This window comes from Hemitrygon akajei, chromosome 9 (assembly GCF_048418815.1).
Source record: "Hemitrygon akajei chromosome 9, sHemAka1.3, whole genome shotgun sequence".
Lineage (NCBI taxonomy): Eukaryota > Metazoa > Chordata > Chondrichthyes > Myliobatiformes > Dasyatidae > Hemitrygon > Hemitrygon akajei.
In genome coordinates this window covers 140,026,566-140,098,654 of record NC_133132.1, presented here as the reverse complement: position 1 = coordinate 140,098,654, position 72,089 = coordinate 140,026,566, and the positions used below count along the sequence as shown (strand labels likewise).

At 40.3% G+C, this 72,089-nt stretch overlaps 1 long non-coding RNA gene across 1 annotated transcript; it reads right to left on the bottom strand.

Annotated features, from left to right (window-relative positions):
* Positions 1–18,279: 18,279 nt before the first annotated feature.
* LOC140733584 (uncharacterized) lies at positions 18,280–21,676 on the bottom strand. The gene is made up of 3 exons (XR_012100319.1): positions 21,409–21,676; positions 20,728–20,891; positions 18,280–20,467 (listed from the first exon to the last, which is right to left on the bottom strand). It is a non-coding gene; the product is annotated as an uncharacterized lncRNA (long non-coding RNA).
* Positions 21,677–72,089: the final 50,413 nt, after the last annotated feature.

The window sequence follows — 72,089 nt, the reverse complement described above, 5'->3', positions numbered from 1 at the left end:
CCTCACTGTCAGTCTGTGGTTTTGTATTGCCATGTGCTCCTGTCCCCGCTCCACTCCGGCCCCTGTATCACTGAGTACTCAGTCTCTCATCTGTTTCTTGTTATTACCTGTATTGCTGCCACCTGCGTCTCATTGTGCTCCACCTATCATCTGCCTCTCTGTTTATTGCTCAGTGTAGTTCAGTCCTGTGTTTTCATCTGCTTGTTGCCAGATTGTGCCAGTGAATTTTCCTGAGCCTTTTCAGCATTTGTATCTGTCCATCTGAATATTGACTCTGCCTGTTTCCCAACTCTGGTTTTTGGATTTCTCTGGATGTTTTGTTCTCTGCATGAACTTTGATGCTGACTTTGTTTGCACCTTGGGATTTGTTACTCAATTAAAATCACTGTATTCACAGTACTAGGTCTGCATTTGGATCCCTGCTCCAGCGTCCTGACACAATATCAGACTTCCAAAGCAGATACACTATTCCAATAAAAACACAAAATGCTGGCAGAACTCAGCAGGCCAGACAGCATCTATGGGAGGAAGTAGTGAAGACGTTTCGGGCTGAAACCCTTCATGTTATGACAATTGATTACTAAGTGGACAGTGAAAACTCAAGTTATTCTCAAAGCTCTCTTGAAAAATCAACAACATCCCACTGTATCCTGAGAAACTTTGGGCCATGGAGATGGTCTTCAGTGGAGAAGGACCATTTGGATTGGCATTGAGTCATTGCTTCATGATTACCCAGAAGCTCAGTGTAAGGAGCAGAAGGGGCATTCTATCTCCCTATCACAAACAAGAGAAAATCTGCAGATGCTGGAAATCCAAACAACACACAAAATGGTGAAGGAACTCAGCAGGCCAGGCAGCATCTATGGAACAAAATATAGTCGACAATTCAGGGTGAGAACTTTCATCAGGATTGGATGATTTTGTGTGTGACGCTACCTTTCAAGTTGTGTTCACCAGCATTCCCTATCTCACCAGTGTCATAGGAGGCCATTTCCACATGGGCCACATTATAGTCTATAGATATGAAGTGTAAGTAAGTTATGCTTGAAACCAAGAGACTGCTAAGATAAAGAAAAATAATATGGGGTTATCATTATCCACGTCCATACAGAACATAAGCCTTTGGATCTGGCCATGAGTGGACCTGATCATCATTATGGGTTCCCTAGCAATGAAGAAGTGTCTGATGGATGTTAGACTGAGTGGTTCATTTTCTTGATTCAACTAATCCTGGAAAGTACAGCGATCTTTCCACAGACGTTTGCCTCTCTTCCCATGATCTGTGAAAACCAAACCACCACCGTTAAACTTGCAGGCGGGTTACTTCAGGAGTTGCAGACCTCACTCAGGGACTTACGTTGTTAATAGATTTTGAAAGCCATTGGTAAGACACAGCCACCAAGTTGAGCAGGCATTGAACTTCATCCAGTAATTTGCAGTTGCCTGTGCCAACTACCTACATAAGCTTCCTGAATACTGCTGCTCAGTCAACACAAGGAGCCAAGTCCCTGCCTGTTCACCCTGTGTCCTGTCCCTGATTCTCTGTTTTGTGGCTCTGCAACCACTTTCTATGCTGTCCCACTGCAGGTCTCTCAGGAGATGATTTCTGTTCAAGCAGCTTGTGTTCTTGTTAATCTGAAGTTTCAATCAATGCAGACAGAGCAAAGTAGGTCCAGCTATGAAGATGACCCAAAAAATAAACTATAACAACCCTTTTCATTAGTTGGAAAGCAATAGCGTCGATTACTGCATATTTACAGTATATTGTCTTTGCATTCATGGCTTACTTTCATTTGTGAATTTCAAAACACCTAGGATAGATTTTCATGCAGGTGTCCCTGAAAGTTAACTTGCAGGTTGAGTTAGTGGTAAGTAAGGCAAATGCAATTGTGACCTTCTCACTGGACTCATATACAAACTCAGCTCATGAGCTAACTCTGCTAACAGCCTCTTGACTCAGTGGTGAGAAAGCCACCTTTCATAAACAATATACGTCTAGGGTCGGTCTGAGTTGGGGTGCAACCAAACAGGAACGTCATGATGTTCTGATTGAAGGAACCTCAATCTGATTGAATGCTGTGCAAATACTACCCATACATAATTATTGGTCAGCAATAACAGATCATACACCGCATAAAGAAAGTATAATTACCAATTTCATCTTTATCAAACAGTAATAGGAAAAAGCAAAAAGAGCCTATTACAGTTATACCAGTCCACTGGAGCTCATACTGGAGTATTTGGCGATATATCTCGTACTCAGGTGCTGGATCCACGGTCTGCATGAAAGCACCCACCACGTTCCGAACTCCCCTTGAAGTCCATCTTGAACAAACTGGGTCTATCTCTGGAGCATTAGCCCTTTTTCCTTGGAGCCAATCATCTGGGGACTCTCTTTCCAAAGGCATTTTGCGACATCCTCCCTTGTGCCCTGCTCCGCAGCTCTCACCAAAAGACCCCAAAATAGACTATTCTCCTTCAGAAAACTGTTCCCCACAGCTCTCTAGAACCTTCTCTCACATTTCACAATCCTCATTGGGTGACTCACTTTCCTAAGTTGGACAGCATGGGCCCTTATCTTAGCCGAAACCAAAACACACTTTCCAGCACGGCACACTGCTTTTACAGAAAACTGCTAAAATAAATTACCTTACAGCATCGCAGCAGAAATCTTAAGCAGGGCATTACACAATGTTAGCATTCATTTTAAGAGCACTAGAATATAAAAGCAAGAATATAAAGCTAAGGCTTTATAAGACATTGGTCAGACCACATTTGGAGTAATGTCAGCTGTTTTAGACCCCCTGACTAAAAAGGATGTGCTGGTATTAGAGAGAGTCCAGAGGAGGTTCTCAGGAAAGAAAGGATTAACAAATGAGGAGTGTGTGATGGCTCACGGCCTGTACTCATTGAAGCCTGGAAGGATGAGGGGATCTCATTGAAACTTACTGGATATTGAAAGGCCTAGATAGAGTGGATGTGGTGAGGATGTTTTCTATAGTGGGTAAGTCTAGGACCAGAAGGCACAGCCTCAGAATAAAAATATATCCCTTTCAAACAGAGATGTGGAAGAATTTCTTTAGCCAAAAGGTGGTGAATCTGTGGAACTCATTGCCACAGATGACTGTGAGGCTAAGTCATTGGGTACATTTAAAGGGGAGGCTGATATGTTCTTGAGTAGTAAGGATGTCGAAGGGTATGGGGAAAAGGCGGGAGAATAGGGTTGAGAGGGATAATAAATCAGCCATGATTGAATGGTGGAGCAGACTTCAGGCTTGAATGGACTAATTCTGCTCCTATGTATTATGGTGTTCTGGTCTAAATTTGGAATTGAGTTGAAATATTGCTCCATAGTAAATTGTCATTAGTTAGTAAGCAATCCATCTTTCCTGAGTTAATCACAAGCAATCTAATATGCTCAAGTTAAATAAAATTAGAGTCTGTTGACTGAAGCCAGTTTTCCAATGCATTCATGTTTTTCTATATGTTTACATGATTACACCACCTGTCTACATAAAATCCCACAAATTCCTACCAGCTTTAGGTACCCTCTTTCTTTCAGATCAATATGCTATTATGTAAACAAATGATTTGATGGAAATGGAATAAATTTACTCTTCAAGACATTTATGCACTGCAATAAAAATCTTGAATTGTGGTCTTGTCCCAAGGCCATACAAAAAAGATTTAAGCATTATATTATTAGAGTTTTAACCTTTGGAAATGTTAAGAAGATTTATTGTGGAGCAGGCTCTGTGTGGTTTTGCTGAGTTAGTCAGATTCTGCAAAGCTGTTCACTCTTTCTATATATGTATCAATCAGGGCTTGGAAGCTATAAAATGTTCTTTGACCTGTTGACAGGTACAAAAGGCGCCATTCTATCAATCACATTAATTTCAGGATTTTTTTCAATGAAATTCAGCACTTTGAACTGAAATGATAGATATACTCATTCCCACTTTGAAACAACTGCAGCAGATGTCATTGCTAGTTCAATAGTAACTGTAGCCTTGATCTGTTGATAAGAATTATTCTTGCTGTTATACACAATAGATTTGAACTTTTTCTGCCCAATTGTTGCATCAAAATAGCTTTGCTGCCGTTACGTAAAACGATTACACTTTATTGGCTTTCCATTTTATTTATGTTTACAAAATTATATGCTATTTTCTAGGAAATGTCAATCTCTGTCAAGAGTTGAACCTTCCATTTACTGAGTGAATAAAATGGTTGGTTTTGATAATTTCTTTTAAAATTGTATGTTACATTGTAGTAGCAACTGGATATAACAAAATATACACTTTTGGTGAATTGATTTCAATGCATTGTGAGAAACTGATTCTGAACAAAGTAAAGAATTTTATGTTTAAATGTAATGATGTATGAATAAGGTACTCAGTTTAGTGATCCCCTTCCACCTAGACTATAATTAGGATGATTACTGTATTTGCATTAGAATAAATCAGTCCAGTGTGAGATTAAAACCAACATAGAGTATAAAACTATTAAAATTACCCATCACAATCAGTCTTTTATTAAAGAGCCATGCAACTACAGTTTGCTCAAGAATTGCAGCGATATTCTTAATTAATAATAGAGAATAGGTGCTTGTAAAGTAATCTTAAACCTTCCAAATCAGACTTTAATATAGGTTTCCTGGCGTTGCCAGAATAGCCCCTGAGGTTCACAACCGTCATTCATCTGGATGAAATACCAGTTATAATTTTATATTAGAGCTCTTCATGCTCAATGTTATAAAAAGGCTATGGCTTTGATGGACTTATTCCTGTACATCCACAAGAATTGCTGGATGCCTGATTAATTATTAACTCTTCTTTTGAATTCGAACTTTAACACTGTACAAGTGTTGTCAATATCTTCAGAAAATTGGCAAAGCCAGACAAGGTCTTTATTGTGTAATTGTAAGGTAACTCAACTCAAGAAGAGATGAGTAATATTATCCTAAATGAAATGTCTTTAATGTCCCCATTCGAATAGAAATTGGCAGTCCATAAAATAATTTTATTGATGAAATGTCACTGTATTGTATTTAACCCTAATTAGAAATGCTTTTCCCAGTAAACTAGTTTTATCAAATGATTGAAAACTTGAAAGCAGTATGTTTTCAAGCAGATAACTCATAAAACTGCAGATGCGAGAAATTTGAAATCATAACAATATTCTGAAAATTCTCAGTAAGACATCAGCCTTGGTTCGTTCTTTGTAGATGAAACCTGATATGCCTGACTGAATATATCCATCATTTTCCAACGTCTTCCTACCTTTAATGTGAATAAATTATCTACTTAAGGAAACGGTGACAGATTATTTCTTAGAGAAATATTCAAACACCTACCATAGATATTGATAATCTGAAGTTTATAGAAGATGGGTGCATACAGAACTAGCAAAAGGGCATCGAATGGTAGAGCTTAGAATGACAATGTACACAACCATAACATGTGAAGAAATTCTTACCAATTATACAATTGGTCAAACTATACCAGAACTATTTACACTGCTGGTTTGTTTCCCTGTTGCAAATGCTGTGAGTATTCAGATAGAGTGCCTTGGCTTTAGACACATTAAATTTTTCATCTCTTTTGTTGTTTGATTTTGTTTTTGTTGCCAATTTAGTTTGTTTTCTGCTTTTTTTTTTAGTTCTCCTTCCCATCTTGTTCTCTCTCTAACTTCCCTGTGAGTTTTCCAACACCTGCTTAGCTCAGTTAAACATTCCCCAATAGTATAATTGGTAAGTGAATGAAAGTGGGAGCTAAATATTCTAGAATGTTCAATGATAGAGTCTTTTAAGAGACTCCTGGATGGCTATATGGTGCTTAGAAAAATTGAGGGCTATGGGTAAAGCCTAGGTAGTTTTAAGGTAGGGACATGTTCGGCACAGCTTTGTGGCCAAAGGGCCTGTATTGTGCTGTAGATTTTCTATGTTTTTCTAATTAGCAAGAACAGTCAGCAGGTTAAAGTTGTGTTTGTAGCACTGTCAATAAGCGAGGAAATCGGTGCAGTGGTGAAAAATGATCTGTTACAATAGGCACTTGTGATGTTGAATCTGAAACATGGAGGAAAGGCAAACTCCAATTTAGAGATGGCAACCAAAATTTATTCATATGAACACCAACAGAACATTGGAGACCCGGCTGAGTGACACTGTGAGACATAACATTCTCAAAACTAGGAGCCCACAATTATTGCTAATTGGATGGCCACTTAAATAATACAATTAATATGGAATCCCCAAGCCTATCAAAATAAATTTAACTAGTTTAAACAGAAAGCAGCTAGAAACTGTATTACAAAGAGCAAGTAACTCGAGAAAAAAAACACAAGGAACTCAAATCGATTAACAACAATTAACCAATTCATGTGCTCTAAAAACCCTGGGGCCCACCAGTCTCTGGCTGCCCGCAGAGGCCCGAAGAGCTGATTACATGATCTAATGTTGACAGGCCATGATGTACAACAAGAATTAATTTTTTGTTGAGATAATAATTAGCTAAACACAGAAAATGCTTTTAGGATTTTTATGCCACCAAATAGTTTTTAGATATTGCACAAATGTGGAAATTAGTGATGTGTGAAAAAATGTAGTAGTCATGCAAGATTCATAACTACATAAAATTGGCTGTAATAAGAAAAGCAATGTATAAGAGATTCAATTCCAGACCAGTAAGTTGAGGAGCCATTTGAGCAAAAAGACTATTTTGGATTTTGTGTTATTCAGTGAGAAGAGGTAAACTGATAACCTTGTTGTCAAAGGACCTTTGGGAAAGACTGACCATAGCGTGATAAAAGTTTACATTGAGTTTGAAAATGATGAAATTCAATGGAAAACTGGGATCTTAGATCTAAACAAAGGAAACCACTGAGGAATTTGATAATCTGCTATCTGACTATTCAGAAATGGCAAAGATTTCAACACTGGCTCATTGGGGTCTTGTTTCCAGCGTTCACTTTAAACTATCCCAGGCCCTGTTTCCTACACTTCCTTTAAACTTACCACAACCCCATTTCCAGCATTTCCTTTAAACCTATTAGAGACCTGTTTCTCATGCTCTCTTTAAACTCACTGGTATCACTGGGAAATTTACGATATTGCTGTATTACATCTAAAAGTTATGAATTAAATTTTGTTGAGGTATTAATGGGAGTGATATCTAATTGTCTGGAAAATCTGTCAATGCTGGCACCACCAAAGTCAAAAAGGAACCAGTTAGTGGAGTTCTATGTTACAAATTGATAGATCCCAAAGGAAATTAGTGTCACAGTACCATTACAAGTGGACTGATATATAAATATTAGAAGAAAAGTAAGAAAGAATAAAAAATAAGTTACCTCAAACAGTCTATCAGGGGAGGGTCATCACTTCCCTGGCAATAGGTTGACTCATTAAAGAGCCTAATGACTGAGGGTAAGAATGACCTCATTTAGCGCTCTTTGGAACAGCACAGTTGTCTTAGTCTATTGCTAAATGTGTTCCACTGTTCAGCCAAGGTGGCATGCAGAGGGTGAGAAACATTGTCCAGAATTGCCAGGATTTTCTGTAAGGTCCTTTGTTCTAACAGCATATCCAGTTTGACTCCTACAACAGAGCCAACCTTCTAAGCAGTTCATTGAGCCTGTTGGCATCACACAGGTTGGTGCCATTGCCCCAGTACACCACTGCAAAGAAGTTTGTACTGGCGACAATAGACTGTAGGATATGTGAAGAAGAGGCCTGTACACTACAAAGGAGCTCAGTCTCCTCAGGAAGTACAGGCGACTCTGGCCCTTCTCGTACACAGCCTTTATGTTGGTGCTCCACTCAAGTTTGTCATCCAGGTGCACCCCCAGGTACTTGTAGGTCCTCACCACTCCACATTGTCACCATCAATAGTAAAAGAAATAAGAGGAAAATTACTGCTTGTTGATTGGGACAGTACATTGAAATGATGGTAGACAGCCAATGGTTAGTATTTAAAGAAATAGTACAGAGTTGCAAAACAAATATTCTTTAGAGGAACAAACCCTCAATGGGAAAAAAATCATCTGTGATTGGAGAGAGAAATTAATGGTAACACTAAATCCAAGAAAGAGGCTTGCAAGAGAATGCCAGAAAAAGCCGTGGGCCTGAGGATAAGAAGTATTTTAGAATACAGCTTTGAAGAGCCAATAAATTGGTAAAAAAAAAAAAGACAAGTTGAATATGACAGCAGACTGGTATGGAACATAAAAATTGACTCTATGTGATAAATACTACTGTGGGCAAATGAAGCCTGCTTACTGAAGACCCAGGAGAATATTTAATAGAAATTAAGATATTAGCAGAGGAATTAAATATTTATTTTGCAACTGTACTCTAAGAAGATATATTGGGGAATCAAGAGTCCAGCAAGAATATAAAAATCGAATGAACCAAATTTTAATCAAAATATAGTACTGGAGATCTGATAAAGCCTAGGAAGATGATTGTTTGAATGAATGGCTTTAATGGATGCTCTGGTTGTCATCTTCCAAAGTTTCTCAGAATCTGGAAATGATCCAGGGGTTTGGAGAGAAGCAAATGTGACTTTATCACTTAAGAAAGGAGATAGAGAGAAGGCAGAGAACTGCTGACCTACTGTATTAGCCTGAAAGTTATCGATTTCTCACTGTCCCAGGTCTTCCCCATTTTTCTCTCCCCTTTCTCCTCTCCTTTTCTATTCATACCACTTCTTTCTCCACATCTCTCCTGTTCTCTACCCTCTTTCCATTTACCTCTTTCTGCTACTTCTGTTAGCTCTCTTACTCACCTTTTTTACCTTCCCAACTTGTAATGAATAAAAATTGAATAAAAAGACTGAGCAAAGTCAACATAGCTTTATGAAAGTAAAATCAACACATACAAAATGCTAGAGAAACTCAGCAGGTCAGGAGCTTCGTTTATTTCTCTCCATAGATGCTACCAGACCCACCGAGTTCCACTGACGTTCTGTGTGTTGCTCGAGATTTTTAGCATCTGCTGAATCCCTTGTGTCTCATATTTGACTAATCTGCTAGAATTCTTTGAGAATGTGGTTCACAGAATGGATAGTAGTGAATAAGTTGATGCAGGCGATGGGTCAACATAGGAGTAGTGGATTGAGAATCAGTTATTGGTGAGAAAGCAATCGATGAGAATACACAGATTATTGACAATTGACAACTGTGGCGAGTGGATATGGCAGGGAATTGAATGGCATCAGCTTTTCAGAGTTAATATTAAAGAACTTAGCTGTTGAGTTCTCAATTTTGCTGATTGTACCAAAGTAGATGGCTTGAGAAAATGAAGGAGAAGGTAAAGAGCTGCAAGGAAATATGAACAAGAACATGGCAGGCAAAATAAAATCATGTAGGGAAGTGTGAGATTTGTCACTTTGATACACAGAACAGAAAAACAGTTATCTGTTTAATGCTGAGAAATATTTTCAAAGGATGCTTGTACAAAAATTATTGGAGGCCAACATGCAGGTGCACTGAACAATAAATTGACCAATATTATATTAATCTTTATAACAAAGAGCAAGGATTGCAGTTGTGTAGCCCCTTGGTGAGACGGCACCTGGTTATTGTGTAGAGTTTTGGTCTTCTTACCTAAGAAAGGATGTACTTTCCTTCCAATGGAGTGCAGCAAACATTCACTAGACTGTTACCAGAGAAGGCAGAATTGAGTCGACTGGAACTATGTTCTTGAGAATGTTTAGCAGGTACTTGAAAGACATCTGACATCCTCATTGACTGATGGGAATGCCTGCCCTGTGGCCTATCAGGGAAGATACTAATTTACCTCAAGTCATTTTGATAAAGTTCAAAGTAAAGTTATTATCAATGTACATCGATGTCACCATTTACAGCCCTGAGATTAATTTTCTTGTGGACATACTCAATAAATCCACAGCAGAATAATAACCATAGTAGAATCAATAGAAGACTCCATTGACTGTGCAAATACAAACAGAATAAAATAATAATAATAATAATAATAAGTAGATAAGCAACTAATAGCGAGAACAGGAAGTGAAGAGTCCTTGAAAGTGAGTCCATAGGTTGCGGGAACATTTCAGTGATGGGGCAACTGATGGTGAGAGAAGTTATCTCCTTTGGTTCAAGAGCCTGATTGATGAGCGGTAATAACTGTTCCTGAAACTGGTGGTGAGAGTCCTGAGGCTCCTTTACCTTCTTCCTGTTGGCCACTGTGAATAGAGAGCATGTCCTGGATGGTGGTGTTCCCTGATGATGGATGTTGCTTTCCTATGACAGTGTTTCATGCAGATGCATACAATGGTGGAGAAGGCTTTACTCATAATGGACTGGGCTGTATCCATTACTTTTTGTAGGATTTTCTACTCAAGGGCATTGGTGTTTCTATACCAAGCTATGAAGCGGCTAGATAATATACTCTCCACCACACATCTATAGATGTTTGTCAAAGTTTTAGATGTCATGCTGAATCTTTGCAAAATCCTAATGAAGTAGAGGCACTACCATGTTTTCTTCGTAATGGCACTTACATGCTGAGCCCAGGACAGATCCTCTGAAATGATAGCACCATGGAATTTAAAGATGCTGACCCTCTCCACCTCTGATATTCTGATTAGGACTGGTTCATGAACCTCTGGTTTCCTCCTTCTGAAGTCAATAATCAGCTCACTGGTTTTGCTGATATTGAGTAAAAGATTGCTGTTGTGGCACCAATCATCCAGATTTTCAATCTCCCTCCTATATGCTAATTCATCACCACCTTTGATTTGGCCAACAACAGTGGTGTTGTCAGCAAACTTGAATATGGCATTGAGCTGTGCTTAGCCACACAGTCATAAGGGTAAAGTGAGTAGATCAGGGAGCCAAGCACACAGTCTTGTGGTGTACCTGTGCTGATGGAGATTGTGGAGGAGATGTTGTTGCTAATCCAACCTGACTGAAGTCTGCAAGTGAGGAAATCAACTGTCCAATTGCACAAGGTGGTATTGAGATTAAGGTCTTGAAGCTTATTGTTTAGTATTGAGGGGAGGGTAATATTGAATGCCTAGCCAAAGTCGATAAAGAGAATCCTGATTTATGCATCTTTGCTATCCGGATCTTACAGGGTTGAATAAAGAGCCAATGAGACTGTTGCGTCAGTAGGCAAATTGGAGCGGATCCAAGTCACTTCTCAGGAAGGAGATGATCTGTTTCACCAGAGCAAAAACAACGAAAGGATTATAGAACCTCCCAGGTTCTCTACCTTGTCAAGCACCACTGGCCCCTCCTGTGGCTTCCGATTCTTCTCAGCCACTTCAGAGCTCACAGAACTGGACTGGAAACAAATCATTGTTAGCCCTATGGTTCTGTCTGAGAAAGTGAAGAGCCTACCACAGGTTCCTCTAATTTACACCTCACACTTGGCACAGCCTCCATATCTGTAGCGCAAACTTAATTTCACAGCCACCAATATTGACTCAATCTATTTGTATTCTTGGTAAATAATTCACCCCACATATTTCTACTATAAAGTTTGCCTACTTCCATATCAGTAACAGCAATGTACTTGTCAGATGTTCCATGACAATTGCATTAACCCCAATAGTACCAATCTGAATGTTTGTTGAAACAATCAAATGCATTGGAAAATCTATTTGAACTACATTTATTGTATTTCCTTAATCTACAGTATATAATCAATAACTTCTTCAAAAATATTTCATAAACAATGGAAATAACAAATCTGCCAGTTTTCTTAGTTATTCCATTAAATCTAATGGAATAGCACTGCCAGTTATTAGAGCTTTATGTATTCCTTTAACTCCACCTCAAGACTGGAATACATTACCTTACTTAATACTGCAGTGAATTACTGAACCATTGACCATTGCATTATTAATGTCCGTCCCATATGATGAAAATGTTTGTTTTTTCAAGAGGACATGAATATTATGGAGGCAACCTCTCTCTCTCTCTTGGTCTGCCAATGCCAAAGGCATACAAAAATATTGGCCACTGGTCACACTAAACCTTTGGACACTCTAATTAACTGGTCTCTCTCCATTTATCCTGCACCCAATGACTCTATTTGAAGAGGAAGACCTGTATTTCTCATGGCATTGAGTGCATTGAGTCTATTATCCTGCAGAGCAACCTCTTCAATCTTATTCCTGCTTATTTCTTTTAATGCCCATCAACTTCATCCTGATTTTCCTACCAGCCACCTACATGAAGAATAATTTACAGTAAGCAATAAACCTAAGAACTTGTACACATGGGATGAAACCAAAGTAGCAGGAGTAAAGCCATGAGGTCTCAGGTGGAATAAGAAAACTTCACACAGGAGTCAGGACTGAACCTGGGTATCTGGAGCTGTGCTCTCCTGGTATTCTTTACCTCTTAACAGAATAAATTATCTGATCAGTTACTTCATTGGTGCTTGTGGAATGTTAGTGTGTGAAAAATAGTCACATTATTCATTAAAGCAATAGTTCAGTTCTTCTGGAACTGCAATCACCTGCGGATCTGAACAGCACCAAACAAATTCAAATAGTTTCCTTCCTATCTGAACTTCATCTTGAGACATGAATTCCAAGAATTTCCCCAGAACTAACATTAGGCAAACCAGTTACAAACAAGAGAAAACTTGCAGATGCTGGAAATCTGAGCAACACATAAAGAAAAAGTGTTACACCGGCCCGCACACCCCCTCCCTCATGTCCATTCAGGGCCCCAGACAGTTCTTGCAGTTGAGCAACAATTCCCCTGTGAGTCCATTGGGGTCATATGCTGGGTCCAGTGTTCTCAGTCTGGCCTCCTGTATATTTGTGAGATCCAACATAGATTGGGAGATCGCTTCACTGAGCAGCTACGCTCCACCCGCCAGAAAAAGCGGGATCTCCCAGTGGCCGCCCATTTTAATTCCACTTCCCATTCCCATTCAGATATATCAGCCTTGGCATTCCATGGTCTTCTATGCTCTCTTATCAGATTCCCCCTTCTCCAACCCTTTATCTCTTTCACCAATTGACCTCCTAGTTCTTTACTTCACCGCTCCACCCCCTCCCCCTGGTTTCACCTATCACCTACTACCTTGTATTTCTTCCTCCCTTCCCCCCACCTTCTTACTCAGACTTCTCATCTCTTATTTCCAGTTCTGATGAAGGGTTTCCACCCAAAACATCGATTGTTTACTCTTTTCCATAGATGCTGCCTGGCCTGCTGAGCTCCTCCAGCATTTTGTGTGTGTTGAAAAGGCAAAACAGTCTTGTTTTCCTTATTTCCATGTACATCCCAGTATACACTTGTTGTCAACTAGTAGGCAGTCGTTGATCCCAGAGGATCATGGGTATGTGCCTCTGGTGGACTGCGTCCTCTCCAGGGTGGGAAGATTTGAAAAACTGACTGTTGCCCATGCAGCAGAATCCCCCTCTCTGCATCACTGATGTAGTCCAAGGCAAGCACCAATACAGCTTGACACCAGTGTCGTTGCAGAGGTTGCCAGAGTGAAGTTGTAAACAACATCAAACCACCTTAGGGACCCCGTCTCTGGATTTCTTCCTCAGGGTTTTCTCCTGAAGCCTTTACCATGGGTGGATATGGCTGCAAGGCAGCGGAGATTTAAAATCAGATATTTCCTTCTCCTAGGTGGGCTGCCATCCAAGGCTGATGAGCCCACCTGCCTGAAGCAACTAGTTTTGAGGTGCCAGTGGTCTGCCTTTGCCCCTTCTCATGTCAGTAGAAACAGTTCTGCCAGGCCTAGTAGCTAAGCCATACATGAAGGCCAAGAGTTGGACTTGGTTGTCACAGGCTGTTAGAGCCGCATGCCATTTGGAGCACTTCATAGGTAGTGGGAGCTTATCCCCACTACCACCCCGGCTATGCCAACCTTAGGAAGCATTGTCAACTACACCTTAGGTTAAACATACATATCTCCCCTACTATGTAATGTGACAAAATGGAACCTGTGTGATCCCAGAGTGCTTTGCTGGTTTGTTGATTTGTTTTGATGAAAGGTTTACAAAAAGGGCATGTGTTTAATGGTAAGGTGTGTTTTGACAACATAGAAAAACAAGACACAGCTGTTATGGGGGGGGATCTTTAGGGAAGAAAGCTCAAATGACAAATGGACTAATTAAAGACAAATACAAGTCATTTAAGATGGATACAGATAAGAAAGGAATGCAATAATGGGATAGAACTAACTCAAAGGCATGAAGATGATGAATTACTGGACTCAGTAAATCTATAAACATGGTCTGCTTTGAACCGTAAAATTGAAGCTACCTACCAATGACTTAGTGTATAGAGCTAGTCTTTTATAATACACATGCTTATAATTTGATCCATTCTGAGTTTGTTGTAGTTTGTTATTGTATAATAGAATACCTAGCTGAACAGCACACAACAATATCTATTGATATCCATTCCCCACCCACTCATGTTCTCAGTTTCTGAGAGATTCAAGACTTTCTTGTTTTATTACAACCCACCAGACAGGGATCTTCCTATTCCGATAGTGGCTAACACATTAGTAAATGCAGTCTTAAAGTTAATAAGCTTTAACTTTTATTCTCTGATATCTTGAAGCTTCCTCTGGAGTATACCAAAGCAGTGACCTGGGGGAGGTCAGCTCTGACCATCTTGAATAGCAGGGCAGACTTGACAGGCAGGGCATACTCTTGCTCTTACTTTTTTATGTTCTCATGGTCACGTGGTAGAAAAGTGGCAAATGAAATTAAATCAAGAGAAGTCTGAGGGAATGAATTTATGAAGGTGCAAAGAAGCAAATACAGAGTGATGCAACTACTATGTCACAGTTCCAGAGACCCAGGCTCTAGCTTGACCTCTTGTCCTGAGTAGAGTTTGCACATTCTCTCTGCAACTGTATGTGCTTCTCCAGTGCTCCAGGTTCCTCCAAAGATCCAACGATGGGTGGGTAAAATGCTCCTTCTGTGTCTCTGAGTGTGTTAGTGTTCATTAGCGCCTGGAGATCAGCTTGGATTCAGTGGGCAGTTAGGCATATGATTCTCTATGATTTTAAATGTGTGAATATAGATAAGTGTAGCTGGATTAAGTCAAGTATAATTAAAAAGGCATACAGAATGTGTTCCATTTTTAGCGACTGTATGAAATATAAGAGCAGAGAAGTTATGCTGGAATTACATACATACAGCATCTTATAGGACTCAGCTTAAGTATTATGGGAATTACGGTCACCACATTAAAGGGATTATGTGATTGTCCTGGAGGGGGAGAAAAGGTTGTTTACATGATTTCTTGCCAGGTCTGGAAAAATAATATCAGTATGGACTATTTGCTTTGTAAATGAGAAGACTGGAGATAGACTTAATTGATATAATTAAAATAAATTAATTTAAGCTGCTTAGACAGAAGAAATGTAAAGAATATGTTGGGCTTAGCTGGAATAAAATTTAAATAAATGGTAAAAAGATTGAAATGCTGCAGTTATAGAGAGAGTGCAGTACAGGCAGACAAGTAAACTATATGAGCTATGATGAGGTAAATTGAGAAATCAAAAGTCCAGCATTCATCTCGTATCATACAAGAGCTCTGTTCAAGAGTATAACACTGGCATAAAAGCTGTTCCTGAGCTGTTATTGGTTTTGGCATGGATTAGATGGACAACAAGAATGAGTTCAGGGAAATGATGAACCTAGATATTACAGATTGTAGTGCATGATTATTTTGCTGATTATCTCACAAAGGCCCGGTCTTGAGTTTTAGATATACTTGGAAACATAGCCTCCCTGACGACTTAAAGGAGAACAGAAAACCCTGTTTCAATCATAATAATTTGCCATTGGGACATGTCCCAACATATAAATTCTTGATTCAAATGCTCTGCCTGATGTTGCTAAAACCATCTGTGTTTCAGGATTCAAGACATTTATATAGGCCAGATGTTTTCCCAGAACTGAGCTATCCCTGGAAAGTGTGATAAGTGGAGATGGGTGAGGAGAGTATTGCAGGAGTGGTGATGGCTGCTGGCTCTGAGTCCCTTTGGCTGTAGCCCAAGAACAAACACAATCTCTAGATCTCTGTATAACAGAAAGGAAGTGAGGACGTGGTGTAATGGATCTATTCTCCTTTTTTCTTTTTCTTCCACTGGGAACAGAATATTCCCAGGTATACAGCAATACAAAATCAGCTGCATTATTTTCAGACTGCAATAATTTTAATGGACACATTTTTCTTAGAGCTTTCTTTTTCAAATAAAATGTAGAAGATTATTAGATATTTTTTGTTGAACTTGTTCGGTGTCCAAAACCATATGAGTGACCTCTTGTGAACCAGCCCAATTTAACCTCAGCAACCAAATCATGACAAATAATCTCAACACTTAGATGTTTGTTACTGCCTCCAGCACACCAAATGTATGACTGTATTCTCCCAAATGACCCGCATAATTCAAATGCATCACAGTTTCACAGAAGTTTGATTTCTAAAACAAAACTTCAAAGTAACTGAAGTCTCAGGAGTTCTCTCTTACACCATGGTTCTTCTTGTTGCAAAAAAAAAGGACGAGGAAACTTTGCTGTGAGAAAATTGACCCCACTGTAGGCATGGTTCATGTCTCACCGGCTGTGACTGACAGAAATTCACGGGTAAAGAATGGGGTCAGTTCCATAAGAACGTAAGATACTTATTATTCAAAACGATCTTAAAAGTTAAATGTGTTTGAAATGAATGCCAGACATGGGAAAATATAAGCATAAAGCAGCTATCAGCTACTTCAGCTGTAATTCATGTTTCTGGCAGCTGATGAAAGACTGGTGTTTGTCTAATGTTGTATTTGTTCAGTTTATTACTTCTTTCAATAAGAAATATTGTTGAGGTAAACCATATGGAAAGTTGACTCTGCCAGGTTTTTCTCTTCCCACCACTACCCTCCCCCACTTCCTCGAACATGAGTCACTGGTCCCATGTTGAGCACTGAATGCCTAAATCTTTATTTGGCCACATCACTTAAAAGGATATCTGATGTACAAACTGTTATTTGTTTAAATCATTCATGTCAGATTACTTTAAAATTGCAATGAATAACAATTGATGAAAATTAATCCAAAAATGTTAGCAGTTGAAAAATTATTTCCGGTATTTGTTGATAGCAGTAGTTAACATTCCAGCCTGTCAACATGCAATGTGATAAATCAATGGTTGCAAGCAAGTCACTAGGAATACATTTAATCAGGTGAAAAATGTCCAAAATCCCACACATCAATTTTCCTTTCTCCTTGTCTTGGCCAATCACTCAAGGTTGAGAATTATTTGCTTCTGCTCCAGTTCTGTGGGTTCTCAGAGAGCTCAAAGTGGAATCCATGGGTGGTCAGCAGGTGCTTGACAGGAGGGGCAAGTTGCTATGTAGGAGGCAGTTGGCTCCTTTTGCCCATTTCATGGTCTCTACGTGAAGGCTCTCAAAGTTCTCAGCCCCATTCTGAATGTCGTTTTGCATTTTGAGCAGTCATGGATGAGGGATTTTCTGCAGTTGATGAGGATCAAAAAGTCATAGAAACGCAGTGCATGGCAACAGGCCATTCGGCCTAGTGAGCACCCTTTGGTATTAATCCAACTGGCAAACTTTCTATCTTGATCAGTTCAACTGCTCATCCAACCCCCAACCCCCCCCCCCCCCATCCCCAATTGCTGCCAGCAACCCAGCTTCAACTGCACTCTCAGAAAGGGCCATCTAGATTCTTACCATATTTGAGATAAAGAAGACCCAGTCCAGTTCTATGGGCTCTGGGTGGTTTTGGGCATGTGAATGAAAGGACACACAATGCATAGTGTAATTAAGGGCTTAATTCTGGAGATGTAGACCAGGGAAGGAATGCCATTTGCTTATCCTGCCAATAGATGTGGAAGAATTTATACTGCCTGTGCGGATTGGTGATAACGTATCCTCCTTGCTGATGATCAACACTGGCACATCATCTCAGGGGTGTGTGCTTAGCCCACTGCTCTACTCTCTACATACACATGACTGGGTGGCTAGGCATAGCTCAGATACCATCTATAAATTTGTTGATAATGCAACCATTGTTGGTAGAATCTCAGATGGGGACGAGAGGGCATACAGGAGTGAGATATGCCAACTAGTGGAGTGGTGTCACAGCAAAAACCTAGCACTCAATGTCAGTAAGACGAAAGAGCTGATTGTGAACTTCAGGAAGGGTAAGACTAAGGAACACATACCGATCCTCATAAAGGGATCAGAAGTGGAAAGAGTGCTAGGTTGTTGCTGTGACACCACTCCACTAGTTGGCATACTTCAAGTTCCTGGGTGTCAAGATCTCTGAGGATCTAACCTGGTCCCAATATATCGATGTAGTTATAAAGAAGGCAAGACAGCGGCTATATTAGGAGTTTGAAGAGATTTGGCATGTCAACAAATACACTCAAAAGCTTCTATAGTTGTACTGTGGAGAGCATTCTGACAAGCTGCATCACTGTCTGGTATGGAGGGGCTACTGCACAGGACCAAAAGAAGCTGCAGAAGATTATAAATCTAGTCAGCTCCATCTTGGGCACTAGCCTACCAAGTACCCCGGACAGCTTTAGGGAGCGGTGTCTCAGAAAGGCAATGTCCATTATTAAGGACCCCAGCACCCAGGGCATGTCCTTTTCTCACTGTTACAATCAGGTAGGAGATACAGAAGCCTGAAAGCACACACTCAGCAATTCAGGAACAGCTTCTTCCCCTCTGCCATCCGATTCCTAAATGGACTTTGTATCTTTGAACACTACCTCACTTTTTTGAAAATACAGTATTTCTGTTCTTGCACGTTTTTAAAAAATCTATTCAATATACATAATTGGTTTACTTGTATATTTATTTTTATTATTTTTATTTTATCTATTTTTTATCTCTCTCTGCTAGATTATGTATTGCATTGCACTGCTGCTGCCAAGTTAACAAATTTCACGTCACATACCGATGATAATAAACCTGATTCTGAATAGTATCTCTCCAGTGTTTTAAGGTAGGTAGTCCATATCACTGACATGTACTGGAAGGTAGGGATCACTGATGCCTGATAGACCATAAGGTTTTTTGCTGGGTTGGAGACGTAGATCTTCAAACACCTTTCTCTTTAGTTACATAAGGTCATGCTGGCATACTTGAAGTGAATTTGAATTTTATTGTAAATTTATTTATTTATTGAGATACAGCGTGAAATAGGCCTTTTTAGCCCTTCTTGCCACGCCGTCCAGCAATCCCCCAATTTAATCCAGGCCTAACCACAAGGTAATTTACAATGAGCAATTAACCAACCAGTTGGTACGTCTTCGAACTGTGGAAGAATAATACTCTAAGGATCCTTGGACTGTGGGAGGAATCCCAAGCAGTCATGGGAGAACATACAAACTCCTTATAGGCAGTGGCAGGAATTGAACCCCGGTCACTGGTCCTGTAAAGCATATGCTAATCGCTACGCTGCTGTGTCATTAATATTTGCTTTTGCCTGTGATGCGGCTCTCAAAATATGGAAATTGAGCCAAGTAAGAACATGACCATTATGGTTAGTGGGTTATGCTTTCTCGATGATGACTTGAAACTCAGCCTCCAAATTTACTCTCAGGACACTGCAGCAAGAGACTGATGTTAGAGTGCTTTTGATTCAGGAGTGGAAACAACATCGGTCCCTCTCCAGTGACGATCTTTCATCACTACACACAGTGACAAACTGTGATGCTGCAGTGTAAATGAATGAGAAATTAACACAGCCTTGCTTAACAACAGGGTGCCCTGGAACCTGTCCTGTAGTAGACTCACTGGTTAGAATCACTGATTGTATGTCAAGACAAAACTGAGACCTTTTGTTCAAGGGGACGTCTGAGTCACTCGACCAAAGCAAAGGGGCGTCCATGTCCATCAGCTGAGAAAGGATGCACCAAAACTCAACAAGCTGCGGGCAGCAGATCAGAGGATCACCATCTGGCAGGTGGCTGCAGACTTTTCAAAACTTTCACAGGAGGCTGGGAGAGATTCCTGTGAAACCACAGGCACTGGAAAGAATGATAGACATTCTCTTTACAGTCTTTAGCTTGGGACACATTAAAGTTTGAAATATAATTCATGCCAGGCACCAACATAGCCTTGAGGGAGGATTGAATTGTTTAGATTTTGCTGCACATTTAGGTTTTTGTTAAAGACCCCAAAACATAATTTAATGAAAAAGTGGGAGTAATACTTCATCTTTTCAATCAAGACTATTTAAAAACATATTGGAATGGGTATTTATGGTTTCTAAAAAAAAATGCAACTACCTGCGTTAAACTGCTTAAATGCCACCAAGTTCATTGAAGTCCCAGATACACTTGACCATATTAGGTACCGAATCTGTCAAGTTGGACTCTGACACTAGAGCTAATCTTGCTGGATTTACTAATGTTTATTTTAGGAATGTTTTCTCAGTTAGACATGGTTCAGCATCTTCATTCCATGAATATCAATGGGGATATTATTGTCCTGCCAAAGAAAGCAAAAAGGGTTACAGGCAACTCAGTTCACTAAACATGATAACAATAAACAGCTATTGGACCAGACAACATCTCAGCTGTAGTCCAGAAGAGTTGTACTTGAGAGCTATTTACATCTCTGCTCCAGTCCAGTTACAACACTGGCATTAACCCAAAAATGTGGAAAACTGCCCAGTTGTGTGTTGTTCACTTAAATCACCTGTAAAGTGATGGAAGGTAAGGTTGACAGTACTTTCCATTGATACTTACCTATAATAACTCCGTCACTGATGTTCAGTTTGGGATTTGTGAGGACCTCTCAGTCCCAGACCTCATCACATCCTTGCCGAACATGGACCGAAGAATTGAATTTCAGAGGTGAGTGAGATCAAGGCAGTATTTGGTGTACTGAGGTATCAAGACGCCTGGAAAACCTAATGTCAGAAGGAAAGTACTCTGGTTATGCAGACAAAGGAAGAAAGCCCAGACTATCACAGCCAACATCTCAGCTGCTTCAGTAATGAACTTCCTTCCATCAGAAAGTCAGAAGAGCAGGTGTACACTGACTGTTGCACAATGACCAATTCCTTTCACAACTTCTCAGCAGATAAAACGAACCATGCCTGCTTGTGACAGGACAACACTCATTCATACAAGGAATGTAACACTGACTCTACAGAATTCCCAGTTTTGTTATGGATCAAGAAAAATATGTTAGTAGATCTGGTGCAAATTTAGCAAACATGACTAACCAATGTAAACTTAAGGTACTTTAGTTTCGCTTTGAATAAATGAGCTTTCTTGGAAGGATTTAATCAGTTTAATACATTACGATATTTTAATTGTTCATAATATTCTAAAATATTTTACTTTCATTTATTTAATAATTAAATATTTTTGATTATTTTCTGTAGATCTAATAGTGTTAGGCAAGGAATTTTTCTTACTCACCATCACCATTCTTTGGTTGGGTTCATGCACCAGATGGAACTTGCCCAAAAAAGCACCAGCTACAGTGTGAGACCATGCCTCTGAGGGTCAGGTTGATCCTTTGGTGACATCGAGCAATCAGCAACAAAAAGGTATGAATTTACAGCACAGGTCAGCAGTAAGAAACGATAACACACCACTGAAAGGAAATATTGACCATCATCTCCAAAGAAAAAGTATGCACATATCCTCTAACACTCCCAGTTTGACAACATTTAATGAATGAAAGCTAGAGTTTGTCAACCTAATGTTGCTAATTGTAGTCCTCAACCCTGACCAAATACATTTTAGAAATAAAATGTTAAAATTGTACTTCTTCCTTAAGCACTGAATAAACCAAAATTCCTATGAATCTCTTCACCTATTTGGATTTTCTAACTAAGGGCACTGTGGATGTTCAAGACAATGAATGACAGATTTTTGGATATGAAGGAAATCAAGGGTTATTGGGTCAACACACTAAGGTAAAAGCTTTGATAATGAATGATCAAGCAGGAAAGAAGGCTCAAGTGCTTATTTCTCTACCTATTTTTGAGCCTTCATGCCGAGAGCAACCTTTCATTCTATCCAGGGTTGCTCAGGGCAATAAGTGTAAACTCCTTTATATGTCAAGAAATCTGAGAAGTGGATACATGGATAGGAAAAGTTTAGAGGGACTCAGACAAATCGGATTAGCTCAGGTAGGCAATTTAATGGGAATGAGGAAGCTGAGCTGAAAGATCTGTTTCCATGCTGCATACCACTCTGACTCTGAGTGAGATCTAAAATTAAAGATTCAAATTAAGGACTAGTAAATTTTTAATCTACTGCTTTGTCAGACAAAAACAACACCTCCTTTCAATAACTTAGGCCATGTGTGATGAATAAATTGCATTGCAAAAACATCATGAGAAACAAGTTATTAAATATAAGGAAGTTCATCATCATACATTTCTAACATTGTACTTAGTTTATATCATGTTGGCAAAAAACTGAAAACGATCTGGTTTGCATATTTTATCATCAAATTTAAACATTATTTACATCAATCTAAATACAATTATCATAAATAAAATAATGTACTTTCAGAGTGATTCTGCCAGATTTTTTGCAACAAATATCCTTCCAAAGATGTTTTTAATTCCCATACATGCTGAAAAGAAAATTCAAATGGTGAGACCAATAAGCATATACATATGGTCTTGTTGCATAAATACATCTGGAAAATGTGCTATCACTTCTACAAAGTAACTCAAAAAGGTAATGACTCAAAAAGTTCCAGATGTACACTTTGCACTTGATTTATTTTGCCAAGAGCTACATTTCAATCAACAAAATGAAATGCTCTGTTTGTGCCAAGATTTACTGCAGACGTCACCATAATGTAGGTTAAGAATGATGGACAAAGACCAAATTAGTGAAGGTTTAAGGAATAAATAAATGCTAATGTATTCAATGTGCAAATGATAATTACAAAGATGATTACCCATAGCACATAAATCAGATTTATTGGATCCATAAAATAAATTTTAATAACTGAGAAAGTGACTGTAAGGAAGTTAGAGTTTGGATTGTTCACACAAAGACAATATCAACAATTTCCTCTCTTATTGGGAATTATCTCTCACAAACATCTTACTGCAACTCAAAAGCTTCTTAATTTCTAAATGTGTAAATATTGGACATAAGATTAGATTCAAATTGGAAGAGTCAGACATAGACAGATTATTTAACTCCCTGCTGTTATGCCTTGAAGAAGCCTTAGCTCAGAACAAACTGAACTTGGTGGTGACTGATGGCTTTAGAACAAACTTTATGACACTGATGTGGAAAGAGAGCTTACCCGTGGCTTATCCAAATTCTACCCTTATGCTGATGGCCTTGCAAATTCCTTCAGGATGGGCTTTAGGTCCCACAGGCTTATGCACATCAGTCTTTGTGTGTCTCAGAAACTAAACAGGGACAGCATTTCCCTAATAACAAATGTTCTATTATTCAATATTATATTTAAATTTTCATTCAATACTTTAATTTTTATATTAGAGAAAAATATAATGTCTGATTGAATGAATTATTTACACACTGTGCTAAACTGGCTTCTCAAATTAAGTCTGTAATTTTATATGAATAAATTGGCTGCAGGATCCAAATTTAATCCCTCAATGTTTCAATGCCAACATCTGTGGTGTAACGTACTTTCCACAAGGTTGCAGTTCCAGTATGTTTGGGGATATGATCTTATCCACTTACTGAATATTAACTTCTATGCAAATTATATGGTAATTGCTAGGATTTCTGCTGTAGGGTAAAATTTGCAATATTATTCACTCTCATGTGACCTTAGGAAGCCATGGGGATGCTTTGAAATATGGAGGAGATTAGAAAGTCAATTTAGAAATCATAAATAAACAATTCTTAAAATAATTTTCAAGGAGCCTAATAGAACTATCTCTCCAGTGGATCTGGGCCTCAGAACACTGTTTTTTTCAGTGACATCTCTGAGAACATTCCAAGACATTTTAAATAATTTATCATGATTGGGTGCCCCGTGAAGGTCATGAGTGGTGAATAATTCTGGATCAGCCCCATCTCTTTTGGATGGTTAAAATAAAAAATGATGGCTCCGTGAGGGGTTCCAGGGATGAGTAGTCTAACTGTACCTGTCCTTCAGGACTCTTGGATCAATTATTCAGCAGCAACCTCCCACGTTCAACATAGATAAATTATTCTAAATGAAAGTGTCACAGGGTTGCTCTGTGATGGTTGCTACTTGTAGATGTTAAGTTTCTCTTCATTATGCAAATTTCTCATTGGCAGAGAACTATTGTCATGAAAGTAAGCTGTCCATTGTGATTACTAAATGCCAAAAAAGAACATGAAACCAGGAACATGTGCCGATGCTGCCATTTGCAAAATCACCACAGATCTTCTTTCTCCTATATTTCAAATATTTTATTTTGTAGTTCTTCAAGCATTATCTATTGCAATAGCTTTCTTTTAAAGGTAATAACAGATTATGATTAAACCTCACCAGGCATTTTGAAGCTTTGTGACAATAACTATGAAAAAGGCAGATTCATGGACTCTTCTTTCACTCAGGTACAAGTAACTTTTGAAAGCTTTTCTAAAGTACTTTGATTCAGGCATCATCCCTGAAGAAGGTGGCAAGTTTGTCATCGAAACGTCGGTTATAATTGATATTTGCACCGGGCTGGAAGCCCAAGAAGAGTTTATTCATTGTATATACTGGGAGAGCACTTCATTTTAACTTAAATTTTTTTGGAACACCTTGAAAATCAGAAATATTGAAAATTATTTTAAAAATCTACAATGAAAAAATAAAAAAGTAAATACATCACTCAAAGACAATATTAAACTGAAAAACATTAAAGTACAATTAATAAAAAAACAAACAGAATGCCATTTCACAATATGAGTAGCAGTCATTGAAGAAATTGGGTCATTACTATATTCATTCCCTACATTGTTTCTCTCCATTCAAATAAGTGGGCTTGATACAGTTCCAGCAGGCAGATTCACCAGTGTGAGTCAGTACTTTCTCAGGGGATCAAGCATCAAAGGCCAGACAGGAAAAAGCAGATTAGAGAATGGGTATCTTCTTCCTAAGATTCCAAGGCCTCTCCACTATCCCACAAGAGTTCAGTTCTGATAAGATAGTGGTGCGCTCTGGGTCCAATCAAAGGTTTAATTGTTCATACTTAAAAGTCTTTTTCATGATTATAAGACACTGCTGGATATTAAGAATGCCAAGTTCTGCAGGTCCACCCCATCAGTGAGTTGCACAGTAGCAATGGAACTGAACTTTCTGCATAATGGCGTTGTGTTGTTGCCTGGACTTGTGACAAACTGTTGTGCTGAGCTGGTGTGTGTTTCAATGAATGGAGTGAGTGATTACCTTGGGTGCTTTTCTTGTGATCGTGAGACCCTATTGGGCATTGGTAATGTAATATACTAGAAGTCTGGTTCACTGGTTCGATGTCAAGACCAACAGCAGAGGAGCTGTGTTGCTTCAGTTGTAGCGTAGACTAGTCCCTCCCGCTGCAGGGTTGCCTGTTGCAGCTGCACAGGAGAAAAGTCGCCAAGGTGGTATGGGAGAAAGCAGAGCCTCTGTAACTGTGCTGGAATCCGTATGTGTTGGGGTCTGGCTCCTCCCTTTGATACTGCTCTCCAGTGTTTGCTCAGTGGAAGAACAAGCTGAACCAGGACAACACCCCATGTTCCACCAACCTACAGGCCATGTTACTCAGGGGCTTGGGCTATGTTATTTTTTGAGTGGCTGTATGCTTTCTGCTATGTGCTGTGTGCTGTGTGCTGTGGGTAATGTATGCTATTGGTAATGTGTTTTGCACCTTGGCCCCAGAGAATGCTGTTTAGTTTGGCTATATTCATGTATGAATGAATGATAATTAATCTTGAACTTGACTTAAATCAGAAATGAGCTATTTCCCCGAGCAAAGAAGGTTCAATCAATGGGATAGGGTGAAGTTAATTGGTAGAAGGAATTGAGTAGAAATTAAGTAAAATGCTTTTATTGAATGGAATTCACAGGCTGAATGGATGGTGAAAAAGTATTAGAAAGTACCTGGATGACCCACAACCTACCAGGCTACAGAGCAGGGGCTGGTCAAAGGGATTGATTTAAGTTTCAGTTTGGGCAATCATAGACTTGTTTCCTATTGTGCCTATAACTGCTTCTCTTCCTCACCCTGCTGTATGACAGCTACTATATGAAGGATACTGAAAAATCACACAAATCTAGAAACCTTCCTGGAAAAACTTCCTACTATTTACCCTGACTCAGTCCCTCACACTTTTGCATACTTCTTAAATGTTGTGTAGGTCTCTGTCTCCACTATCCCTTTATTCTGCATTACAGATTCCAGGCACCCATTCCTCCCATCTTTTTATATTGGTTATCTCCACTCTTTCTTTACAACCCTGCTGAAGGGTTTCAAATCAAAATGTTAACTATCCACTTCCCTCTATAGATGGTTTTTGACCCACTGAGTTCTTTCAGCTCCTTTATGTGTTGCGATTTATTTAGTTGTATCGAGTTCTGATATTCTTTGCTCAGCAAATGAAATATCCCGTACACTTTCTCAACCAGCTTATCTACCTATGCTGCTACCTTCAGTGATCCTTGGACATGTACACCAGCATGTCTCTGCCCCTTAATAATGCCCGTGATTCTACCATTCATAATATTTTGGCCGTATCAGTACTCCAAAATACATCACCTCATAATTCAGGATTTTCAGAATTAAATTCTTTCTGTCATTCCTCTGCCCTTCTTAACAACTCATCAATATCATTCTGTAGCTGAATAATTACCAGTAACAATCTCCATGTGATCTGTAATATTCACATCTAGAACTTTAAACAAACAGCAAGCAATCTATATCTAATCCTTGTGGTACACCACCAGTCACAAGATTTTCAATCACAAGCTTTCTGCCTCCTATCACAAAGCCAATTTTGGATTCAATTTGCCAAATTGTTCTGGATTACATGAGCTCTCACATTTTGGACATATTTCCCATTTGGAACCTGATCAAAGGTGCATGTAAACCAATCAACTGCACTACACTAATAATTGGTAATTAGTAGTTGGTTTCTCATTGTCACAGGCACTAACATACATATGAATATCTTTTGATCACATTCCATTGGGATAGATCATTCAATACATAAATAGATTGAAGTCATACCAAAGGAGAAAAAAAAGCAGGAAATGGAACATGGTGTTACGGATACAGAGAAAATGCAGTGCTGATAGACAAAAGTCATATTTAACTCCCTCTTTGAAAAATTTAGTCAAATTTAGTACAATCACCATACTGTAGGAAATATAAGACTGCACTGGAGTGGATGCCAAGGAGATTGCCTGGGATGGATGGCTTTGGTTACGGACAAAGAATGAATTGCCTGAGGTCATCACCAAGTTCCTTAAACTCTGCCTGCAGAATCTCATTCCTTTTTTTTTTAATCTCATCTTTGCTTCTGATATAGACCATTTCAGCTTGCTTCGCAGCCATTTAGTGGCATCCTTTGGTTCAGGGACAGATTGTGATGAACACTCCTGAAATGGACACCGTCTTCGTCATTTCTGCCAGTAAAAGCGTTGCCAGAGCTGTGTGATTAGTTCATTGACATGCAGTTCACTGAGAGCTTCCAATAAATGTCAGGACAATTTTAACAAAGCCAGCACAACTTTGGCAAGTGATATCCATAAAGTCATCTGCCTTCTGCGAAGTTGCGAAGAAATACTGAATGCTATTTGTAGACACTCAGCCAATGTGAGGATAAACCCTGGGAGTCCCATCCATAACCACTTCAACAACAAGTGCATATAGCCTGCTTTGTCCAGTCCTGTAAGTAAGGCCAAAGACTGAAGAAGTATTAAACACCTATTGCTACAGCAAGACTTTGGGCTTGTGTGCCCAGCACTTTAGCATTCCTGCTAGGTTCTGACAAATGCATTATCTTCCTGGTGCAAAGAAAACACCAGGGCTAGTGAAAAGGGATGAGGATGGAGAGAGCACTGCACAAATAAGACGCTGTTAAAGAGGAAGGAGATGCAATGAAAGCAAACTGACAAGAAAAATACAAGTGAATTTTGAGGTCTTCAGTGTGTTTCATTGAGATGCTCACTGATCTGCGCCTAAATCAATCAAAGGTGATTAGCTCTTTGAAAGTTTTCAAGAAAATCTTTCAGAAGATTTTGATTTCTTTCTGAAATTAATTCAAGATCAGATTTTTGGGAGCTAACATATTGATATGGCCTCCTTCTAGCTATTGTAGCATCAGATTAGCCTTGGATTGTATGTCCAGCAAGCTGGAACTCTTTGGAATTTGTATATAAAAGAGGCAACACAGCATTGTGAGTATTTACTAGAGATACTCATTTAATAGACCTATATGATACCATATATTCTGCGACAATGTGCCATCAGGAGAAGTGATTTTCCCCATCTCTGCAATCAACTTTGTTGTGACGAATGTAGAGAGAAACTCAAAATTTTACTGCATTCGATTCTTGCGAGCAAGTCCATGAGAATATAGTAAATATCCCTATACACCAGAGAATGACTATGAGCATCTGGATCACTGCTTGCTGCTCTTTCATCAACGTCCAGCACTGTTACTCATTTATCACCAGATTTTGCACATACCCTGTAATTTCTCTTTAACTTTTTTAAGCTATGTGGAGCTGCGATAATATCTGATTTATGCAAGGGCCACTGATCTTTAGCTATGCAGTGAGTGGCTCTGTTTAGATATGATTTACTTTCATCTGACTTTACTCAATTAACCTTTTTCTATGACTAGAGAAGTCTTGTCATCTAAAATAGTATTCATATATTAGAAGGGTTGTCTATGCAAGTCTTCTGCATTTATTATCATAGACTTACAATTATTTTCTTCTGAGTAAATCTATAATATAAAGAATTACTCATGCAAAATTCCTGGATTGCAACCTATGCCACATGCCAGTCAGGGTAGAAACAAGATGACTTGGCAGATAGATGTGTGGCTGAGAAGCTGGTGCAGGGAGCAGGACTTCAGGTTCTTGGATTATTAGGATCTCCTCTGGGGGTGGTGTGACCTCCATCGGTCGTTGTTGACCATGGGTACTGTGCCTCTGGTAGTCACTGGTTTGTGACACTATAAAGCAAAGCTGGAGTGGCCTCTCCAGGGCACAAGCCAGGGCAGAGTTGATACGGAGATCCGTCTGTTGCCCATGCAGTGGGACCCCCCCCCCCCCTCCATGCTGATGACAGGTCCAAAGGAACAACGAAAGTTTGGTGCCAGCAGCATCGCAGGAGTTGCTGTGCTGGTGCTGGGTACAGCAGTCAGCCACCTTCGGGACTCCGACTCCGGATTTTTCCTCGAGGTTTACTCCCAAAGCCTTTCCCGTGAGCGGGTATAGCTGCAAGGATTTGAAATTGGAGTTCTCCTTCTCCTAGATGAGCATGGTTAATGAGCCCCATCTGCCAGAGCAACTGGTTTTAAGGCGCCAGTGGCCCGCCTTTGCCCCTTCTCCTGTCAGTGAGAACTATGCCCATGTGAAGGCCAGGAGTTGGACTTGGTTGTCAGAGGCTGTTTGAGACGCACACCATGATGAGCATTTATTTAGCAGTGGGAGATCGTCCCCACTACCACCCTTCGGTTATGACTACCCTTGGAGCCTCTGGGGGTGGAATGACCTGTACAAAAGGGATGGGTTGCACCTGAACCTGAGGAGGTCCAATATTCATGCAGTCAGATTTGTTAGAGCTGTTGGGGATGCTTTAAGTTAATCTGGCAGTGGGGTGGGAACCAAAGTGAATAGACTCAGGAGAGGACAGATGGTAAAATAAGCAAAGATAGTGTGCAGTTAGACTGTCAGGAAGAGCAGGCAGATGATGGGACAAATTTGCAGCCAGCAAGGTGAGCATCAGTGCATTAGGGATACAAGTTTATGAAGGGTAGCAAATACAGTACTCAAAGTGTTATATCTCATTGCATGGAGTTTAAGAAATAAGGTAGATGATCTTGTTGCACTTTTACAGATTGTCGGGTATGATGTTGTGGTCATCACTGAAACGTGTCTGAAGGATGGTTGTAGTTGGGAGCAGAATGTCCAAGGTTACGTGTTGTATCGGAGGGATAAAAAGGTAGGTAGAGGGGCTGATGTGGCTCTGCTGGTAAAGAATGGCATCAAATCATTAGAAAGATGTGACACAGGATCGGATGATGTCAAATCCTGTGGGTTGAGTTAAGAAACTGCAAGGGTAAAAGATGGCTGTTATATACAGGTCTCCAAACAGTAGCTGGGATGTGGACTACAGATTACAATGGAAAATAGAAAAGGCATGTTAAAAGGGCAATGTAATGATAGTCATGGGAAATTTTAACATGCAGGTGGATTGGGAAAAGCAGGTTGGTAATGGATCTCAAGAGAGTGAATTTGCTGAATGCCTACAAGCTGGCTGTTTAGAGCAGTTTGTTGTTGAGCTTACTAGGGGATTAGCTATACTAGATTGGGTGTTATGTAGTGAACCGGAGGTGATTAGGAAGCTTAAGGTAAAGGAACCATTCGGAGACAATGATCACAGTACGATTAAGTTCAACTTGAAATTTGACAGGGAGAAAGTAAAGTCTGATGTAGCAGTATTTCAGTGGCATAAGGGAAATTACAGTGGTATGAGAGAGCAGTTGGACAAAGTAAATTGGAAGGAGATGCTGGCAGGGATAACAGCAGAACAGCAATAGCTTCAGTTTCTGGGGAAAATGAGGAAGGCACAGGATAGATGTATTCCAAAAACAAAGAAATACTCAAATGGTAAAATAGGTGGACAAGGGAAGCCAAAGTTAATGTGAAAGCAAATGAGAGGGCATACGACAAAGAAAAAAATAATGGGAAGGTAGAGGATTGGGAAGCTTTTAAAAACCTACAGAGAGCAACTAAAAGAATCATTAAGAGGGGGAAGATGAAAAATTGAATGCAAGCTTGCAAGCAATATTAAAGTGAATTTAAAAAAAGCTTTTTCAAGTATGTAGAAAATAAAAGAGAGGTGAGAGTGGATATAGGACCACGAGAAAATGAGGCCAGAGAAATAATAATGGGGAACAAGGAGGTGGCAGATAACTAAATCAGTATTTTGTGGAAGACACTAGCAGTGTGCCAGGTGTTGAAGGGTGTGAAGGAAGAGAAGTGAGTGCAGTTACTATTACAAGGGAGAAGGTGCTCAAAAAGCTCCTTAAAAAAGCAAAGCAGCATTGTTTCCTTCAGGGAAAATTTTGCCTGATGAACTGGTTGGAATTCTTTAAGGAGATTACATGTAGGATAGATAAAGGGGGTGTAATAGATGTTGTATATTTAGATTTTCAGAAGGCCTTTGACAAGGTGCCACCCATGAGGCTGCTTACTAAGTTAAGAGTCCACGGCTTTACAGGGAAGTTACGAGCATGGTTAGCATATTGGCTGGTTGGTAGGAGAAAGCAAGTGGGAATAAAAGGATCCTTTTCAGGTTGGCTGCCAGTGACTAGTGGTGTTCCACAGGGGTCGATGTTGGGACTGCTTCTTTTCCTGTTGTGTATCAATGATCTAGATGATGGAATAGATGGCTTTGTTGCCAAGTTTGAAGATGATACGAAGATTGCTGGAGGGGCAGGTAATGTTGAGGAAACAAGTAGAATGCAGAAGGACTTAGATAGATTAGGAGAATGGGCAAGAAAGTGGAAAATGAAATATGATGTTGGAAAATGCATGGTCATGCACTTTGGTAGAAGAAATAAATGTGCAGACTATTTTCTAAACTGGGAGAAAAATCCAAAAATCTGAGATACAAAGGGACTTGTGAGCTCTTGTGCAAAACACTCTAAAGGTTCAGTTGCAGTTTCAATCAGTGGTGAGGAAGACAAATGCAGTGTTAACATTTATTTCAAGAGGTCTAGAATACAAGAGCAGGGATGTGATGCTGTTGCTTTATAAGGCACTGGTGAGTCCTCGCCTTCAGTATTTTGAACAGTTTTGGGCTCCTCATCTAGAAAAGATGTGTTGCATTGGAGAGGGGTCAGATGAGGTTCACAAGGATGATTCCAGAAATGAAAGGGTTAACATATGAGGCATATTTGATAGCTCTGGGTTTGTACTCACTAGAATTTAGAAGGATGAGGGGGAATCTCATTGAAACCTTTCGAATGTTGAATGGCCTAGACAGAGTAGATGTGGAAAGGATGTTTCCATAAGACCATAAGACAAAGGAGCAGAAGTTGGCCATTCGGCCCATCGAGTCTGCTCCGCCATTTCATCATGAACTGATCCAATCTCCCCTTTAGTCCCATTCCCCTACCTTCTCACCATAACCTTTGAATACCTGACTACTCAGATACCTATCAATCTCTGCCTTAAATACACCCAATGACTTAGCCTCCACTGCTGCCCGTGGCATCAAATTCCATAGATTCACCACCCTCTGGCTAAAAATTTTTTTTTCACAATTCTCAAGTCATGTCCTCTCGTACAAGACTCCCCCACCACGGGAAACAACTTTACCACATCCACTCTGTCCATGCCTTTCAACATTCGAAATGTTTCTAATGACGAATGAGGTCCCCCCTCATTCTTCTAAACTCCAAGGAGTACAGTTCAAGAGCGGTCAAACGTTCCTCATATGTTAACCCTCTCATTCCTGGAATCATCCTAGTGAATCTTCTCTGAACCCTCTCCAATGTCGCACATCCTTTTTAAATAAGGGGCCCAAAACTGCACACAGTATTCCAAGTGAGGTCTTACCAGTGCCTTATAGAGCCTCAACATCACATCCCTGCTCCTATACTCTATTCCTCTAGAAATGAATGCCAACATTGCATTCGCCTTCTTCACCACTGACTCAACCTGGAGGTTAACCTTAAGGGCATCCTGCACGAGAACTCCCAAGTCCTGTTGCATCTCAGAACTTTGAATTCTCTCCCCATTTAAATAATAGTCTGCCCATTTATTTCTTCTACCAAAGTGCATTACCGTACACTTTCTGACATTGTAATTCATTTGCCACTTCTTTGCCCATTCCCCCAATCTATCCAAGTCTCTCTGCAGACTCTCTGTTTCCTCAGCACTACAAGCCCCTCTGCCTATCTTTGTATCATCAGCAAACTTAGCCACAAAGCCATCTATTCCATAATCCAAATTGTTGATATACAACATAAAAAGAAACGGCCCCAACACGGACCCCTGAGGAACACCACTGGTAACCGGCAGCCAACCAGAATGGGATCCCTTTATTCCCACTCTCTGTTTCCTGCCAATCAACCAACACTCTATCCATGTATGTAACTTTCCCGTAATTTCATGGGCACTTATCTGGTTTAGCAGCCTCATGTCCTTCCTGACATCCTTACTGCTCACTACTTTAGATCTATTTCTGTTTTCCCTCTCCTCCGCTCCATCATTCCGGTTCCCATCCCTCTGCCAAATTAGTTTAAACCCTCCCTAACAGCTCTATTAAACCTTCCCGCCAGGATATTGATCCCCCTAGGATTCAAGTGCAACCCATCCTTTTTGTACAGGTTACACCTGCCCCAAAAGAGGTCCCAATGATCCAGAAACTTGAATCCCTGCCCCCTGCTCCAATCCCTCAGCCACACATTTATCCTCCACCTCATTCCATTCCTTCTCTCACTGTTGCGTGGCACAGGCAGTAATCCCAAGATTACTATCTTTGTGGTCCTTCTTCTCAACTGCCTTCCTAACTCTCTATATTCTCTTTTCAGGACCTCTTCCCTTTTCCTTCCTATGTCATTGGTACCTATGTGTACCACGACCTCTGGCTCCTTACCCTCCAACTTCAGGATATCTTGGATGTGATCAGAAACATCTCAGACCCTGGCACCAGGGAGGCAAACCACCATCCGGGACTCCTGGTCACGTCCGCAGAATTGCCTATCGACCCCCTAACTATCGAGTCCCCTATTACTATTGCCTTCCTCTTCCTTTCCCTACCCTTCTGAGCTACAGGGCCGGACTCTGTGCCAGAGGCATGGCTACTGTTGCTTCCCCCAGGTAGGCTGTCCCCCACAACAGTACTCAAAGAGGAGTACTTATTGTCAAGTACAGCCATGGTGTGGGGGTCTCGGACAAGATGGCACAACCTCAGGACAAAGGGGCATCCATTTAAAACAGAGATGCTGAGAAATTTCTTTAGCCAGAGTGTGGTGAATATGTGGACTATGTTACCACAGGCAGCTGTAGAGGCCACGTCATTGGGTGTATGTAGGGCGGAGACTGATAGGTTCCTGATTGGCCACGGCATCGAAGGTTACGGGGAGATGGCCTGAGAGTGGGGCTGGGAGGGGATAGAAGGTCAGCCATGATGCCTGTTTATTAATGTTCTTCCATTGTACCTGATAACTTTCATTTGTGTAACTGTGCAGGAGCTGTTCGTTCATTTATAATGGCAATTGCTTTTGACCAGCTCCACATTTGCCTTTTGCTGACTCTTCCGTCCTGTATTTGTGTTGTCCTCTTTAATTCCATCAATCCTCTTTATAAGTTGCAACAGGCTCTTAAAGTTGTTAATATTAAATGCACATTATCAGGGCAATATTAGTATGTATATTGTCTCTATATGACACTTTGAGGGCATCCTCCTGCATCACAAATTCTATTACTTGTACCGTTCACAAGGACGTGCAAGGCCATGTTGACAAATCTGTCTTTTTGCTGAGCCACTTCCAAATAAATTTCATAGCCCCACAGATACACTGACAACTTCCTTCAACATTTAATACAGTTAAATTGTTTTCTGACTGCTTGAAAAGGGCATGTAGCTGCACTAAAAGGGTAATAGGATCATTATTCCTGGTACACTCTGATTGGTTATTTTGACCTCTAACAAAATTGCATTTTCAGGAAGAGCATGATTCAAAAGGGCACATTCCACCATTTGTTCAAGTTGAAATTCTGTGATTACTTGGAATTTAAATTCAAGATAGTAAAAATGACACAATTTTAGCAGCCAAAATTTTCAATTTGTAATGACTTTGAATAGAGTAGCTTCATTTAATTGAACTAACAGTAAGAGGGAGAGCTTGCAAAATTGATTTTGGGATGAATATTAGGCAATCTTTTTGGAAGTAGCTTAGGAAATTGCAGATACATTCTCAATTCCACAATATGCATTCACAATTGGTGCTCTTGGAAAAACTATTCCTGGAAAAATCAACATGAAAAATGCAGCCAATTGCCATGTGTCAGGAGAGAGCCAGTTTCTGAAGGAAATGATAAAAGATTAAAGTAATAATTTTTCCAAGTGTATCAAATATTTTAAATTCAGTAAGGGAGCAGAATATTCAGAAGTTGCTTAAATTTTACCAGTGAAATTCAGTCATAGATTAATGTTTCATCAAGTGTATGCAGGTGCTGCGGCTCTGGCAGCAAAAACAAACAGTTGAGTGGTGATGTGAAGGGATAATTATTATATCATTGTAGCTGCGCTGCAGAGGAACAATGTTGCAGATCACAGAAGATGCAGGAGTAGGCATTTGGCCCCTTATGTCTGGTTCCTATTCAATTAGATTATGGCTGATATATTTTTCTGCAATGTCACTTCCCTGTACTAATCTACATTACCTTAATATCTGAAAATCTCACCTTAGTTTTTAACATACCCAACAACTAAGCATTTGTGTCTCTCTTGGCTGAAGAATTCCAAAGATTTACACTCTTGGTTTTAACTTGGATATATTACATTTGTTCCCCTCAGACAACTCAGTGCTTTGGAATATGAACTGCTAGCACCCAACACTGATCTGAAAGTCCAAGTTGGAAGGTACCTGTTTATTCCAACTTCCTGTTTTCTATTAGCTATTTCATGTCATTTTATTACCCTCTCCAATGCTGCACGCTGTAATTTTGTTCAATAAACATGTGTGGCAACTTACTGATGAATGTATAAAAGGGTGACAAATCTCTGGAATTTTACACTCCGGTGATTTGTTATGACCAGATCATTATGGGTACATTGAAAGATCAGAGAGCTGAGGGTGATGGGAAACTGGTGCAGAAGAGGAGATGAGGCCTGGGAAAGATAGGCCATTATCTTATTCAAAGGCAGGATAAACTTGAGGGATTAAGCTCCTATTTTCTTTTGCAGAAACAAACACACTTCTTGACCTGACACACTCTTTTCTTTTCTGCTTGTTACAAACTCTAAAAAGTCTAAACAAATTTGATAGATGTTATTTTCCCTTTAAAAATTCATGGCAGCTCTGGCCAAACCATTATTATTTTGCATGTGTCCTGATACCACTTCCTGAATAATGAACGCCAGCATTTTCAATGTGGCTGATGTCTGTAGTTCCTTGTTTTATCTTTACAACCTTCTGTAAATAACGTGGTTATATATACTTATTTCCATTCTCTGGAACTATTCTGAAATTTATGGAATTTTGGAAAATGACAAGCCAGCTTCTTCAAACTTAGGGTGTAGGTCATCAGCTCCTGGGGATTTATGGTCTTTCATTCCTATTAATTTTGACGCACAGATTAATTACCAGTGGTAATTTCTTTAGGCTCCTCATTCACAGTAGGCACTTAGGATTCCACTGTTTCCATGAGATTTTCTGTGTCTATTTCTGCAAAGAGACTTAAAATGTTTGTTTTTTTTGGCATTTCCTTATTTACCAATATATGTCATTTCTTCTGCCCATTAACTTCCACTAACATCTTCAATTTTACATATCTATAGATGCTTATGCAAGCTGGTTTTATTTTTCTTATTTACCATTCATTATATTCTACATTCCCTTTCCATGTCAGTATTTTGGAGAGTTAACAAGTAATGTTGTATCAACACCTTTTATGTTATCAATGTATTTTAAAATAAAAAGAAAATTCATCCTCAAAATATATAAGGATATAATCCAAATTGTGGTCTTATTTTTCAGATTTTTATTTACTTAATCTTGCCCCTATTGCCACCAAGCACTCATACATAACAATTTAGGATAATATATTATCTTGGTATATGTAACAATAATAAACTAATACTATTATCTTTCACCTCTTCCCTTCGCAGGATCCAAGAACCAAACAATCATTCTAAATGAAACAGGGACTCACTTGCATTTCTTCCAATGTGGTCCCCTCTGTTTTGGGGAAACCGAACACAGACTGCTCGATTGTTTTATGGATGACCTTGAGTTTCCAGTTAACTGCCACTTCACCTTCCCATCCCACTTCCTTTCTGATTTCTCTGTGTCTACTGCACTGTTACAACCAGATCCAATGGAGGATCAGAGAACATTGCTACCACCCAGCCTCACTATCAACCCCTCAAAATTAGATAAAATGCTCTTTCTTCCTGCCCACAAGAACTATTTCTTCTTGCTATCATTTTTCCTCTCTCTTTGTATAGTCTGTCCTGCTGCGGCACCATCCACTGCTATTTGACCTAAGTTGTTACCGTCACATCTGATAAAGGGTCCATTATCTGAAGCAGGATTAAAGAGAGCTATGTTACCTGTAGAGCCCAGCAATAGACAGCAGTCTGAGGACCTCAGCCAGTGTGAAAGGTCTGGGAGTTCAGTAGTTGTATTGGAGTCCCAGAATTGCTGGCCTTGATGGGGGTAAATAAGACTAAAGGACATAGGAACAGAATTAGCCATTCAGCCTTTGAGACTGATTTATTTTCCCTCTCAGCCTCATTCTCCTGCCTTCACCCTGATATCTTAGACTCCCTTACTAATCAAGAACCTGTCAACATCTGTTTTAAATATACCCAAGGATCTATTATCCTCAGCTCCCTGTGGCAATTCCACAGACTCTTCAGCCTTTGGCTAAAAAAGTTCCTCCTCATCTCCGTTCTAAAGGGATACTAATTCTGATGCTGTACCCTCCAATCTTAGACTTTCCCACTGTTGAAAACATCCTCTCCACATTCACTCTATCCAGGCCTTCCACCTTCTTCTAAGCCCCAGCAAGTATAGGCCCAGGGCCATAAAATACTCCTAATATGTTAACCCTTTCAATCCCAGGACCATTCTTATAAACCTATTTTGGACCCTCCAGTGATCCTTAAAATCCAAGGTGTTTCTGTGAGGATCTGGGTTGTTTTCCAGATTGGAGACCTGTGATTAGTAGTATGCTGCAGGGATTGGTTTTGTGTGCCCTGTTGTTAATCATATGTATTAATATTTTGGAATGAGAATGTAAGTTTGCAGATAACTCCAAAATTGGTGGTACAGTGAAGAAGAATATATTAGATTGCAAACAGGGTCTAGATCAGCTGGGAAAGTGAGCCAAGGAACAATAGACAGAATTCAACTTCAACAAGTGTGAAGGGTTACATCTTGGTAAATTAAACAAAGTTAGGAACTGCACAGTAAATCTATGTCACAATTCTTTTCCCTGGAACTAAGAGGCTGAGGGGTGACTTTATAGATGCTTGTCAAATGCTGTTAGTCATATATAAGGTGAAAGGCCAAGGTCTCATTCCCCAGGATAGGGAAGTTCAAAATTAGAGACCATAGTTTAAGGCGAGGAGAAAGATTTAAAGAGCAAGACACAAAAAAAAAGAAATACACATTCAAAGAGAACCTGAGGGGTAGGTTTTTCCACATAGACGGTGGTAGCTATATAGAACGCGTCGCCAGAAAAAGTGATAGAGACAGGCACAATTATAGCTTTAGGACACAGTAAAGCTTTAGAGGGATATGGGCCTAACACAGGCAAATGGGACTAGCTCAGGAGGTAACTTGGTTGAGTTGCAGTTGGGCCAGAAGGCCTGTTTCTACACTGTATGACACAATGATTGTAAAAACAAATGCATTTTTCCAGTTGGCTTTTCCCAGGCATAAAGGACTAATACTGAAAATAAATGATTGTTCTCGAGGTAAAAACACTGTCAGTGGTGGAAAATAGAGATGAGAAAATTATATCCAAAATTATAACTCAGAGGGGACACACTGAACGAAATGGCATGGTCATGCAAAAAGTTGTAAATAGGGTTATTCTGTGTGAAAGGTTTATCCTCCACTCTCAAACTTCAGTCAACCTGCAGTTCCTGATAGATGACTGCATGTACCTGCACACTTGAGGCTGTTTACTACATGATTTAATATAGATCTCGGTCATTATTATCTTCAAACACATAAGGATAAACTGAAATAAACATAGCCAGATTGACGGTTGACAGGAGACAATACAAACTTAAATCTAATTTAATGAATAATTGCATGTTAAAGCAATGTGTGTTATTTAGTTGGACATGGAGCATAATTATGATTTTTTTACTTTTTCAGGATGAGGACAATGCTCATGAGGCCAGTATTTATTTGAATGATGTGCCTGATTAGGTCAACGTACTGTGAGCTATAGTAAAACTTTATATTTAGTATAAAGCATGGTAAAATTTATTAATAAACTCAGGGAGAACAATTGTCTGGTGCACTGAAATACAATGCTTCAAAACGTCTAATATTCTAACAACAGCAGTATCTGCAGCTTCTAATTTGTGAGTACCATATCGACATGAATTATTCTACAAGATACATCAAAGTGCAAATTTCAATTACAAGATTGGCCTTTCAAATAAAGCTCAATTTAAAATATCCTAAGGGATGTTCAAATATTATCTGCCACATATTGAATGAAAGCATAGAGCATAAAATAACTTCAGAGTTATTAATCAAAATTATTTCATTAAATAAAGTGATAAACTGAAGTTGTCATGGCATATAACTGTTGTAAATGTCTTACCCTATATTCTTTTTTTCATATTTCCATCTCCACCCCTGACTCCAACACCACAGAGGTTCCATCAACACCAATTATATAGACAGAGTAACAACTGCAATAATTCCTGTGAATGTCTGGCAGGTTCAATGCAATATTGTCCCTATTATTTTATCATATTAACTTCAAGTAAAATAATCCAATTTGTGCTAAGTGATAATAATAATCAGCAAATCCAATTTTTGCTGATAGACATATTTGAATTATCACAGGCCTGTGTTACATTAGTTTCTGTGCAGAATCTCTGTAGCTTCATCCTTATTCCAATGTAATTCTCAGTCTCAGAGTAAACGTTGCTGCCATTAAAAAATAATAAATTTTTAAAAGACAAACTGAGATATTTCAAAGTAAGGAATAGGGTACATGCTGGATGTGTTGACTGAGATCCTGAACCCTTTCTGTCATGGAAAATACTGAAGGTGATAACAAAGAAAACCAATACTGCAAGGAAGAAGTTGCCCTAGTTGCAATGGCAATTGCAGGCATACAAACAGAAGGATCGCATTTAGAAAAAAAAACACAGCATAATTCTCCCAAAAGAATAAACTCAAAGTTCAAAGCACATTTATTATCAAAGTATACAACCCTGAGATTCTTCTTCCCACAGTCAGCCATGAAAGAAAATATCAACATGGAACCTGTTCAAAGAAAACATCAAACACCCAACCCACAAAAAAAGATCAAATCGCACAAATGGCAAAAAATGAATGTAAAACATTAAAGCCACAGAGTCCTTGAAACAGGAATGTTCGATTTAGTTCAGTTCAGTTCAATCTAGCGCTGTGTCATTCATTGACTGTAGGCCGCAAAGCCAGTCCATCCCGATCAAAATTATACAAAATAGTAATAAAAGGTGTAACCAGAAACACACATAACATGAACTGCAGAGTCCTCTGAAAATGAGTCCAATCCACAAACCACATTGATTAAAACTAGTTCAAGACCCAAGACTCCAGCACCATCCTCCAGCAGTAGCGACTGCTGATTCTCTCTCCCAGACAGAGAAAGAGACCGGTCTCACTCAGCTAGATGGCACTGAGCACTTGCTTGCCTTCTGCTCTCATTCTCAATGATTTCAATATTTTATCAGCAAGAAATGGAGTTGATCATATGCTCCAGGTCACACACTCTGCTCCAAGCCTCACTGAATAATCTCGGAGACGGGAAACTACCAGATTGCCAGAAAACACACTATCAAAATGTAAATCACAGGTTCCAATTACAATTAGCTTAGTAGTATAATCATATTTGAAAGAAGAAGTAAAAGAAACAGTTTCGTGAACTGTCTGAAGGATGTCGCCATTGGTCGCATTGTACTCTGGTGCCAACGCTGATGCTAATGATTTCCAATTTGCACTTATAATAAGAGAATTGTTGGTAAAATCTCAGATGGAGATGAGGGTGGGTACAGGAGTGAGATATGCCAACTGGTGGAGTGGTGTCTCAGCAATAACCTTGCACTCAACGAATGAGCTGATCACAGACTTAAGAAGCGTAAGATGAGGAAACATGAACCAATCCTCATAGAGGGATTAGAAATGGAGAGAGTGAGAGGTCTCAAGTTCTTGGGTGTCAAGATCCCTGAGGACCTAACCTGGTCCCAACATATCACTGCAGTATAAATAAGGCAAGACAGTGGCCATGTTTCACTAGGAGTTTGAAAAGATTTGGTACATCAACAAAAACACTCAAAAACTTTTATAGATGTACTGTAGAGAGCATTCTGACAGGCTGCATCACTGTCTGGTATGGGGGGCGGTGGGGTGGGCTACTGCACAGGACTGAAAGAAGCTGTAGAGGGTCGTAAATTTAGTCGGCTCCACCTTGGGTATTAGCCTACAAAGTACCCAGTATATCTTCAAGGAGTGGTGTCTCAGAAAGGCAGCGTCCATTATTAAGGACCCCCAGCACCCAGGGCATGCCCTTTTCTCACTGTTACCATCAGGTAGGAGATACAGAAGCCTGAAGGCACACACTCAGTGATTCAGGAACAGCTTCTTCCCCTCTGCCATCTGATTCCAAGATAGACATTGACGCATGAACACTACCTCATTTTTTAAATATATATTATTTCTGTTTTTGCATGATTTTTAATCAATTCAATATACATGTACTGTAATTGATTTACTTATTTATTTAATTTTACTTTTTTTTTCTTCTATATTATGAATTGCATTGAACTGCTGCTGCTGCTAAGTTAACAAATTGCATGACACATGCCGGTGATAATAAACCTGATTCTGATTCTGAGAATCACATTCTAAGGTCATTATAGTTTACAGGATTGTTGCCTGCTCATCAGGTATTTGGGTATTCTTAACATGCATGTTTCCCACTTCCCACGGACTGTGCAAATCCACAACTGGGACATAGCTTAGATATGTGCAAACCTGATGGCTCCGTTGCGGGATGAAGGTGATTTGATGGTAGCCAGGGTACCCTGCAGTAACCTGCATAATTTTCAGAGTCTGATATTACACTAGATTGACTTTGGGAGAATTATTATTTGCAGTACATCTAAGAACTGACATTTGGTAGTTACAATATAATGTGTGCAGAATAAAGCACAATGAACCTTATTCACTGAACAAGAAACAAAACTGTTCTCAAGCTCTGCAAATCAGCTGGGCACCCAGAGTAATCCAAGCTCACATCTGGGCCAGTTGAATGGGCACCGAATCTCCTCTGCCCCGACTTCTCCTTATGGTGCTCAGAGCAATCCAGACTCGCACCCGGGCCAGTTGTACAGGCAGTGGAATTCTATTTGCAACGATTCTGCAACACACCATCTCGGGTCCTCCCCCAAATTTGCCTTGCTTTCGCTAACCCCTTCACTGAGGGCAGCGATAATTTAACACAACTTACCTCAGAAATGTATTTTTAGTGATGTTTTTAGTCAGGATTTCTTAGCTTTTGGACTATCAGAAGCTATCACACACGTTCGGTATCACCATCTTCACCAAAAATTAAGATGATGAAGTGGGAGACATGACATTTAAAAAAGAATGAGCCTGAAGTTTATACAGTAGGTGGGCTTGATTTGGCCCTGCCCATGTGACGTGTAAAGGTGCAGGTGTTCACCACAAAGGACTGACTGGTTCCCGACTGTAAATGCCAAGAAGCAGGAATCTGATATTTTAAATAGAGTAGTAGTCAACAGAACACTACTATAGTGCCAGTGACCTGGGTTCAATTTTGGCACTGTCTGTAAGGAGTTTGTACGTTCTCCCAGTATCTGTGTGGGTTTCCTTTGGGTGTTCCAGTTTCCTCTCACATTACAAAAAGATGTATGGGTTAGTAGGTTAATTGGTCACATGGATGCAATTGGGCAGCATGCGTTTGTTGGGCAGAAAGGGCTGTAATACCATGCTGTATCTATAAATAATAAAAGATGGAATTTCCTTATGAGATAGGTGGAGACTATTTGTGTCCCCTTAAATTTATTCTGCCTCACAGAGATTTCCCATTCTCCTGTATTCCCTCTAACCTACCATCTCCACATTCCCTTCAGGTCTACCATCAACACTTACAATTGTCAGTACTGTGAGATGTGGGAGGGAACAGAAGCTCACAGGGGAAACCCACACGGCCACAGGAGTACATTCAAACTCCACACAGACAGCTCCAGGTTCTTGCTAACAATGTGTTTCTTTCAGTCTCCACAGGTCAGTGTTTGAAGTAGCAAGTGAGAGAGTGGCATCTTGCAGGGTGGAAGACATTTGAAAACAGATCTCTGGTTCATTGGGATCTCTTGTGGGATAAGTATGTGCAAAAAGACCAGATTACACTGAATCTGAGGGGGCCTTTATCCTTCTGGGCAGGTTTGCTAGAACTTTGGGGAGGATTTGAACTAATTTGGCAGGGAAATGGGAACCAGAGTGTTAGGGCTAAGGGTGAGACAGTTGATATACTAGGAGATGCAGTGTGTGGTATTTTGAGGAAGGACAGGCAGATGTTAGGGCAAAATCACAGTCAGTGAGATGCGTTGAAGTGTAACATGGGGGCAAAATGAAAAAGGGTAATGAATACAGGACTGGAGGTCTGAAAGAGAGACAAAAGTGGATATTCGACAGCTGGAAACTGGTGCTTGAGCGGTAGCAGTGGGGACAAAGAAATGGTGGCCAAACTTAGTAAGTATTTTGCATCAGTCTTCACTGTGGAAGACACTAGCAGTATGTCAAAAATTTGAGTGTCAGGGACAGAAGTGAGTGTAGTTGTTATTACTAAGGACCGGGTACTTAGTAAGCTGAAATGTCTGAAGGTAGATGAGTCACCTGGAACAGATCCACTGCACTCCAAGGTTCTGAAAGAGGTAACTGAACAGATTTTGGAGGCATTAGTAATGATCTTTCAAGAATTGTGAGATTTGGGAATGGTTCTGGAGGAATAGAAAATTGTAAATGGCAGACTACTCTTCAAGAAGGGAGGGAGGCACAAGAAAGGAAATGATAGGCCAGTTAGTCTGACTTCAATGGTTGGGAAGATATTAGAGTTCATTACTCAGGATAAGATTTCGAGCTACTTGGAGGCACATGATACAATAGGCCAAAGTCAACATGGTTTCCTTCGGGGACAACTTTGCCTGACAGATCTGTTGGAATTCTTTGAAGAAATAACAGGCAAGATAGACAAAGGAGAGTCAGTGGATATTGTTTATTTGGATTTTCAGAAAGCCTTTGATAAGGTGCCACGCATGAGGCTATATGAAAGATGCTACCATGATAGAAGATTGGTTGACTGGCAGAAGTCAATGAGTGGGAATAAAGGGGGCCTTTAGCAGTTGGCTGCCGATCACTAGTGGTGCTCTGCAGGAGTCAGTATGGCGGCTGTTTTTTTCACATTATATGTCAATGATTCAGATGATGGAATAGATGGCTTTGTGGCCAAGTATGTGGACAATACAAAAGCAGTTGGAGGAACAGGTATTGTTGATGAACTAGGGGATCTGGAGAAGGACTTAGACACAGTGAGAGAATGGGAAAAGAAGAGGCAGATGGAAAATAGTGTAGGGAAGTGTACGGTCATGCACTTTGGTAGAAGGAATAAAGGCATAGATTATTTTCTAAACGGGGAGAAAATTTGAAAATCTGAGGTTCAAAGGGACCTGGAAGCACATGTGCAGGTTAACTTGCAGGTTGCAGTGGTAAAGAAGGCAAATGCAATGTTAGAATTGATTTCTTGGACTAGAACATAAGAGCAAAGATTTGATGCTCAGGCTTTATAATACATTGGTCAGACTGTACTTGGAGAATTGTGAGCAGTTTTAGGCCTCTTTTTGAAAAAAAAGATGTGCTGGTATTGGAGGTGGCACAGAGGAAGCTTACGAGAATGATTCCAGGAAAGGAAGTGGTTAATGTATGAAGAGTGTTTGATGTATCTGGGCCTATACATGCTGGAATTTAGAAGAATGAAGGGGACTCTCATTGAAACCTATCGAATGTTGAAAGGCTTACATAAAGCAGATGTGGAGAGGATGCTTCCTATTGTATATGAGTCTAGGTCCAAAGAGCACAGCCTCAGAATAGAGGCACATCCATTTAGAAGCAAGATGAGAAGGAATTTCTTTAGCCAAAGGGTGGTGAATCTGTGGAATTCATTGCCATGTATGGCTGTGGAGGCCAAGTTATTGAGTATATTTAAAGTGTATGTTAGTAGTTTCTTGATTAGTTATGGAGGAATGGCAAGAGAATGAGATTGAATTGGATAATAAATCAGCTGTGATGGAATGGCAGAACAGACTTGATCAACCAAGTGGCCTAATTCTTCTCCCATGTCTTATGGTCTATTGGGTAAGGGTGTTTAAGGATGGCAGGGTGGGAGCAGGCAGTTGTATCGCAGCATGCTTGGGTTATTGATGTGCTACTTGCAGTGAAAGTTCCTTAAGGGGTGGGGGTAGTGAATATAAGCTCCCACTACCCATTAAATACTCCCAACGGCATGTGTCTCCATTAATCTCTGACAACCAAATCCAGCTCTTCACATGTGAGTTAACCAAGATCTTATTAGGGAGCTAAACATAAAGGAACCCTTAGGAGGCAGTGATTGTAATACGATTGAATTGATACTGCAATTTGAGGGGGAAAAGCATTACTCACATGTATCTCTGTCACAATGGAATAAAGGGAATTACAGAAGCATGAGAGAGGAGCTTGCCCAGGTGACTTGGAGGAGGATACTGACGGGGATGACGGCAGAGCAGAGATGGCTGAAGTTTCTGGGAATGGTTCACAAGGCACAGGATAGATGTGTCCCACAAAGGAAGAAGTTCTCAAATGGCAGAGGTAGGCAAAAGAAATTAAGGACTGCATAAAAGCATATAAAGTAGCAAAAGTGAGTGGGAAGTTGGATGATTGGGAAGTTTTTAAAATCCAACAAAAGGCAACTAAAAAAGCTATAAGAAGGGAAAAGATGAAATATAACGGCAGACTAGCCAATAATATAAAGCAGGATACCAGATGTTTTTTCAGTAATATAAAGAGTAAAAGGAAGGTGATAGTTGATATAGAACCATTGGAAAATAATGCTGGTGAGGTAGTAGGAAGGTAGGAAGAATGGAGGGAGAGTGATTGGACTACTTGTACAGGTGTCCTAGTCTAGCCCCGTGCAAAGCCCAACTAACTTCCCTGGTACTTGATGTGTGTACGATGCAGAGAGCATGTCCGTGTGGCAAGGACAACTCAAGACAAGAAATGCCTGGTTGGATTTAAGGAGAGATGAGATGCAACCAGGAGACAACTGTTAATGCATTTTAGTCGGGAAAATAAGGACTTTCAGTCATGTTCAGATTTCTAGGAAACTATTATACAACAACCACCTTCCTCACAAACCAGAGATGATCAAAGATAGACAGCTTATATTTGTTATGGTTGCTGCAGCTGGACAGAAACAAAGGATGCCTAGAATTAAGCAGCCCTTCAGATTATGCACAATTAAATTAGGATTCTGTTTCCTTTATTTCCTTTAAATTTAAAGGACTTACAGTAGATAGAAATATCAGTTCCTTGAAAGTCATTTTTGACCAATGAATTTAATAATGCTTGCATTCTGCACAGAAGTACATTCAACAAGCCAATTTTCAGTTAGTTATATTCTACTAAATGCCAAAAGAAAATACAAGACTCTGTTGTCCCACGAAGTATGCATTTGTTTCAGGACACTAAACAGAAATAAACGTTTTAAAAATCAAACTATTTCAGTTCGATTACTAGCATCTGTTAAAACTCATTATTAAATCCCTTTCAAGGTTAATCATTGGTATGTCAATATTACATTACCAAAGGAAGAATTATTGTTGACAAAATTTACAGGAATTTTGATATTCAGCACCGGCGGGTGAAAAATACGCAGTATCTCTGACCTTGTCCTTTACCTATGTTGAAACTGCAATAAGCTTCCCAACTAACAGTCCAAAATCCCCAGCTACAGCATAGGAAAACCTGATAGCTATAGCATGAGCAGGTCATTTTTTTTGTGTACTGCCTTGCCAAAGCAAATGAAGTAGCAAGCCAAAGCAAGATATTTGATTATTTTGTTGGCAGTGTGAGTAGCATCACACCATTTATTTTTCATCCAAAAAGGCTGAAGGCTAATTCAGAGAAGCTAGCAGTCAGGTTCATCAAGGTATGTGCTGTGATGATTTGAATCTGTGTTGTGTCTATTTTTGACACGCACAGAGAATGAAGTAAATGGAAGAGAGCATGCAATCCCAACAGCGGCAACTTCTGCAAAGTCTGTTTCTCTGTTTTAAAATAGCTGCTTGCTTTGGCTACATTGAACAGCAGTTAAGGAAGATTACAATGGACAGTTAAAAACAATCTGTCCCCTCAATGATGACAGTTTGGATTTTTTGCTGGAAGAAAGAAGCAGGGTGAATTAACCATGTTTCAATCTCAAAAAAAGCTTTCTTAGCAATAGGTTAAAAATAAGGTCAGGTCCCTGAAGTGGCCAAACTATTATGAAGTGACTTTCGAAGGTTGACTGCAGAATTAAAATGGGATTTCGAACCAAAAACTCGGGCTGCTGCAAGAAATTCTTTGAGGGAAATAGAGAGGTTGAAGATTAATGAAACATTTTAAGAGAGCATGTTAATTTTTCATTAGACAAGTGGGATGGATGAAGTGTCACTAACCTCAGCTGTTTGCCCAAGGAATAATCCTGTGTGTCCTACCAAATTTGGGCAAATAACAAATGGAATAGCTAGGAGGCTGCCTGGCTGCCCATAATGTAGACGTTCACCAGTTTCAAATGAGCGGAGGAGTCAAGAGGATCCTTTGTGATTGAACCTGTACTATAGAAATAAAGTATAATACTTCAGATGCACTATGGTTGCTAGATTTTTTATGACCAATCCATGACAGTTATTTCACCTCATAGGCAGCAACATAACTATGGAATCCAAGCAATTCATTTGGCTTTATATGCATTCCTGAAGTGCCTCACATGTAAATTTATACTGCCAAGTAAACTACTGACGGAAAGAAATGCAAATCAAAAGAAATAGTGTTTCTTCTACTGCTGATCATCATGGAAGTTGAAAATCACTCTCCTTTAACTTGAATTAGACTTTATCTAGAGAATTAATTTCAGCAAATTAATTTTCCTAAAGAAAAATTACAATGTCCCCTTAGATCATGTCTATCTAAGATAAACCTTTCATATATTTCTACTAATGTATATTGAAATAGGATGCAACTTTTGATGAAACTTCTATTTATTTGGCTCAAATTATTATTTCAATAGTTCAAAAGCTCATAACCTGCTGGCAGCAGCATGGTTTTAGTCAAAGAGTTTTGCTAAACGATTAAACATCGTTTCAGGTGTCCTAAGCCCGACATTTTCTGCAAAAGAAAAGTCAATGATGGCAATTGAAGTGTTAACTTGTAAAATACTGTAAAGAAAGCCATCCGTAGTGGTATAGTATATTTCTAGTCTTAATAGAATGAGTCAGATAGTGCATAATTTTGTTTTGCTTTAATGAACGGTATAGCATCACAAAAGAACACTGTGATACACCTGGCCAGCTATAAAGAACATTTGTATAGTTGCTTTTACTAATTCTGATGGAAACTGTTATGTTTTGTAACTTCAGAACAATAAATTAATTCAAAAAAAGACAGAGTAGTCCAGGAATGCAGGTGTAACTTCGACTTGACTTTTAGGGGGCGGCAGTGCATAACACATGGTTGCATAATGACCTATGCAATTAATGTATTTTTACATACAAGCTGTAATTAATCATTTAAATAATAAAGAATGCTTAATCAAACAATATATGTACAAGATTACTCAAACACTTCTTAAATGTTAAATACACAACACTCCTCCCTGCTTAGTTATAAACTCCAACTAAATAAAATGCAATTCAAGTATATACACAGAATGTTATATAATACAACTACTATATATAGACATCCACAACATAGTAGATTTTTAAATTGTTTCATTCAGGCATAAAAATTTAATCACTGTGAGGGATTTCTTCCTCTTGTGGTATAACATTTTTCCTAACAAATGAGGTCACTCTGCTTGGCCGGTGAGACATGTGGCTTTGAAACCAATCTCATGTTCTGGGACCTCTACTGTGATGGTTGTAGGAGTTGACTCTGAGACTGCAGGAAGTGGTTCTGACAGCTCTGGCCACCTTTCTTCTCCTTTTCTCTCGATCTTTTTCACATTCTGTCTCTCTTTCACACCTTTCTCATTCTCTTTCACATTCTTTCTCTCCATCCTTTCCCTCCTTCTAGTTTGTGCATTTTGATCTTGGGAAGGTGTATTTAGTTCACTGGAAAATTATCTTGTTAATTCTTCTATTGATACCTTTATGATCTGATCTCTCCTCTTACTTCCCTCTTCCACAACATCAACTGACGAATCCTCTGTTTTTGTATCTCCATTGATTCCTTTCATTTTGGCCTTCCGTTCATCTGACTGGGGTTTGGTCTATGCATCTACCTTAACAAGCAGCTTTTTGACTCACACTTGAGTTTATGCAATAACCTTAATGCATACGGAGTAGATTCTGGATCTTTATATTTATAAAAGCAAAATGTTTGCAACTTTCCTAAAACTCCTTGAACTCTCTTCCAGCTTAAAACCACATTTTGCAAGTAACTGCCTGATTAACATATCAGAAGTTTTCTTGGAAATGTTGTCTACAAAACTGTTGTAGTCAGACCAGTGCGCTTGTCACTTTCATGCTTCCTCTTAGCAGCATGGTCCTTCTTTGGACCAATATGCTTTCCAACCTGAGGCGCTCACCTGTTTGTCCTCTGTTGGGCATTTGTTTCACTGTGTTCAGCATGGAAACAGTTGTGGCATCATCATTTCTTAATTCACTTTCAGTTGGTTTCTTTGCAAGGGTTATGGCATGCAAATGGTGGACGGAGCTCAGCATGGCTCATTGGTTGTTATGTTTCACTGTTACAAATGTCATTTCCACATGAGTTATCTTTTCACCAGCATGCATTCTTAGTTAAATACCTGCAAGCTTCAGTTTGGTATCTTTGAAATGCCATTTAATCTCATTTTGTGGAATGATTGGAACAGCTGAACCAGTGTCTAGTTCCATTTTAATTTGTTGTTCACTATTGGTATAAGCCATATTGCTTGTCTATTGCTAATTTTCACATGGAAAATCTCAAGGCTATATAATCCTGTGTCACTCTCATCATTATCAGATTTTTCATCAGCAGTATGCAGATTAGTGCTCTTTTTCAAACTGCAGCTTGACTTTTCAGCACTTTCTCTTCCCTGTGTACTCCATTTATTTTTGTCTGCCCAACATGCTCTGTGACTTACTTTATTGCATTTTCTGCAAGTTTTGCCTTTAAACCTGCATTTGTTTGGTGTAGATAAGTCCCTGCCACAACAGTACCACAATTTGCTCGGCCATGCCCATTTCTGCTCAGACGATCCAGTTTTGTTCACACTCACTTTAATTCCTGACTCTAACTCAATTGCATCTCTGTCTGCAGTTCCTATTGAAACAGCAATTTCAATTGTTCTTTTTAATATAAGTTGTCCTTCAGTTTTTGAATACTTTCTTTTAAGATTTCACAAGCTAAATGATCTCTTAGCATATCATTGAAACCATACCCAAACAGACAATCTCTTCAATTCAGCCACATATGCTGAAATGGACTCCCCTTACTTTTGATTCCACGATGAAACTTAAAATGTTCTGCAATCAACAATCACTTTGGTTCTAAATGTTCCTTCATTACTTTGACAATATCAGGAAAGCTAATATCTAATGATTTGGGTAAAGCAGTTAAACTCTGAAGTACACTGTCTACCTTTAAACCCAATGCACTCAGCAAAAATGGTATTCGCTTCTCATTGGCTATTTCATTTGCTTCAAAATACTATTCCAATAGCTCAATATACATGAGCCAACTACCTGTTGTGTAATCAAATCTCAGCAATCTTTCCAATGTAGACAGTCATACCTGATTTTTTAAAATGATTATTAACACCCAGTATTCACTTGTTATGAACCCTGAATTCTTCCATTTACAGTTTTTTTTTTAACTTGATCATGTCTTTCCTTCCAAAGTTGACTCTGCATATGCCGCTCTGCTTCGAGGGTACTCACACCGCGGTTTTTTTATTTCAAATGTCTTGCTGCACTTTAACAGGTTGGTAGCAGTGTTGGGTTCGATTTTAAAATACCTTGTCGCCGATGTTGTTTTGTAACTTCAAAACATTAAATTAATTCAAAGAAAAACATGGGAGTTGGGGAATGCAGGTGCAACCTCATCTTTACTTTTAGTGAGGCATGCACATATCATGTGGTAGCATGATAGTATATGTAATTAATGTATTTTACATATAACCCATAATTAACGATTTAAACAAACAAGATAATATATATACATGATTAGTTAAATATTAAATATACTACAGAAATATACTACATGATTATATACATGATTAGTTAAATATTAAATACACTACAGAAACCTTTGACCAGAAGCAGTGACTCAGTTTTTCACTCCAAGGACATTGCCTGACCAATGTCTTCTTCAAACAATTTCTGTTTTCTTTTGCATTAGATATTCATTACCTGATGTGAGTGCCAAAGCTGTTAATGGTTAGAGTTGAACCATTTGCAAACTTTTCTTTCCTGATTGTTTTCCAATGAACCTTGGTAGAAAATACTTGTGGATAGCAGGAAGGACAACAGAGCAGCAATGGCTAGAGTTACTGTGAAAAATCAAGGAAGTGCAAGACAAATATATTCCAAATAAGACGAAATTTTCAAATGGAAGAAGGACACTACTGTGGCTGACAAATGAAGTCAGAGCCAAAGTAAAAGCAAAAAGAGGCCATACAAGGAAGCCAAAGTTAGTGGCGAGATAAAGGATTGGGAAGCTTTTAAGGAAACTAAGAAGGTCATTAGGAAGGATATGACTGAGGAAGTGCTCAGGAAGCTGAATGGTGTAAGGGTGAATAAATCTCCTGGACCTGATGGGATGCATTCTCTGGTTCTGAAGGAAGTGACTGGAGAGATTGCAGAGGCATTAACAATGATCTTTCAAGAATCGATAGATTCTGGCATTGTACCGGATGACTGGAAAATTGCAGATGTTACTTTGTTATTTAAGAAGGGTGGGAGGCAGCAGAAAGGAAACTATAGATCTGTTAGCCTGACATCAATGGTTGGGAAGTTGCTGGAATTGATTGTTAGGGATGAGATTACAGAATATCTGGAGGCACATGAAGATGTAGGCCAAGGTCAGCATGGTTTCCTGAAAGGAAAATCCTGCCTGACAAACCCACTGCAATTTTTTGAGGAAATTACAAGCAGGGTAGACAAAGGAGATGTAGTAGATGTGGTGTACTTGGATTTTTGGAAGGCTTTTGACAAGGTGCCACACATGAGGCTGCTTAGCAAGATAAGAACCCATGGAATTACAGGGAAGTTACTAGCATGTGTGGGGCATTGGCTGGATGTCAGAAAACAGAGAGTGGGAATAAAGTGTTCCTATTCTGGCTAGTTGCCGGTTACCAGTGGAGTTCACAGGGGTCGGTGTTAGGATCGCTGCTTTTTACGATGTATGTCAATGATTTGGACTATGGGATTAATGGATTTGTGGCTAAATTTGCCAATGACACAAAGATAGGTGGAGGAGTAGGTCATGTTGAAGAAACATAAAGCCTGCAGAGAGACTTGGATAGTTTATGGAAATGGGCAAAGAAGTGGCAAATGAAATACAATGTTAGAAAGTGTGGTCATGCACTTTGGTGAAAGAAATAAACAGGCAGACTATTATTTAGATCGGGAGAGAATTCAAAATGCAGAGATGCAAAAGGACATAGGAGTCCTTGTACAGGATACCCTAAAGGTTAATTTCCAGGTTGAGTCAGTGGTGAAGAAGGCAAATGCAATACTGGTATTCATTTCTAGAGGTATAGAATATAAAAGCAGGGGATGTGATGCTGAGGCTCTATAAGGCACTCATGAGACCACACTTAGAGTATTGTGTGCAGTTTTGGGCTCCTTATTTTAGAAAGGATATACTGACATTAGGGAGGGTTCAGAGAAGATTCATAAGAATGATTCCAGGAATGAAAGGGTTACTGTATGAGATGTGTCTGGCAGCTCTTGGACTGTATTCCCTGGAGTTCAGGAGAATGAGAGGAGAAATCGCAAACATTCCAAATGTTAAAAGGCCTGAACAGATCAGATACGGCAAAGTTATTTCCCATGGTAGGGGATTTTAGGACAAGAGGGCTTGACTTCAGGATTGAAGGATGTCCATTTAGAACATAGATGCAGTGAAATTACTTTAGTCAGAGGGTGGTAAATCTGTGGAATTTGTTGCCACGAGCAGCTGTGGAGGCCAAGTCATTGGGTGTATTTAAAGCAAAGATAGATAGGTTGTTGATTAGCCAGGGGAGTGGGTATGACTTGAAGAATTGGATCAGCCCATGATTGAATGGCAGAGCAGACTCAATGGGCCAAATGGCCTACTTCTGCTCCTATATCTTATGGCTTTCTGAAGGTCTACTTTCATCTTCATTATAAAAAATGGGGAAAGAAAAACGAAAGGAGAATGAAGCATTGAAGTCTATATAGAACATTGAACATATAAATCTACAGCACACTACAGGCCCTAAGGTCTACAATGTTGTGCCAACCATGTAATCTACTCTAGAAACTGACTAGAATTACCCTAAAGCATAGCCCTCAATTTTTCTAAGCTCCATGTACCTATCTAAGAGTCTCTTAAAAGACCCTATTGTATCCACTTCTACAACTGTTGCTGGCAGTGCATTCCACACACCCATCACTCTCTATGTGAAAAATTTACCCCTGACATCCCGTCTGTAGCTACTTCCAAACACCTTAAAATTATGCCCCCTCATGTTAGCCATTTCAGTCCTGGGAAAAAGCCTTTGGCTATCCACATGATCAATGCCTCTCATCATCTTATACACCACGATCAAATCACCTCTCATCCTCTGTCACTCCAAAGAGAAAAGGCCAAGTTCACTCAACCTGTTCTCATAAGGCACACTCTCCAATCCAGGCAACATCCTTGTAAATCTCCTCTGCACTCTTTCTATAGTTTCCACATCCTTCCAGTAGTGAAGTGACCAGAACTGAACACAGTACTCCAAATGGGGTCTGACCAAGGTCTTATATAGCTGTAACATTACCTCATGGCTCTTGAACTCAATCCCATGTTTACACACCATACGCCTTCTTAACAACACTGTCAACCTGCGCAGCAGCTTTGAATGTCCTATGGACAAGGACCCCAAGACCTCTCTGATCTTCCACACTGCCAAGAGTCTTACAATTAATACTAGATTCTGTCTTCAAATACGACCTACCAAAATGAACCACTTCCCACTTTTCTGGGTTGAACTCCATCTGCCACTTCTCAGCCCAGTTCTGCATCCTATCGATGTCCTGCTGTAACATTTGTCAACCATCCAGACTATCCACAACACCCCTAACCTTTGTGTCATCAGTAAACTTACTAACCCACCCTTCAACTTCTTCATCCAGATCATTTATAAAAATCACAAAGAGGAAGTGTCCCAGAACAGATCCCTTCGGAACACCACTGGTCACCAACCTCCATGCAGAATACAGACAATCTACAACCACCCTTTGCCACTATGGGCAAGCCAATTCTGGATCCACAAAGCAAGGTATCATTGGATCCATGCCTCCTTACTTTCTGAATGAGCCTCGCATGGGGAACCTTATCAAATGTCTTACTGGAATCCATATACACTCTATCCACTGCTCTACCTTCATCAATGTGTTTTGTTTCATCCTCGAAGAACTCAATCAGGCTCGTAAGGCATGAACTGCCCTTAACAAAGCCATGCTGACTATATGATGGAGTATTCACAGAAGAGTTTAAATGGGAACAAATTTCATTTGAAACTGGAGATATTGCCAAGATGGATATTATGCTTTCTGCTTATTACCTGGTCCATGGCCACTGGATGATCTATGGACCTCTGAGTCTTGTAACTATTTTCACCTATTCTCTGACCATTAGCATCTACAGTGCATTTATCTACTTTTAGGTGACATTTGATATGTTTGATTTCTGTTCACACCGAATAGTGCAGAGAATATAAACGTATAGCAGCGATTTAAGTTGCATTTTAAAAAAAATAAATTGAAGTTTTGCACAAGGAGACATTTCAGTTTCCTTTAGCCATTGAATACACATTCATTGCTTGCAAATGTCAAAGTAGTCACAGCTACATTTCTGATTGGAGAACAGTATTGACCACTCCACCTGGTATATATGACTTCAACTATTAATAATCAAAAAAAACATAAGAAATTAACTCAAAAATTGTGATGCATGTGATTTTCAAGTACACCAATTTCTGGAGCATTCTGCTAGCTGCAATTGACAGTATTAACAATATTACTTGAGTTGAAGTTAATCCATACATCCTGTATGATTTTCATAACTGATATCTACTAAAATTCACATTTAAAGTTCCAAGTTCAAAGTAAATTTATTATCAAAGTACATATATGTCACCATATACAACCTGATATTCATATTCTTGTGGGCATACTCAGTAAATCCAATAACATTATAGAATTGATGAAAGTCTGTACCAACTGGGTGTACAACCAGTGCACAGATGACAACAAACAAACGAATACAAAAAGAAAGTAATAATATTTAAAAATAAGCAATAAATATTGAGAATATGAAAAGAGGAATCTTTGAAAGTGAGTTGATAGGTTATGGGAACATTTCATTGATGGGGCAAGTGAAGTTGAGTGAAGTTATCCCCTTTGGTTCAAGAGCCTACAAGAGCCTACAAGAGGTTCAAGAGCAGTAATAACTGTTCCTGAAACTGGTGATGTGAGTCCTGAGGCTCCTGTACCATCTTCCTGATGGCAGAAGCAAGAAGAGAGAATGACCTGGGTGGTTGGAGTTCCTGATAATGGATGGTGTTTTCCTATGACAATGCTCCATGTAGATGTGCCCAATGGTGGGGACAGCTTTACTCATGATGGACTGGGCCTTATCCACTATTTTGTAGGACCTGCCGGGCCCAGGACAGGTCCTCAAAATAATAGCACCGAGGAATTTAAAGTTGCTGACCCTCTCTGCATCTGTAAGAATAACAACTAGCTGGTAGGTATTTGGTGACTCATTTAAAAGTAATAGTCAGTGGAATGGGTATAAAGGTTTCTTTCTCCACTGAAAATGTACAACTATGCCAGGTTAAGGGATGACATGGCTGGAATTTTGAGCTTCAAAATGGTAGAAATGGTATCATATCATATCACTGCAGAAAGTTTGCCATCATTATGTGCCTGCTCCTAATACTTCCCAAGGACATTAGCACAAATATCACTTTATCAGTTAAGTATCCAATGCAAATTACAGAAGAGATGAGTGCACTTAGATCTGGATGCAATTTTCAGTCCCCGTCACCATCCAAAGTACCCAGTGAACATTATAGTCTTGTTTACAGTTGTACCCATTCTATAACCAAAGTAAAACATGGAGACTTTACAATGACATTCACACACACGGTGATTTATTGAGTGAAATCGTGTGCTTTGCTATATTTCTTGGAATTAGCTAATGGAGATCTAATTGGAGCATTTTTATGACATTAAAATCAATAGTCACTGAAAAGTGTGTTTGCTCTTCAGAGAAGCAGACACAGAGGAACCTGGAATGGTCCTATTATTGGAACAGATGAATATATAATAAAAAGCAAAATAGATTGGAGTATCACTGTCTGAGTTCAAAGAGCTAACCTAAACTAACATTATAATTTTATGAGCACTTACATATGGATTATATTTTTGTTTTCTTTATCATGTTGACAAATAGAGTTAGCTGTTGATCAATGAAATGAATCATGTCCTGAAACACTAAACATTGTGTAGGATTGTCTCAGTCCATTTATTTGACACAGAATTGACAGGTTACTTCATTTAGAAAGTCCTGAAGTGTACCCATCCAAGTCTGTGCTTTCCACATGCATCTTTAAACAAATGCTTACCAGATTTAAGAGGAATGATTTTAAGAGACACAGATAACCATAAAATTTCACGACAGTTGTAGAATTCCTTTAAGCATGGACCTATGATTTTCTCAGTATCTTTATGATTCTATTGGACAGTAGAGTCAACCGGTAGCTTGGCCAGAGACCGCTTAACAGAAATTCAGTCTGTAGCAAGTATCAGACCTGTATTGTGTAAAGTACTTTCAGTGCCTTGTGTTGCAAAAACAATTACCCCTTTGGCTATATATGTGTAGACTCTCAATATATTTTGAATACATTACAATAGCAATGTTGAATACTTTGTTTTGTAAAGTGCTTCATGCCAGATGTCCATAGTGATCTTAGTTTGGTATAGTTTCATGTTCAATGTCTAGTGCTAATCTAATGTACATGGTATTTATTCACTCATCCATTTTATTAAATATAGTTGTATGCATGTGATGCTGTTGAAGGGCTCCCTTCATTAATCAAATTGTTGAACCAGAAACCTGTGCCCTTTCAATTGTCAAGAACCAAAGTCATATTATACTAAACCTCAATATTTTCTGTCTGATGCAATTGCAACAAAAAATTGACTTCAATTGACTTTACTTCTGACATCCTTCACATACATGAGGAGTAAAACTCTTTACATTATGTTTCCATCTAAATGTGCAATGTGCAATCATAGTAATTTAAAATAAATAGAACAGTCAATGTAATATAGAGTACACTCAAATCAGCATGAGTTAATCAGTATGATGGCCTGGTGGAAGAAGCTGTCCCGGAGCCTGTTGGTCCTGGCTTTTATGCTGTGGTACCGTTTCCCAGATGGTAGCAGCTGGAATAGATTGTGGTTGGGGTGACTTGGGTCCCCAATGATCCTACAGGCCCTTTTTACACACCTGTCCTTGTAAATGTCCTGAATCATGGGAAGTTCACAACTACAGATAGGTTGGGCTGCCCGCACCACTCTTTGCAGAATCCTGCGACGAAGGGAGGTACAGTTCCCATACCAGGCAGTGATGCAGCCAGTCAGGATGCTCTCAATTGTGTCCCTGTAGAAAGTCCTTAGGATTTGGGGCACTATACCAAACTTCCTCAACCGTCTGAGGTGAAAGAGGTGCTGTTGTGCTTTTCTCACCACACAGCTGGTGTGTGCAGACCACGTGAGGCCCTCAGTGATGTGGATGCTGAGGAACTAAAAGCTGTTTACCCTCTCAACCCCAGATTCATCGATGTCAATAGGGATTAGCCCGTCTCCATTCTTCCTGTAATCCACAACCAGCTCCTTTGTTTTTGCAACATTGAGAGAGAGGTTGTTTTTTTGACACCACTGTGTCAGAGAGATGACTTCTTCCCTGTAGGCCACCTCATTATTGTTTAAGATAAGCCCAATCAATGTAGTGTCATTGGCAAATTTAATTAGCAGATTAGAGCTGTGGGTGGCAACACAGTTATGGGTATACAGGGAGCAAAGGAGGTAACTCGATACACAGCCCTGAGGGGCTCCTGTATTGAGAGTCAGAGAGGTGGAGGTGAGGGAGCCCACTCTTGCCACCTGCTGGCAATCTGACAGGAAGTCCAGGATCCAGCTGCACAAGGCACAGTCAAGGCTGAGGTCTCTGAGCTTCTTGTTGAGCCTGGATGGAACTATGGTGTTGAATGCTGAACAGCATTCCTGCCTAAGCATCCTTCTTCTCCAGATGTGTAAGGACAGTACTTAGAGCAGTGGCTATTGCATCGTCTGTCGATCAGTTACGTCAGTAGGTGAATTGTAGGGGGGTCCAATTTGGGTGGTAGCAAGCTGCAGATGTAATCCTTGACCAGCCTCTCAAAGTGTTTGGTTATTATTGAGGTGAGTGCGACAAGACGCCAGTTGTTCCGGCATGTTACCTTGATCTTTTCTGGTACAGGGACAATAGTGGATAATTTAAAGCAGGAGGGCACTCTACACTGGGAGGGGGAATACACTATAAAGAAAGCTCTGCAAACATGTCATGATTTATATTTTTTATAATGTTAGAGCTACTGTGGCATTTATTCTTCCAAATAAAGATATTCCAGGAAATAGGCTGTAGATCTTATACTTCTCAATACAATTAACTCAGTAGTGTCTGTACATGACCAAACCATAAAGGAAATTTGCAGCTGAGCTCACTCAGGCCACAGCAAAACTCTAATATGTAATTCTCATTGCCCACCATGATCCAGACATTTGTCTCTGGTGATCCAGGTTATTTAGTTGTATCTCTTCTTTCTGGTCAAAGTATAGATTTATGTCCTTGCTCCAGGGGAAACATGTGAAATGTTCAATATCTACCACATGAGATTTAACAGATATCAGGTGATTGACAACCTTGAATCCAGACACATAGAAAGCCTGAAGTCCAGATTTTATCACTTGCGAGACCTAGCTACAGTAGAATAAGGATGTTTCACAAAACATGTCTGTGCAAAAATACTTGAAAGGTAAGACAGGCCTGTGATTGTGAAATCATTGTATATTCGTTGGAAGCCTTATTACATCAAGTAGTTGGAGCTCTCCCAGACACATGGATAGCATCACCAAAATATTTCCCTAATCACTTGTTCCATAGACGTAATTAGAAATTTCAACTCCTGGATAACTGAAGTGGTAGTAATCCCTCCCCTCATATTCACAATTACCTTAGCAAGATTCACTAATTAGGTCATTTTGACAAAAGGCTTAAAAGAGTGTGGTATTCAATGAAGCAATAATTAACAAGTGAGAAACTTAAATGTGAGAAATTCTGCAGATGCAGGAAATCCAAAGCAACACATACAAAATGCTGGTGGAACTCAACAGGTCAGGCAGAATCAATGGAAATTAACAAACAGTTGATGTTTCAGGCTGAGATCCTTATTCAGGACTAGAAAGGAAAGGGAAAGACTTCAGAAAACAGTGGAAAAACACCAAGTGAGGAACTGTATTTCATATCACAAAGTCAGGTCTTAGCTTTCCAGAACAAGATGCTGCCTTCTTGGGCAGCTCACAGCTGTTAGTCATCTTAGTGATATCAATAAATGAATCAAGGGACTTTATCAAAAGAATTCCTAAATGCTGCTCTAAGCCAGAGGATGTGCTGTAATTAAGGTACAAAGCATTTTGCCAAAGATTTAATCTTGCATTGGCATCCTTAATTCCGAGTTCAAGTTAAAAATCAATTTTGCTTGCAGAAATCCCATGCTATTATAACTTCCACAGAATTTGTCCTTTCATCAAAGAGACAAGTCGTACACCATTTCTCCCCTTTGCCTTTTTGGCCTTTAGCCCAGATACTTTCCCACCTGCAGCTGGATTGCATTTTAGCTCTATTCCACTGGAGGTCCCAGTGCCACTTTGAGTGTTTAGCAAGGATGCTATCTGTATTCCTGAAAGTGTTCACTCTGGGTTCCTAGGTTGTCCCTACCCTGACCATTCCTCATTTTCTGGCAGGCCTCCATCCATTAGACACACTGAACATCTCTCAGGTGCTGTAGTATCTTTACCTTTGAAAGACTGTCCTGAAACTAACTTCCTGTGATCTTTCCACATCACGTTGCAGCTTACAAGAAGAGAAGCTGTTGACCAAGCATTACAACTTTAAGGAAAGAAGAATATAGTAGAGGGGTGCCACAGGAATCAATGCTTGGTTCCTAATTGTTTACAGATGCAAATAACACTATATTGGGTTGGTGTGGTGGAATGTGGGTTGTGAGGAAGATGCCAAGGCTCCATCGTGATCCAGATAAACTGAGGAAGTGGGCAAATTCTTAGGATTTGCAGATTAACATGGATAAAAATGAAGTTATTCACTTTGGTTCTAAAAACAGAGACAGAATTTTACCAAAATGATCCTAGTTTAGGAAAAGGGAAGCTGCCATTGATGTCTTTGCAGAACAGTCATTATGTGCAAAAATTCAGTGCAGCAGTGATAAGAAAGTAAATGATATGTTGGTCTTCACTGTCAGAAGATCTGAATACAGGAGAAAGGATGCCTTGTTGTAGCAATACTGATTCCATCAGTAATTTAGTGTGTAGCTTTAGCCTCCTTATCTTATGGAGGGAGTGCAACAAAGGCTTATTAGGGTGATTCCCGGGGTAGCAGGGCTAAGGTATCAGGAGAGATTGGGTCACTTAGGCCTAAACCTCACTTAAGCTTCAAAATCCTTACTGATTGGATACAAGGAGGAGGTTTTCATTGGCTGAAGAGACAAAAATCCAAGAATCTCAGCCTTGGAATATCGGCTATGCCATTTGAAATCGGAACATACTTCTTCACTCAAGGGATATGAACCTATAGAATTCTCTACCACAAGTTCTGCTCTGGAAGCAAGACTTCAATGTCCATCACCAGCAATGACTTAGTATTGACTACAATACTGTGCAAAAATCTTAGGCACATAGATATAAGGTGCCTAAGTCTTTTGCACAGTACTGTAGTAATTTTAAATATTTACAATGTACTGCTGCTGCTGCAAAAGAAAAACGAATTTCATGACATATGTGAATGATGATAAACCTGATTCTCTACTGTGGACTGAGAATGGGAAGGGTGCAGGGAGAGGGGAGGGAGCAGGAAAGACCAGAGAGACATTCTGTAATGAACAGTAATGTTCTGCCATTCTTTAACAGCAGTACTCGATTGGAGTACTACACAGACTCTATGGAAGCTTTCCTGTGCAGATCCAGTGAAGAGCTTTAAAAACCCGTCTCTATAAAAGAGAGGTACCACCTAGCAGAGCAGTCATTGTGGAGGCGGACATCATTGGGGTAGTCAGAGTCAGGGTAGTAAGGCTTTGGCTCAACAAGGCTTTGATGAGAACAGGCAGAGGCAAGGTAAATAGGTAAGCTCATTCCTTATTTCTTATTTCTTTTCTCCTCATTTAACTCTTGAGAGAATAGGGAGTATGTCTGCAGAGCCAGTGTTCTGTTCTGGGTGTCAGATGTGGGATTTTCAGGAGATTCCCAGCCTCCCCAATAGCCACATCTGCACCAGGTGCATTGAGATGCGGCTCCTTAGAGAACATACTAAGAAACTGGAGCTGCAGCTCGATGACCTTCGGCTTGTTTGAGAAAGTGAAGAGGCAATAAACAGGAGCTACAGGGAGGTAGTCACCCCAAGGCTACAGGAGACAGATAAATGGATGACTGTCAGGAGAGGGAAGGGGGAATGCAACATAGTAGAGAGCAGTCCTGTGGCCATTCCACTCAACATTAAGTACACCATTTTAAGTGCCGTTGGTTGGTGGGGGCGGGGGGAGGACCTACCTGGGGGAAGCAACAGTGGCCATGCTTCTGGCACTGAGTTTGGCCCTGTGGCTCAGAAGTGCAGGAAACTGAAGAGGGTGGCAGCACAAATAGGGGACACTGTAGTCAGGGAAACAGAAAGGTGATTCTGTGGATGCAAAATGGAAACACAGATGGTAGTTTGGCTCCCAGGTGCCAGGGTCCGAGATGTTTCTGAACACGTCTACAATATCCTAAAAAGGAGAGTGAGCAGCCAGAAGTTGTGGTACATATTAATACCAATGACATAGGTGGAAAAAGGGAGGAGGTCCTGAAAACAGAATACAGGGAGTTAGGAAGGAAGCTGAGAAGCAGGATATCAAGGGCAGTAATCTTGGGATTGCTGCTTGTGCCACGCGACAGTGAGGATAGGAATAGAATGAGGTGGCGGATAAATGTGTGGCTGAAGGATTGGAGCAGGAGACAGGAATTCATATTCTGGATCATTTGGACCTCTTCTGGAGCAGGTGTGACCTGTACAAAAGTGACAGGTTGCACTTGAATCCGAGGGGGACCAATATTCTTGTAGGCAGGTTAGCTAGAACTGTTGGGAGTCACTTAAACAACTATGGCAGGGAAATGGAAGCCAGTATGATAGAGCAGAGGATGAGTTTGCAGGTATACAATTAGATGATGTAATATGCAATGTGAATGTAAGGAAAGACAAGCCAATGAATGGATACAACTGCAGACAGAACCAAGAGTTAAATTGTACCACAGTGGCAAAATTCAAAAGGGTGAAGAATGCAGGACTGAAGGTGCTGAATTTAAATGCACGTAGCATTTGGAATAAAGTGAACAAACTTGTGCTGCAATTTGAGATTGGTCAGTATGATGTGGGCATCACTGAGTCATAGAAGGTCATAGTTAGGAGTTTAAAATCAAAGGCTCTGTTGATAAGAGATGGAATTACATCTTTAGAAAGAGGTGACATAAGGTCAGAGGATGTTGAATCTTTGTGGGTTGAGTTAAGAAACTGCAAGGGTAAAAAATCCATTATGGGAATCTTATATAGGCCTCTAAATAGTAGCCGAAATATGGGGTTGAGATTGCAATGAGATCTGAAAAGGGCATGTAATAAGGATAATGGCACAACTGTAATGGGGGACTTCAATATGCAAAGGGATTGGGAAAATCAGGTTGGTGTAAGATCGCAAGAGAGGGAATTTGTTGAATGGCTTTTTAGAGCATCTTGTGCTCAGGCCTACTAGGAAAAAGGCAATCTTAGATCAGGTGTTGTGTAATAACCCAAATGATAACCCAAAGCTGAATAAGGAATGCTTAGGAGGCAGTGATCATATAATGATTGAATGTATACTGCAATTTGAGGGGGGGAAGCAAAGTCACATGTATCAGTATCACAATGGAATAAAGGAAATTCCAGAGGCATGAGAGAGGAGTTTGCCCATATGGATTGGAGGTGGATGACAGCAGAACAGAGGTGACTGAAGTTTCTGGGAATGGTTTCACAAGGCACAGGATAGATATGTCCCAAAGAAGAAGTTGTTCTTGTTAGGGTTAATGTTAGGGTTAATTCGAGATTGCCATTACAGGTCAGGAGTGGCTCACGTAATGCGAGGGAGGGGGGGAGCGAAACTGGGGATTCCGCTACACCGAAACTACCAGTGTCACGCGATTCAGTAAACAAAAGAAACAGGTAACTCGTGAGTGTATGGCGTCGGGCCAATAAGATGGACACAAGTGCCCGATATTACCTAATATGTAGCGGGGGGTTGTGCTGGGGGGAAAAGGGATATAAATAAGAGCAGATTGTAAGGGGAAGTCGGAACGCGCCTTCTCCAGTGACTCCGTGGATTCGCTGTGCCAGTTACGGATTCTGCAATAAACCCAAGTTTTGTAATATTCCGGTGTTGGTTGTCTCTCTTCCTAAACGAACACAGGGCAGAATTTCAAGCCCAACATTTGGTGACCCCGACGTGGGGAGGGAAGAGACAACACAGGCTGGCGGGTCCGACAGCAGACAACTTGCGGCCGCAACCTCGACTAAGGTCAGGAAGTGCCTGTTATATCGAAGACTTCCACTAGATAGTTAAATCACTGAGTTAGATCTTGTCTGCTGACGGATCCTCACCAACCCCAAATTACCCTGGGAGAGATCATTCCCGGTGCAGAATCGTGACTGGTAAGTACTAACTCTTATCTGTTTTTAGGAAGATCCTCCGCCCGTGGCAAAGTCTTCTGAGTGAGGGTACCCGCCGCCCACGAAGGGCATAAAAGTCTCAGGAGTGAGGAGGAGAAGAGAAAAGTGTCGCGGTACACCGTAGTACACAGGGATACTGACGGCGCCTACCTTAGACTGGTTGTTAAGAGGAGAAATCTCCCACGCGAAGGTCAGGTTTTGAAAGGCAACCGTCCCACATTTGATCCTCTCTGTGTACTAGGGAGCCATGGAGCACTTCAATTTCGAGTTACCGAAACTCAGACATTTGTGTGTTGAGTAACAGAGTATATGAGAGTTTTTAGAAATATGGTAAAATTGATAACTGTGCGAGTTCAATAATCTAACAGTGAGCAGCCGCAGGGGTCGGACATCATCAAGGTAGGAGTGGAAGTGTTCCTCCGAGGCCCAGGGAAGCTCACCTGGAACGGAAAACGGTGGCATGGTCCATACCCTGTCACCGAGGTCTCCAACAGGGCATTAAAAGGTAAGAAGGGAGGGGGACAATAACTGGCATCATTTTCTACTGGCTAAATAAGACCTCTGGCAAGTGGGGAGCGTTTCTGGGACAGTCGGCTCTAGGACTGTCTATTTCAATTGCTATCTTTATTACGTGTGGTTGTTGTTGCGGGACTATAGATCGAGCCTTGACCGGAAAGGATGGACCTCCACCGGCGTACCAGGCACCCTTGTTCCCGGTGGAAGGGGAGGACACGGCCCTCCTGGAAAGCGGACGCGCTATGGGAGGACACGGACTGAAATGGACCATGGCAAGGGGGGGATTGTGAATTTGTTCTTGAATAAGTTTTCTGAAATGTTGCATGCTACTTGTAAAAATTGCGGATGTTTAGGGAACCCCTACCCATATTTTGTGACCCTAGGTGGGACAAATCAGGATAAGTAAATAGGGAGGACACGCCAAAGAGTGCCGGGGGACGCTCACCTCCCTGCCTGATCCCGCAGGGAAGCTTGTAAGGGATGTGGCCTCTGGGAGGCCAAGGGAGGGAGTGTTAGGGTTAATGTTAGGGTTAATTCGAGACTGCCATTACAGGTCAGGAGTGGCTCACGTAATGCAAGGGAGGGGGGAGCGAAACTGGGGATTCCGCTACACCGAAACTACCAGTGTCACGCGATTCAGTAAACAAAAGAAACAGGTAACTCGTGAGTGTATGGTGTCGGGCCAATAAGATGGACACAAGTGCCCGATATTACCTAATATGTAGCAGGGGGTTGTGCTGGGGGGAAAAGGGATATAAATAAGAGCAGATTGTAAGGGGAAGTCGGAACGCGCCTTCTCCAGTGACTCCGTGGATTCGCTGTGCCAGTTACGGATTCTGCAATAAACCCAAGTTTTGTAATATTCCGGTGTTGGTTGTCTCTCTTCCTAAACGAACACAGGGCAGAATTTCAAGCCCAACATTCTCAAATGACAGGACAAGGCAAACATAGTTGATAATGAATACATTGGTCATGATCATTCAATAACTGGGGGAGTAAATTTAGGGTGGAGATAAGGAGGAACTGCTTTCCAAAAGAGTGGTGAATCTGTGGTATTCTCTGCTCAATGAGGCAGTGGAGGCTACCTCAGTAAATATACTTAAGACAAGGCTGGATAGACTTTTGCATAGTAGGGGAATTAAGGGTTATGGGGAAAAGGCAGTAGGTGGAGATGAATCCATGGTCAGATCAGCCATGATCTTATTGCATGGCGGAACAGGTTTGACAGGCCAGGTGGCTTACACCTGCTCCGATGTTCTTATGTTGTAAAAATCACTTGATCATAGCATGATCTCAGAGGAATGGAAAATTGCAAATGTCACTCCACTCTTTAAGAAGGGAGGAAGGCAAAAGAGAGGAAATTGTAAGCAGGTTAGCCTAGCCTCAGTGGTTGGGAATGCGTTGGAGTCCATTATTAAGGATGAGGTTTCGGAGTACTTGGAGACTAATGATAAAATAAGTAAAAGTCAGCATGGTTTCTGTAAAGAAAAATCTTGCCTGACAAATCTGATAGAATTCTTCGAGGAAGTAACAAGCAGGATAGACAAAGGAGAGGTAATGAATGTCATTTATTTAGATTTTCAGAAGGCATTTGATAAGGTGCCTCACATGAGGCTGATTAGAACATAGAACATAGAATAGTACAGCACATTAAAGGCCCTTCAGCCCACAATGTTGTGCCGACCCTCAAACCCTGCCTCCCATATAACCCCCCACCTTAAATTCCTCCATATACCTGTCTAGTAGTCTCTTAAACTTCACTAGTGTATCTGCCTCCACCACTGACTCAGGCAGTGCATTCCATGCACCAACCACTCTCTGAGTGAAAAACCTTCCTCTAATATCCCCCTTGAACTTCCCTCCACAGGAAAGATCTGGCATGGATAGAGGAATGGCTGACAGGCAGGAGGTAGCGAGTGGGAATAAAGGGGGCTTTTTCTGGTTGACTAGTGGTGTTCTTTAGGGGTCAGTATTGGGACCACTACATTTCACGTTGTTTGTCAATGATTTAGATAATGGAATTGATGGTTTTTTGGCAAAGCTGAAGACGATACAAAGATAGGTCTATGGATACTGAGGAAGCAATGCGATTGCAGCAGGATTTAGACAAATTGGATTAATGGGCAAAAAAGTGGCAGATGGAATACAGTGTTAGGAAATGCATTTTGGTTAGAGGAACAATAGAGTGGACTATTATCTAAATGGGGAGAAGTTTCAAACATCAGAGGTGCAGAGGGACTTGGGAGTTCTCGTGCAAAGCTCCTAGAAGGTTAATTCACAAGTTGAGCCTGTGGTAAAGAAAGCAAATGCAATGTTGGCATTTATTTCAAGGGTAATAGAATATAAAACCAAGGAGATAATGATGAGCCTTTATAGGACACTAGTCAGGCCGTACTTAGAGTATTATCAGCAGTTTTGGGCCCCTTATCTCAGAAAGGATGTGTTGTCATTGGAGAGAGTCCAGAGGAGGTTCATGAAGATGATTCCAGGAGTGAAGAGGTTATCATACGGAGGAGTGTTTGGCAGCTTTGGGCCTGTACCTACTGGAATTTAGAAGAATGCTTGGAGATCTCATTGAAACCTACTGAATGTTGAAAGGACTAGATAAGGTGGATGTGGAGAGGATGTTTCCTATGGTGGGGATATCCAGAACTAAAGAACAGCCTCAAAATTGAGGACTGACCCTTTAGAAGAGAGTTAAAGAGGATTTTTTTTAGTCAGAGAGTAGTAAATCTGTGGAATGCTCTGCTGCAGACTGTGGTGGAGATCAAGTCAGTGAATGTATTTAAGGCAGAAGTTGATTGTTTCCTGATCGGTCTGAGCATCAAAGAATACAGCAAGAAGCCAGGTGTGTGGGGTTTAATGGGATCCGAGATCAGCCATGATGAAATCAGCTTACTTCCCTCACAGGAAAATAGCCACTCACAGGAGACCTTGCCCACTCCCAGGATTACGGCTGCACAGGTGGAAGGTCAACTGAGGAAGATCTGTACCAGCAAGGCGGCTGGACCGGATGGAGTTTCCCCATGATTACTGAGGGCCTGTGCGACTGAGCTGGGAGAACCACTACAGCGCATCTTCAACATGAGCCTGGAGCAGAGAAGAGTACCCAGACAGTGGAAAACATCCTGTATTGTCCCGGTACCGAAGAAACCACAACCAAAGGAGTTGAATGACTTCAGACCTGTTGCCTTGACGTCGCACGTGATGAAGACCATGGAGCGGCTGATAATACAGAATCTGAGGCCACAAACCAGGCACGCCCAGGATCCTCTTCAGTTTGCGTATAAGGAGAAGGTGGGAGTGGAGGATGCTATCACGTATTTGCTGCACAAATCACTCTCTCATCCATTAATGATCACTGGCTCCATATGAGGCCTAGATCTCCTAAAGTGCACCACCATCTGCTTGGTCTTGGTGATATTGAGACGCAGGTAGTTTGAGTTGCACCATATCACAAAGTCCTGTATCAGTTTCCTATACTCCTCCTCCTGTCCATTCCTGACACACCCCACTATGGCCGTGTCATCAGCGAACTTCTGCACATGGCAGGACTCTGAGTTATATTGGAAGTCTGATGTGTACAGGGTGAACAGAACCAGAGAGAGTACGGTTCCCTGCGGCGCCCCTGTGCTGCTGACCACCGTGTCAGACCTACAGTCTCCCAACCACACATACTGAGGTCTATCTGTCAAGTAGTCCACTATCCAATCCACCATGTGAGAGTCTACGTGGGCAAAGTACTGGAGAGTTTAACATCAGTAGCTGAGCGAAGGGCGCTGAGTAGGCTACGGTCAATTATGGATAACTCTGAACATCCTCTACATAGCACCATCCAGAGACAGAGAAGCAGTTTCAGCGACAGGTTACTATCGATGCAATGCTCCTCAGACAGGATGAAGAGGTCAATACTCCCCAATGCCATTAGGCTTTACAATTCTACCGCCAGGACTTAAGAACTTTTTAAAAGCTATTATTAATGCTTTTGAGATAGTGATTTAGATGCATATCATATTTTTTACTGAGTTAAGTATTGTATGTAATTAGTTTTGCTACAACAAGTGTATGGGACATTGGAAAAAAGTTGGAATTTCCCCATGGGGATGAATAAAGTATCTATCTATCTATCTATCTATCTAAATGGCAGAGCAGACTCGATGGGCTGAATGGCCTAATTCTGCTCCTATGTCTTATGGTCTTTTGGACAAATAAACCAATTGTTTGAAATCAAATGACAAGAGTCTCAGGGCTGGATGCGTCTGCACCCAGGCCATCCCTGCCCCTGGCAGTCCTTTTCTGCCACCTGTCTCACAACCCTGCTGCAACACTCCGTCCTTGCTATTTCCAACATCTTGTGCTCCCACCAGATTTGCAAACTTGCTGTCCATTCCACATTGACAAATACAGTACTGTAATGTGCTAAAGTATTAAGCACTCTAATTATATATTTGCATCTGAGACATTTGCACAGTACTATACATTGACCAATATGATGTTCTGAGGAGAGTGGCAGCTAGGCTGATTCTGTGGGAGGAGTCAAGCAATATTTCATCCATCCTAATATACCCATGGTACATATGCAGTATTTGCCCATGATTGGTAGAAGCAATCACATGCTGATGTGACGACAAAGCCCCACTTTCACATTGAGGACCTTCTCCATTGTGCAGAGAGGTTCTACAATAGTGATAAAAATGATAAGCTTACAAGTCTGGCAACTCCAAACTGGGCATTCATGAGGTACTATGGCAAAAATGAATAACATGTCAATTCCTAAAGTATCCCTTACTCTACAATTAATATCTGCCTATATGGTCACTGGACCAAATTCCAAGAAGTTACTCTCCACCTGCCTTGTAGGAGTATTGCAGGCTTTCAAGAAGGCAGCTCATCATCTTCATACCAAAAGCAATGAAGCCTGGCCAGTAAGTGTTGGCTTTACTTGCAATATCCACATCCAAAATAATAAATGAAATAATTCAATAATGTTATCAGCTATTTGTTCTAGTTTTTATCCCATAATCTGAATTTAAATTCTCCAGCGGCCATGGTGTGATTTCAACTTACAGTGCCAGATCACAAGTTGATCAGATTCAGTGTACACACCCCAGGACCTGCCCACGGAGACACACAGGATTCAAAGAGAAATTAAGATGGTACATGCCAAGAGAGATTTCTTCTGTGTTCGTGTAGAGCATAATAAATCTTTGGACTCTTTATCTCAGAAAGCCAAGGGTGCACAATATTTGAGCTTACTCAAAGCAGAGCGATAGATTTCTTGGGCACATAAAAAAAGTAAGAGGATGAGGCATGGAGTCAGCAATGAAATAGTTGCACAGTGGAACAGGTTCAAATTGCTATAGCCTTCCTCTGCTCTTGTTAGTCTACTTTACTTTATTGTCACCAAACAATTGATACTAGAGCGTACAATCATCACAGCGATATTTGATTCTGCACTTCGCGCTCCCTGGAGTACAAATCAAAGTAAATATAATAAAAATTAAAATTATAAATCTTAATTAGAAAATAGAAAAGGGAAAGTAAGGTAGTGCAAGACAGGTCCAGATATTTGGAAGGTACGGCCCAGATCCGGGTCAGGATCCATTCAGCAGTCTTATCACAGTTGGAAAGAAGCTGTTCCCTAATCTGGCCGTACGAGTCTTCAAGCTCCCAAACCTTCTCCTGGAGGGAAGAGGGACAAAAAGTGCATTGGCTAGGTGGGTCATATCCTTGATTATCCTGACAGCACTGCTCCGACAGCGTGTGGTGTAAAGTGAGTCCAAGGATGGAAACTTGGTTTGTGTGATGTGCTGAGCTATGTTCACGATCTTCTGCAGCTTCTTCTGGTCTTGGACAGGACAACTTCCATACCAGGTTGTGATGCACCCTAGAAGAATGCTTTCTACGGTGCACCTATAAATATTAGTGAGGGTTTTAGGGGACAGGCCAAATTTCTTCAGCTTTCTCAGGAAGTAAAGGTGCTGCTGGGCCTTCTTGGCAGTGGACTCTGCTTGGTTAGACCAAGTCAGGTCATTTGTGATATTCACACCGAGGAACTTAAAGCTTTTGACCTGTTCCACCTGCGCACTGCCGATGTAGATGGGGTCATGTGGTCCGCTACTCCTTCTGAAGTCAACAACCAATTCTTCCGTCTTGCTGACCTTATGGGATAGATTATCTTCGCACCATGCCACCAGGTTCTTAATTTCCTCTCTGTACTCCAATTCATCATTACCCAAGATACAGCCTACAATTGTGGTGTCATCAGCAAACTTATATATTGAGTTCAATGGAAACTTGTTCTTGATACTTTTATAAAACACTGGAGATTAAGAAGAGTTATGGATTCATATATATTGACCACGAAAGTGACATGGCCAGGTACAGAAAATAATCCGAAAGTTTGGGCCTTGGCCAGAAACATCGACTGTTTATTCACTTTTATAGATGCTGCCTGACCAGCTGAGTTCCTCCAGCATTTTTTGTGTGTTGCTCTGGAATCTCTTCTTTTCAGAAAGTCTAAATGCCAGCCTTTATAGGTGAAGGCAATTTCAGAGCTAGTTAGAGTTCCATGGCTTAATTAACAACACTTCCAAGCACCATATTTTAAAAGGACATATTTGTCTTGGTAGGATGGAGAAGATTAATTATAACAATATATGGACTTTAAAGGTTAAGTTACAAGAAAAAAATACACAAATTAGAGTTATGTTCCCTCAAATTTAAGGATTGATTTATTTCACTTGATTTAGAACCTGGTCTTTGATATTTAGGTAATGGCAAACTCTGAAGGTCCGATTCTGCATTGCTATCAACATACTGGTTAAGTTGTCGAAATCCCACTTGAGAAACATGCAAATCTTTTCTTTTACAATGTTCTAATTTTCACATTC